The sequence below is a fragment of the Barbatula barbatula genome, assembly GCF_947034865.1.
Source record: "Barbatula barbatula genome assembly, chromosome: 5".
In the NCBI taxonomy this organism is placed as follows: Eukaryota; Metazoa; Chordata; class Actinopteri; order Cypriniformes; family Nemacheilidae; genus Barbatula; species Barbatula barbatula.
In genome coordinates, this window is record NC_136769.1 from 22,999,267 (window position 1) to 23,060,214 (window position 60,948).

The following is a 60,948-nucleotide window of genomic DNA, read 5'->3' on the forward strand; positions in this document are numbered from 1 at the left end:
ACACACAAATTTCTATTTGCAACTCCAACGAGGTAAACGTGACAACAGGGGAATCAATAAAAGTACACGCTCCATGTCAAAAGAACATTAGACTCGATTGATTTCCTTTGAAGACACTGAGGAAACACTATTAGTCCATTTCCATCGCAACGTAAACGGTGTTAAAATCACTCCAAACATATTGTTACTTATTTACATGCTGTGTCTCGCAAGCCTGTCTTCTGAATTGAAAATTGTTAGTCTCGGTTAAAAACACTCACAATCCATTTCAACCATGTCAAGCGTGCATTGCGTAGTTTGTCTAAGATAAAAAGTAAAGGCTACTATGGCAATTTGGCATGTAATGTTTTCTGGATCCTTTGAACCAGCATGACCTTGTGGTTAATGAGTTATGCTGAACTGCCACTCATAGGGTGTCATCTTGGGCAGAATCCAGCATTGTAAAGATATCTGTGTCCTCTCTCTGGTACAAGGGCTTCTACCAAGACTTCTGTTATACGTTCATAACTCTTACCCTAAATACAGTATAGTATCGGTCAGTTGTTACAGTACTTCCAATCCACTGGACTAAAGTAATTATGTTACCTTTTTAAGAATGAAGCGAGGTTGGTAAAGCGTGTGTTAACAGCACAAAGATCATGGGATAGATGCCCAGTGAGAAATATATATTGCCATCGTCTACAGAGTTTGCCATTGGTTGTTCCCAAATGAACATTATTGAGATGTTGTTTAACTTAAACTGAGATGTTGAATTACGGTACTTACTTTAGTTTATTGAACTGATAAATAATGAATCCCTTGAATCTGAGAAAGCTACAGTTTCAAATTAGCTATAGTTATACTAACCGGAAAATTCTAAATGTATGGTAAATGTTGTGGATCCACAGCAGAAAATAATCATTATGTATTATCTAGCTAACATCTGCTACATCATTTTGTGACACAATAAAAATCAAGATGAGTTTATCTGAGGAGTGACAGTATAGGTACAGGAGCCAACCAATCCTACATGCTATTTACTAAAAGGTCCATGTTCAGGCCGTGGTCACTGGGCCATCATGACCCGCACGAACCTGCCAGATGACAGCAGGTAATAGCGCTTGCATCAGTGATTTAGAAACCAGAACATTGTTTTTCTGTTAAGGGCCTTTTATAAGAACAGGGTCTGCAGAGAAAATCTGAACTATTAGGTTGGTCACATATCTCAAATTAAGGCCCGAGGAATATCTGCACTCCCACATACAAACAGCATTGACGTATTGATCTGTAGGTAAGGTGAGATGACCTCAGGGTCAGCAAAAGAACAGTCAATATCAGATAAAGTTCATCTTAAATGGTTTAGTTTCAAGAAAACCTTAAAGGCCAATAAAATATCATGGTCAGTTCACAAAATGTATGACACAAATCACAAAGGAGACAGAGGCCTCACAATTTGTACAACAAAAAACTATATCAAATTAATATTAACGAATTACTGAGAAGCTTCACTGAGAAAGATTTGTTATAAGAATATATGTATTATGAAATCAAATTTGAACCAAATGAATTTTATCTGGACAATGAACTAGTGACCCCATGACCTCTGAATTGCCGATACAGTGCTCTACTAACAGGTATAGGAATGTGCTGGTGTTCAGGTTTTACTCTGTACACACACCGAGTGCGACGTGACATGACTTGACATGTACAGTAATAAACAATCTTGTGAAACAGAACTTTAGGCCAATGAGATTTCAGTTTGTGTGGGGAAACTCACAACAATAAAAATGATATAAAATATATAACAAATATGTTTTAAACCATCCTTTAAAGCAGATCTGTGATCAATGAATATCTTTACATGCACTTTAATAATGCGATTATAATAGGCTTTGGCAATATTGCAATTACGCTTTACCTCATGTAAACGCAATATTTGGATTTAAATAATAAGATTAAGCTCATAAACACAGTAAGCATAATGGAAGTAACATATTTAGCTTACTGGAAATAATGGCATTATTGGTTTACGTAGTCTACGACTCGTCGGTTTCCGGCTCTTCAAATCGCTTTTGAGCAAATATGGTTATTGTCATTTCCTGTGACTTCCTGTGATTACTCGATTCAGCCCTCTCATTCCACGCAAACCATAAAGCAAACATCATCCTAACCTCTTCCTACTAAGAGAATGTCCGCTCCTGTCTAATTATGGGGCATGTGTGTCAAAATACAGAGCCTAAGCCAAACATAACACGCCAGTGAGTGGCAACACATGAGAGACAGAGACTGTTCTTGTTTTCTGCAGACCGCCCGCTCCTGTCATCCCACGTCTGGACACTGATGTCAAATGTGAGTCTGGAGGTGAGGCCGTCCCACGCTGACTCATATATAAACACAAGAGAACGACAACAGGAACCGGCCCACGAGAGCTGTGGCTGAGCCCAGCCTGTTTCGCAATGGGCCATACACTATTTATGTGTCGGGAAGGAAGTTGGTGCTAAACCATTGCGCCATTACTGCACACATGCCCCTGGACTTGCAACATCGTATGATGATCTGTCCTTTCTGTATTATCGTGGTTTTAATCGGGGCACATTGACAGATTAAAGTTCAGACTGAGGCAGCACTTTGCTTCGGGTCAATCCGTCCTTTAATCCTCAGTGTGTGTTTCTAACCATCCGCTGCTCATTCTCAAATATAATGAAGTAGGCCGAGGATTTTACGGAGCAATTATTTACATAACAATGTTTAAAGTGCATTTTTTCATTCTTGAATGAATTATTAATCAGATAGAAGTGAGATGAAAATAAAATGTTGACTCTGCATGAACATCTCATAGTGCTTTTGTAGGGTGGTCTACACAGGGCTTCCTACTGTAAACAGACCAGGTGCATCTCAGTAGACTATTATGACCAAATCTACTCATCTGAACAGGATTTGGTTTGAAATGAAGAGTTTATGAGTGAATATATTCACACACTGAATGCTGTATACAGTGCATTGACACTGTGTTAGATCTTCTTCTGCGTCTGATTTTCATTGACTGTGTCATTCTCTCTTGAGAGTATAATCAAATTGACTATAAGTAGGCTATATTGAACTATAAATGTTAACATAAATTCATTTTCTTTCATAGGAACATTTAATTGTAAGAAACAAAAACTATGAAAACATGTTACCGTGACTTTTACAGTATATAGGCCCATGAATTACATGTACATGTATAAAGCCTTTCTTGACCACTAGCTAAAAAATTTTTCTGCTGACATCTCGATTAAATCGCTATGTCTCACTTCACAGGTCCGTTCTAAGGTACAACAGAAGAACTTTCGCAAACAACCTGCTGTTTAAGATCAACCTCGCCAGTATCTCAGATCTAGCTCATCTCCAGATGACACACTCCAGCACTATCAGCTGTCCGGCATTCACACATATGTTCAGATTGTGTGCTGATATCAAGACACAATCGTCGGGCTGAGGTGAATTGTTGTTGCACATCAGAGACATACAGTAGATGTTTTGGTAACACTCTTAATTGATCATTTATCATGCAGGTCTCATAGCAGCCTATGTGGTTCCCAAACTGTGATTTTGGGAAGGTGCAATTCACATAAAAACTGTTTATTCTGTCAATGTCACTTGTTCTACTATGCGTTTTTTGTGCTTGGACACTGGATGCACAAGCATGCGCTGTGAGTGCGGATGATGCGCACATTTGTATAGTTGCCGTGTTTCTGGAGTCTTCCGCAATTACAAATGATGTTTTATTAAAAACTGCATAGGTGAACTCATGAACTTACGAGTGCGTTTTCCACGAGTTTTCGATGTTAATGGCACCTAAACAATGCACAACATTAGAAAGCATTTCTTACTGTAATTTCTTCCAAAACATGGTGGGGCCGTGTCCCACCCTGAAATTACGCCTATGAGTTCAGTGATGTTAGATTGTCAATGCATGAGTCACATCGGCTATATAGGTGCGAAAATACACCCTATGGCGCCTATCTGTAGTGCATGCATGCGCTTTATTGCTGCAGGTTCGATGTAAGGTTGTGTTGAAAATTCAAGGACACCCAGCGATGGCATGGGGAGCTAGCGTGAAATTTATACATTTAAAGCATATTTAAAGCACTGCTGCTTGCATATATATTCATAAAACGGCATGCATGAACATGTAAGCTCTCTTCAATACAATCTCCATAAAAGTGGTTGGTGGAGGTCTGAACCTAAGTTACGCCAGCACAGTTTCAGAAAAATGACAATATCGGATAGGTGTTTTACTTATTTATTTCATTGTTTCAGTTCCAGGTAACAGTGAATGTATTTGGTTGGTTATAAATAAGTCAAGCTTGGTGGACGGTGTCTGTGTGCAAGTAAATGTCAGAACATTGGCGTTATTAATAATGTAAAGAATTCATCTGCCTCAGGCTGAAACTCAACTTGAGATCATCATTTACAGAGAGACAAATAAATGCCAGAGACATGTGTCAGTCGTAAATGAAAGCAGAGCCCACGAGTTTATGCCAGTCATTTTTATTTTGTTTTATTTTCATCAGTAATAAGCATCTGTATTCTGAATGGAATGGGACGGGATGCTACTACAGGAGTAAAGGGACTCTTGTGTTTTCTGGTGTGCGCTGTACTTTACTGGATCTTTCTACCTGCTGAAAAATCGATATACATCATCACAGAAAAATGGCTATAATGGGAACTGTCCTTGTTTTACTTTTCTACACTGTTAATGATCTGGGTTTAATGGTGGGACGTTTTCTGTCAAATGGGAATTAACACCATTAGATCTCACTGGATTTTGAATTGGTTTCGATAAGAAAAAGCTGATGGTTCATATTGCCATTTGAAAATGGATTCTAATGGTTTCCATTACAGCAGGTGTGTCACTGCTGCGGGGTTCAAAATGTACATTTTGCAAAACCTGCCAAGGGGATTTGGTTCAAGGAATTGTATAGGTTATAAAAACGCTATATAAAGCTATGAACCTGTTTTTGCATGATAGCTGGTACATATAGTGACTATTTATATTGGGTTTTTTGTAAGCTTGCTGAAACTGTGAAAGTGTTCTTTGTGAAATGTCATGTTATCAAGGAGCTTCATTATATTCTATATCATGTTGACATTTTGCTGCGGTGTATTCACATTATGTTCTGTATTTAAAACTAAACTGTACATTTTGGCTTCATAGATCTGAAGAAAAAGTAAAAGTTGTTGTTCGGTGTTTTTTAAGTATTTATTTGAATCAAAGAGCACGTCATCATATATGTGTCATAGCGTATGTGTCCTAATGTCAATCACATATGGTGCAATTCCTAATATGTAACCAGCCAGCTGATGTGTAAAAGTTGGTAGTGTTAATTTTGGACCCGTCAGTTTTGTCTTAAACCTCCCTTGTCATGCAAACCTGGCATTAAAGTCTTTAATTATAAGTTCTGTCTTCCTCTGCCCTATACTTTTATAACTTTATCTAAATATTAGCTCTTTAAGTCTTTACCTCAGACTCTATCGAGTTCATATAGTGGTCTTCAAATAGCACTGGGAACACTGCAGACCGATATGTCAAAGAGGAGCATAATGCAATGTGGTAAAAAGGCAACAAAACATAAGAGAAACTAAATTATCCACATCACCGTGCTGCAGTAAACCTCATTTTACTTTCGGACTGGCATCAATACAGCGTGGATGTCAGTCAAGCAATCGCACCAAAGCCCAGAATCCTTTGTGACACTAGGGACTCCACACTGCTGCCCGAATTAACAAAGCCAATAGAGATACTGAGAGTAACTCTGAAGAATCCAGCGTAGTGTAGAATAATGAATACCCATTGATCCACTGAGACCGGACCTCTGCAAACTTTTATTCCCACATTCCAATCTTCTCCTGTCGGAGAGGGAACAATCCATTCTTGAAATAACTTCCTGACTTGGCAAAGCGTGCTCGTCCACCTCGGATCAATGCCAAGAGTGATGCATCTCTCCTGTGGGTCAAACATGCCACGTCTGAGCTCACAGGTCATGCAACCTAATCACAAACATTATTCTGGGAAAAGCGCAGCTGAGGAGAAATGTTTCGTTTTGTGCATACATTTTGTATAAACACAACAGCAGTGGTTTTAGAACAATGGCCATTAATGTCGAATTATTAACAGTTTTCAATCTTCTAGAAATAATTTTTCACTAGTCTCTTCAATATGGCTGCAGGGATTGCTCCCATTCAGACAAAAGAGCATCAGTGGGGTCAGGTGCTGATGTTGGGTGATAAGACCTGGCTCACTGTCAACCTTTCAATGAATCCCAGAGGGCATTACGTCTGGGCTTTCTCCAGGCCAGTTCCTTTATGCAATAAGCTCAATAAAACGTTTGGTAATGGACTATGCTTTTGCGCTGGAGCATTGTCAATGCACCTGCTGGGTATAGTCCTGTAGCTCAAACAGCCAAACCAGTTCATTAGAAAGGGGACTTTTGGCCATGTAATCTACATAACACAAGCGCATTATGCATTCATCTTTTTGTTGTTTGCCATGATGCTAGAAGTTGGATTCCAATCCCTGAACACTGTGCAAACAATCATCCTTTCCGCACCTGTCGAAAGGGAAAGTGCATCGAGAATGTGGACAGCAATGTTTAAATCTTTACACTTTAGCAACCTTTCACAATTATTGTTTCACCCATAAAACTGGGTATATGGATCTAAATGGAAAAGGACCAAATAGTTGGACCAAATATTTTAAATTCTATTGAACTCTTTCATTCAATTACTTTGTTTTCCAAATCCACTTAATCTCTGCAGGTTTCAGGAGGTCTTGAGTCTATCCCATCATCTTGGCCCACAGGCAGGGTACTATCCAAACCATAATACAAGATATATTAAAACATCTTTACTCCTGTTAAAATCTGAAATTCTGCCAAATGGCTCATCCACATTCTGGTGATACAAAAAATGTCCTCTTTCATGTTCAGGCTTGAAGGAAATGCATGTGTCTGCGAATTTCTCCGACCCGTTAAAAGAGGTAATGAAATATTGTTGCAACAGCTTGGATGAGTACAATGTTTTATTTAGGCTGAAAAATCCATCCACCTCTTCCATAAATAATCTTGAGGAAAAGGCGAGTCAATCAACTTGTGATTGTGAATTTGTTAACTGTTACATTGCTCAGGAATTTACTTCATCATCATTTTCAGCTGCAAAGAGGGACGCACCTTTGTGCTTTTAAATACGAAGGAACCAAATATGTCTGGTCGAACCACACGATAAACAGGTTAAGTATGAAGATTAATGACGAGGGGTGAGGTCAGAAGATGAGAAGGAAAGGTATGTTATGCTCTTGTTGCGCACCCTTTGGCGAGCTATTGATAAAATGGTCTATTTTCCAATGCATAATAAACACAATGGTGTGTTCTCACAAGCTCTCTGGTTTCCCAGAATCACGTTAGATGAGCATTAGAGCAAATGACAGAAGCAGGAAGAATAACATCTTCACTCCTCCAGATCTTTTGTTATGTCATGAAAGGGAGCTGAAAATTGTCTTTTATTACAGAGGACATCGCTAAATACTAAGTTCATTAAAGTCATTTAGATGTTATACAAAAGGGGATTCCAGCTTTGGTTAGGGGGTATATGAACTAACCAGGCACGGACTAGAGACATTTTAGAGCATATTATTAAACCATAGGGTTGGAGGGTATTTTGAATCATATTTTGTGATGCCTTTCACACACCACAAAATATTGTGCTGTTGTCTTTATACAGACACCACAAACGTTGGTTTTAAGGTATATTAAAAAGTCTACTAGAGGGACAATGGCAGTGGGAGGAGTTTGAGATTTTATCGGGCAACATGTAGAGCCGGATTTTCTGACACAAGACACTGAGTTCTGTGTTCAGTCACATTTAACAGCTTTGTTGTGATCTCAGTAAAGGAGCGCAGATGGCGGATTCCACACAGACAACTACACAACAAGCTCACACGGTGTAAAGTTACTGATGTTTTAAGCCCTCTTGCTGTACATGTTTCCAAACACTTCCTCGAGATCAGATGTTGGTATTTCAACAATTACATTTCATAACTGCATACATTTTTATTCACGAGCTTGAATTCTTATTATTTGCATGTGTAAATGTTTCAACTTTAATCTGCTCTGAAACTACAGTGTATTTACATTTACATTTACATTTATTCATTTGGCAGACGCTTTTATCCAAAGCGACTTACAAGTAGTTTTTTTTTTTTTATACAGTGACACATTACTGCAGAGCAATCAGGGGTAAGGTGCCTTGCTCAAGGGCACTTCAGTCATGACCTGCTGGCACTGAGATTAGAACCGGCAACCTTCTGATCACAAGCCCAACGCTCTAACCATTAGGCCACAACTGACCCCTATTTCTCATCTACAGTTCTTGTTTTGAGTCGTATATAAGGCTTATTGAGACAAATATGCCCCGGATGTAAACCAGGGTAGTACTTTACTTATTTTTTTATTAAAAAACTATTACTGATAATAGTTTAATATAAATTCAAATTATTATTATTATTATAAGTTGCATTTAAAACCAAGGTGAATTGAAAATTCCAGATCAGTGCTACACTTGTAAACAAGCAATAACAACATCAAATAATATGACACATCTAGTTCAAACTCTAAATTAAATAATAAGGTTCCCAAAACGTCATTGGTCGGGCGTTTGGTTCCACGATAAGCAGAATGTTTTTGCTGCACAAAAGCAGTGAAAGGTTCATCACACTACAAAAGACAAACAAACACAGTAATATATAGCAGATCCTCTAATAGGTTCTTAAAACATGGTTCTCCTGTGTTATCGCATCGAAGAACCCTTTCTAGCACCTTTATTTGTAAGAGTGTGTATACTGTATTCAAATAATCAAACTTATTATATTATTGTATTTTACTGCATATTCCTATTTGACCACTTCCCATTCTTATATGCACTATAACGAGTTTTATAATGCTTACTTTGTAGTTTAACACTCAAACGTTACCATCCTGTAAACCATCCCACCAGTAATGGCAAAGTCAGCACAGCGCGCATCAGCGCCCTCTGTCTTTTCAGGATGGCGAGTCTCAGGCTCCAACTGTATGTGGACGCAGCCAATCTGAATCCCGCGACGACGAGAGAGGCAGGATCCCAATATTTAACACACAAGGCACCGATACATCTACACCTGTCACCGACTGCTCCTCGTGAAGGACAACTACGAATGCACTTTATCTCTCTCTTCAAATGCTGAAAGGGTTCGGCCACGGCACAGGACTGCTCCTGAGATCTGACATCCGCGCAGCTCTTCGTGTCTTGTTGGGACATTTATCAGATTCGCGTGCGTTTTGCGCAAAAAGCGCTTGGAGAGATGGACTGCACGGACGCGTTTCGAACGCACTGAACCTGTGAGGATGCGCCAGGACACCTGATTTTCATCCATTCAAAGCATCTGCGTTACTCTCATCTATGCAGAGAAGAAATATTTCTTGATACATCTGCACACCGGGGATGGAAAAGAAGATTTCGCACCAATAGAAACATGGATCTCCCATCATAAGAAGCCTTGCGCTGGAGATAGTCTTCAAAGGAGCGCTTTGAATCTCCTTTATTGTAGCGGTATCATATTGCCACTTTTTGTGCGCTTTAGATATTGTTCGTGACAATAAAGATGATCCTCTTCCGCAGATTTCGCGTGCTGATTCTAATGGTGTTTCTCGTCGCATGCACCATGCACATCATGATAGACCTGTTACCCAAGCTGGAGAAACGCGCGGCGGGACCTGGCTCCGACGCGACGGGAGCGGGGGCCGGCTGTTCGTGCATTCACAGCCCGCCCGAGGATCCTCGATCCTGGGCCAAGCAGCGCGCCAGAGCCGCCGCGGCGGAACCGGGCTGGCCTAATAAGCACTCTTTAAGACTACTGCAGGATTTCAGCAACGAGCCCAACTCCAACCTCAGCTCGCATTCGATGGAGAAGGTGACCGAGAGAGGCGAGCCGGTGAAGCAGGTCGCTGAGAAGCGAGGCTTGATGAAGGATGCGGCGGCTGGACCGAGGAGAGCTGTCCAGGGTTCCTCCAGACTGAAGGCGCTCTATGCGCATCCTCTCTATAAGTCGGATGTGCCTCAGCTCTCGGATGATGACAGGTTATTTAACCTCAACACTGACATCAGATTCTATCCCAAAACTACTGGAAACCAGGAATGGCAAGTACAACTTCATTATAGTGGGAAAGAGAATTTACAGTGCTAGAACTTTGGATAAAACCGTCTGCCTAATGTAAATGTAAAATAAGTCTAGTTTGTTAAACTAATAAAGCGTTACATCCATGGAGACATGAATTAATAATAAATACGAAAGAAAATCTCAAAATTCTTAATTTGAACACATTCTTTTCTGCGAGTGATGACTATTTTTATCCCAAACCCGGTCACCCAGACTTTCGAGTACCGTGTACACCTTCCAAAAATAACATTCATTTTTACTCAAATATACTGAGAAAATACAAAGGACGTAAAAGCAGAGCTTAAGACACGTGGTTATTTATAGCCTAAAAGTACCAGTTGTTTGTGTTCCAATAAGTGATAATTGTTTTCTATTCCAAACCAGGTAACCAAGTCTGGCAGGTAAAACAGGACTATGTAGTCTATTCAATATCCCAGTTGTTTGCATGTACATTTAAGATCATAAAATATGTTTCGTTAAAGCGTATTTGACGATAAAGCATAGACGAATCTCACAAGAACAAGAAAGAGAAAAAGTAAATCATAACTGGGAAGTGTTTAAGTCTACAGACATGATAAAAAAGGAAAAACATGCAAGTGTTGGGTACTTTATTTCAACTCATACTGACTCATGGTGAATGTTAAAAGCTTTGCTGTTTGAACTCATCTGTGTTCCTGTGATGCGTTGTGATGTGTTGTTTTCCTTCGAGCCGTCACATACATTTAGCTGAAGAGGTTTTGTTGGTGTCGTGACTTTTGTAGCTCCTGCGTCCTGTCTTTATCTTCTTGACTCGGCTGGCGTTTGTGTCCTCTAGGGATATCTCAGGGACAGCTTATTCACTCTCTGCCTGTTAGCCATGCCTGAATTACCTAAACGTAGCTTTTAACCATGCCTGAGTGACCCTGACATTGCCAGATAAAACTAAACATGAATACTTTGAGTCAAAAAAGTCTCTTTTAACGCTTTATTTGTATTTTGTTTGTGAATTTATGTTACCTTGTTAACCGTTGGATGTGACAGAACTCTTTTGTGGCTGTGTTGTTGTGAGGTCAGAGGCTTTAGGGAATCGACAGGACTTACAGCTAAAGTGATGCATGAAGTCGTTCGGACGGCCATCATAGCATTTGCTGTGCGTGGCATGAGTTCAGCAGACAAGTTGTCTCCTGCACTTCACAGTCAACAAACATTACTACATTATCAAACTTAATAGAATCATAATTTCACACGGTTATGCAGAAAGCTAGGAAGAATTTTTTTTAACTTTATTCCTGCGTGTTTATTTATTGGGTATTTTAGACAGTTTGTTTACAATTCTGTTTGGGATTATAATAGCATTGAAAGTTGTGCATCTCATTTGATGTGGTTAATTATTGTACTAATACTGTACAAAAGTAAAAATATGTTAAAGCTGTAATCCGTATTTTTGCCTCTATATCGCCCCTACGTTTGAGACATAAGATCGCAGCTTACTTTACGTTCTTTACCAACCGGGTTTAAAGTTGAGCGACTTTATTTTTTCATGTATATGCAGATTTTGTTTATTTGTATTACAAAAAAATGGATTGCAGCTTTAATGGAAACCAATTTAACCCTCGGCCTTGTGGTTTTCTTGTTGTCAGGCAGTACTGACTAACATCCTCGGTTGTCCTTTACCGACAGGCACAACGATGGGAATGAGGAGGAGTACAGTCCGACGGGGGAGGCCACTGTTGAGTCATACCCCAACTGGCTTCGTTTCCACATCGGAATTAACCGCTACGAGCTCTACTCCAGACACACCCCCACCATTGAGTCCCTTCTAAAGGACCTGGTAACTCAGAAGATCACCAGCGTAGGTAAGTTGACCTCATACCGGGGGTGTATTCCAGAGAGCAGGGCTAACTTACCATGAGCATCTGAACCCAAACCTTGCTTACTTTTATGTCGGCTCCAGAACACTTTAAAGGGTAAGTTTAATAAACCTCCTGCAAGTTACCCAGATTTAGCGCTCTCACAGGAACAACGTGAAGACATTGTCAATGGATCACAGATTTCACGAGTCACTATGGAAACGGTTAAGAAGCTGTAAGGTTTTGACCATGAAACAACATAATAAATCAGGGCCTTTTTACTCAAAAGATTTTAATCTGCATCGGTGTATAAAGTGCGAAGTTAAAAAACATACATTTTATATCATTGAAAGTTGAGGTTATCAGCTAACTAACCCTTAAATATACTCGTGTATGTCACATAACAAGGTTTCTGGAATACCCCCCAGTAAATATGGAGAAAACCTGTTCCTGTTTGTTGTCATAGCCCAGCTGAAGGCACTAGACTGTGCGCTGTCATCTCAAAAGCATTTTTTGCCAAGTGCTTTAGAGGCATTATGGGAATGGCACGAGCCAACTAGGTCAGTGGTGTGCCGAGTGTAATTGTGGCTGAATAACAATGAAGTTTGAAGGCTGGAGGGGCTGTAGTGCGCTGTTGGTGCGTGTGTGTGTTCTTGACAGTGTGCGTGAAGCCTATTGAAACCTGATTTATTTAAGAACGTTTGTAAAGATGCACTTATGGAGGCACAAATCAACATCTAAGAACCACATTAAAAACTCGTTCAGATTCGAAATAGCTTAAATGTTCACTTAATTTAATTTTTCACATAATGTTATGAAAATGTGTCACACAATATATACGTAACAGTGAGACTTAGGAATCAAATCACACTTATCGGCAACATTTGGGTAACCGGCTAGGTTGTAAACATTGGATACCTAATAAAAATATATGTCAAATGTAACAACATATATAGCACTTAGTTTGACCTTCTGGTTGACATTTAAAAGCCACATTTACTTAAACTTTGCACATAAAAGACACTTTTCATGATAAGTGCCATTGGAAAGATTTTCTTCGTGAGTTAAGTGTGGTGAACAGAAAGGGATTTTTTATGTAGACGTATGCAGGCACTCAACTGAGCTATCTAGTAAACATCAGAAGCTATTTCTGCTGGCAAAATCATGGCAGAAGTTTCACACACACATCCTCTCATTCCCCCGAGAGTGTGTAATAGACAACAACTCTTCCCTTATTAGTCCATCTCAAGACATCAGTCTGTGGGTATAATACACACTCCAGTGTCTCACTTCATACACATATAAGACATAGTAACTTGTAATGTGGTCGATTCAGCGTGATAACATTGGTTTGCAGCAGATGAAAGAAATGTTAGTTAACAATTACAAATTCTCACATTGTTAAGTGTGGTTCACTACAGCCTCTGGAACAAATCTCATCTTGTCTGAGGCAGAGGAAGATTCATTAAAGTTATACATTTGTGAATTACGTTGTGTTGCGATAGCAACGCTTTTAAAAATACGACTAAATTAGCATCTGACTGGCAACCTTTAGCAGAAGTAGATGAATTGAATCAAGTAGACTGGAGCGGTCCTCTGGAGTTTGAAACAAATCATAAGATGTGCAGTTCAACTTGGGGTTTGTAGACCTAGACACACTTGATAATAAACCGAAGGCCTTTGGCAGAATGGATGCGTTCCAATTGACGCGTCTCTGCTCAACTGATGAGTTCAATAAGACTGTAACGCTGCAGAACTGCACGGGTGCCCTCCGGGAAATATGATGCAGAAATTTCGGATTTTTCAACGTAAAGCCAGACATGTCGTCCAATCTCATCAATCATCCTTCCAGCGTAAATAAAGCTTCCTGCCTAAGTCTGTTTTTGGATTTTCATGTATTGACCAGGACAGAAGACAGCAGTATGTAAAGTAGTTGTAGTAAACAAGATTGTCATCACCAAGCAAAGCTAATTATTTTGCACAATACGGAGGGATTTATTTGCGATGAAACGCTCTGAAAGTCTAGTCGAGTGATTCTGACATTTTAAATTTGTAATTGTAACAGGGATGTGCAAGGAAGACTTGACGACCGCAGATAATCCAAAGTGGTTTTAATATAATCCAAGGGAAACCATGCAGAAGCGCATCGCCACATACATAAAACATCTATTTACAATAATAATACCGGACAATCAATCAAACAAAAAAACGGAATTTATATAACACAGATAATGAGGGGTAAACAGATGACGGGATAACTAATAATGGCCAAATGATGGGGATCAGATGAGACGGGTGCAGTGTAGTCCGGTATAAAACAAGATTGTGACAGTAATAAAATGTTTTTTTTTTATCGTCTGCCGTTTTATCTCCACAAACGTACACCATATTTACTGTTTCACTAATGTTCTAACTTTCACACTTCGACTGAACTCAAATGGTTGGTTGCTTATGTAATTCTGCACTAATTTATGAACCGAGACCCGTTACTCGAGACAACTAAAATATTTTTTCACTTTGGAACAAATTTGACTCAACTTATATGCAATAAAGTCACTTCATCACCACAGAGTTCAAGGACTCGACTGAATTTAGAGAAATTCATCAAAAAGGAAACACCATATAATCATAATGTAGTCTTCAACCAATAAATTCAAAAGGAAAACATACTTTTCTTAGACTCGTGAGAGGTCACAGTAAAGGAGTTGATAATTCATACAATCAACTTGAGTCTCACTTAATGTCCAATGTGGAGTGTCCCAGAGGTAAGCAAAAGAGAATTGCCCAAACAAAAAGGAAAGTCCCAAAAAAAACAATCAAATAGCGTCCAGTCTTCTTTCGGTTAGAAAAGCGTTCCTTCAATCTCAGAATCCCAGACACAGAGAATGGAAAATATTGGTTGTATTGGGGTTGAAAAATTACAGGATTTGACAAATTAGGCAAATAAAGGTTATATTTAATGGCATGTGACGCTGAATTTTTAACAGTATATCATTCTATCATTTGTCTTTTGATGTAATCTGTGTTGATGTGTTAACGCAAGCTAATGCTAACAATTTTCCGTTTGTTGTGTCTACTGCTGGAAACAACACTTCAGGAGAGCTGACCTAAGACGTTTGATTTGATTTACGCGTTCGTGGCCACCACGGTTTAACCGCCTATTCCGGTCGCCGTAGCCCTTCCATCCGCAGCTGTTGATAAAGTCCCTATTATCACACCAAATACACACTACTAAATCATGTTGGAATAGTGTTGCTTGCTTTATGTTTGCACTTCTCAATACTGATTTTTTGTATGTTTGTGTTGGGTGTGTATGCCATCTTAATTTTAGAAAGTTGTAAAATTGTACATTAATTGTGTTCCCTTCACAGCTATGAAGTCCGGTGGCACTCAGCTGAAGCTGATCATGTCATTCCAGAACTACGGACAAGCCCTGTTCAAACCCATGAAGTAAGTGACACACCTCTCTTTCACAATGAACAAATTATGGGTCTGATGGATAACCAGTTTTTCCTCTGCATACCTTTGTTTCACGTGTACTTAATGGGTGTGGACTAAGCCTTTTATAATTCAAAAACAACAACTACATGTGTTATGGCTGTTGGATTTGTACCAAGATTTATGCTACAGTGCACTGATACAGACTGGAACTTTTCACGTTTGTACAATGTATGTTAAAAGCACTGTAAATTTACCCTTAAACCCCAAAAATGCCCCGAAGTGCATAATTCTGTTCAGGGCACTGACATCATTTTCACTAAAACAGGAAGTTAAGGTGGGGCATAAGGGTTGGCTACTCCCCTTTTCGAAATTTCTGATAGCATTTATTTTATGTCACAGCTTGGAACCTGATGAGAAGTAGAAGTGTAAAATGATGTCATACAAACCGTTGATCCCTATTGGTGGAGGTGAAAGAATGTTTTCATCTTTCAAATATGAATGTTTCAATGTCTGACAGTGAAGGCTAACTTATTAATAGCAAAATCCGAACATCAATTTATTTATTTTCATGGGGACTTTAAGGATGATTAGAGTAATGTGAGTAAGTTTTCGCAGTTGCGTACAGTGTTTGGACTTGGTCGACACTCGACAGCAGTGGGATCTGCAGGAGGGTCTGTGTGATCTTTCCTGGTGGGTAATGATCAGTCTGGTTTAATTGAACACTGCCAGGCTTGTTTAATTAAAATCTGCAAGACACTATTACAGGCTCTTGGGGATATTAGCCAACAGAAGTTGTAACTACCGTACATAAAACAGGGCTAAACAACAGTGTGTCACTGCCGTATACCGTCTGTAGAGACATCACTGCCTGGGCTACCTGACTCATTTGTCATCAAGTAATTGCTAGGGGAAGCTTGATTGTTTGCACCAAGGGGAAGGCGCTTTCCATCGTTGTTTTCTTTGATTTTGTCTCGACGCTGGCATCTGTCATTTCATCGTCATTCTTGGTGGGTAGAGGAACATAACACAACATCAGTACCATCAGTAGATGCGTTATTGATTTGCAACACAGTGGCTTATATTTTGATGAGAATAAAAAAATTGATGGTCTAAACGGGTGAATCAGTCGTTCTCTTGAAGATGGTTCACCAAGTATAAACAAAAAAATAATGCAACTTGTGGTGATCAGATCTGTTTAGCAGGGCTTACACACGTCTGTCTGCCATTTTACTTTCAGCAGATTCATCTACACTGCTCGTGTCTGTTAAGACCACTTAGCACCCCGCTGATAAGAACAGCAGAGACCAGCAGGATTTCTCCTGCTGGTCCAAGCTGGACTATGCTGGTTCTGGGTTGCCACTGGGAAAGATATTCCTAGCTGACGAGATGTTAAACCAATTTATATATACAGTATATAAATCAGTTTAACATCTCGTCATATATATATATATATATATATATACAGTACACCACATTTTTATTGCTCTTTTCACTCAAAGTAAAAATCATTGAGTTTTCCAAGATACCACAATGCTCTGGTCTTAAAATTCAATTCAGATCAATTCAAGTTTATTTATATAGCATGTTTTTATTATTTACATTATAAATGCAAAGTAGCTCTACAGAGAACATTGTAGAGCAAACAAAAGGAAAAAATTCCAAATAAATGCTGCGTTTGATGACATGATTTTATTTCATTATAATGAATTAGAAGTTCATAAAATTAATTTATTACTATTTAGTCAGATGACATGGTCCGGGTTACTGGTTAAAATGGCAATTTTCTCACGATTTACAAAAAGTTGGAAACATTTAAGATATTTTAAGTACTCAACTGAACAAAATATATAACACTGGCTGTCATGAATCTGCCTTCATGTCATGTCTATTCTTGGTCTTGAGGCAGATTCATGACAAAGTCTTGTGTTTTATGTGAGAGAGAGATGTTGGCTATCGGCTTTCTATGCTCTCTCTGGTCCGTGTCTTTGTTCCCGCCATCTCGTTTCCTCGTTAACCTTCCCTGAGTGTTTCATTACCCGCACCTGACCCTTGTCAATTATCCTGTGTTTGTTTCCCCTATAAAACATCCTTGTGTTCATTGTCCTGTGCTCGTTCATTGTTTGCTGTACCCTGTGATTTGTACCTCATTCGTGTATTACGAGTCTAGTTTTCCAAGTATCTTGTTCTTGTTCTTTGTAGTTTGGTGAGTCAGTCTAGTTTAGTCCTTAGTGTTTATTTTTTCCAGTCTAGTTTATCTGTGTCCTAGTTGTCATTATTTCCTGTCTTGTTTTACCCCCTCGTGGGTTTTTCTTTTCTGTTTAATATTATTAAAATCCCTTTGTTAACCCCTTCATCCCCGCGTCTGCCTGCAATTGGGTTCTTCTCCACCACGTTCACGACACTGGCTAGTGTCTATTGGATATTTTACCACTAGTCCTGGTTTACGTTATTCCCTGCCCGGGAAACCGATTCCTAGGACTTTTTGATGTTGTGTAAACAAACATTTGTATTGTTGTTTTGTGTTGGTGTAACAATTATATTGTTTGGCTCTACACAACAGCATGTAGCATTTGATAGGCTTGCTGCCTTCTAAGAGCGCTTTTCAAACCGCTCTAAGCACAGTCTGAAACGATTACAGTAATGTTTCTCCCCGAGCTGGTCCGACACGGCACGATTGCAAACTTGACTCTGAATTTTCGTGCTAATAGAATCCATGCAGAGGCGGTATAGCTCAGTCTCCTGTGTTACCAAGGCAACGCCTGACGCATTTGTGTTAACATTCTGCGGTGGAAAATGAAACGCATCGGCCGGCATTGAGCGGCACGGAGTGGAATGATCAAGCAACGTGAACAATTTGCTGCGAGGGGGCGAAAAGCGCTCTAACACTTATTTCAAATGTGAGATGATATTTACAGACATTTAATTAGATGTGTCTCATACAGTAACACATCCGAGATATTGCTCGACTTCACATCAGCGCCACATTTGTAAAGTCACCCTGAGAAAGTTATCACACTCGGTTTATCATTTACCTGAGGAAATTGTGTAAAGAAACAGCGATCCATCCACACTGAGAAAGAACATTGTGTATCAGAGGTCGCCTGATAAGATGCAATCCCAGCTTTCCTCTATTTCCCAGCTGAGATCATATAGGCTGTTGTAGGAGTGTTTGGCAATGTATGCAATAACAGCAATTACACATAATCTAGACAGAGACAACATCAGAAATACTAGACTGTCTGACTGACAGAATGTTTTCTTTAGCTACATTTCACAATTTTGAGTAATTACAACTTTTTAGGTGTTAAGTAATCAACATATTGTGCTATTGGTGCAAGTTGGCGTTCTTTTCTTGGTTTGTGCTTTGAATGGTTAACGTTAACGGGACAGTTTACGGCAGAAAGTTACCCAACTATCTCCTACTTTGACACAACTATAGATTTTTTCCCAGAATCCGTATTTGCGGTGCAGGTCCCTCACCGGCCCAACTGTGCAGGCACGCTGTGCATCAAAGCTTCTTTTGATGTCCTGCTGCTCAGAGCTGGATGCTAATCTGTCTGCAGGCACACGGAGGGATAACTGCACCGCTCCCTGCAATCGTAGAAAGACACATGGGCGTGCGGTATGTGAGGAGTTTATTGAGCTCGGGTTATCTGGCTGGGAAATATGTGCAAATGCAGCAATAAATCATTGCGCAACCTTGCGCTCTTCTATCTCCGCGTTTATTCAGAGGGCAGATGGCTGCTCAACCCATCAGAATGTTCAAGAAAGGGCTGTAGTATGCAGGAAAGCCCTGCTCAGCGAAGGGTTTAATGATTTCACATCACGGCGCTGAACACTACTGTTCAGGCGTGGAATGAGGAAGGAGAAGGAGTTTAATGAGAGGAAGAGGAGGTAGAGAGGGGCTTGTTTGGAGTGGGTTTACAAATCAAACAAAGGGTCACTTTAGCGTTGCGACGGGACAACACGGTGAGATACTGTGACTCGTATGTTCAAATTGTGTTTATGTGCATGTGTCCAGGATGTGTTCCTGAATCAATGTCAATTGTTTTTCCCGTAACAACAATCCCATCAGCCAGTAGGGTTTTCCTGCCAACCTAATACTTAAATCAATAGACAATGATCGGTCGATAGCAAAGCTGTTCCAGGCCATAAAAATCTAACCCTTAAATCAGTAGCTTGTGATTTGTGATTGGAATGGTGCTCCATAAACAGGGATGTTGGTTGCGTGTGTATGTGTGTGTATCTGTATTTATGTTTGCTAATGCACATCCAGTTACAGTATGTAAAAGCAAAGCCTGCGTTCTATGTCCAAATGTGCACAAAGGATGGTATAACATTGTAAGGACCAGCCAGCAGTCCCTATAAAGGAAACTGTTTATTAAACATACTACATGATGCTCATTTGAAAAAGGTCAGTATAAAAAATAGAAGTCTGTGGCAGTTTCCCACATAGGGAAATTAAAAGAAAAATGTGTGTGTGCATGTGTGACATACTGTCTGTAGTGTGGGCAGTGAGCAGCTCTCTTTAAAATATGTGCCTGGATCTCAACGTCTCAACGGTGCAGCAAAGAAACACAAAAAATCACACAACAACAAATGGCTTGTGTTTGAGTTTTTCCACTTCTTTGATGTTAAAGGCACAATATGTAATTCTTTTGTTTTGAAATATCCAAAAAAACACTTGCACAGTGTGATATATTTCATGCAGTTGCGCACTTACATTATCCCAACTGTTCCCAAGAATGTGCAAATATAGAGAAATTCCTATTTTAAATAATGGGCTTGTCTCTTGTCTCCCTTGTAATTGTTGCATATCAGTGACTTAATATAAATTTACTGAGGGTTTCCGGTTGTTAAAACTACCGTTACACAGCATCTGGGACACAGCTGTTTTGTTGTTCAGTTATGGATCACGACTACTAGTTGGCTAGTAAAGAAAATCCTAAAACAAAGGTAAACCTATGCCAAATGAGGCAAGCAGGCTATTAGACAAACGTACGAATAAAACAAGGATTAATATCGGCGTGGCGATTTCAAAATCGTGACCGACTCGACTGAGAATCAGCTCTCACGTGTGTTTTAATAGACAGGTAAGCAAATATTTTTTATTGTACAAGAAATAGTCATGTACAGATAATTTTGAATAGTACCCTATGAAATACAGTATACAGTATGTCCGTAATTTAGTTATTACTATTGTTATTGGTGTTGTTCAATGACACAGTATGCAGCCGTGTAGTGTTAAAATGTTCTACACATGCATGCATATTGCACTTTATTTGTACTTCAGGAACGCTGTTTAACAAGTCTGGTGAAGAAGTCTATGGCAGTATAATTAAATACAGTATGTGTGCACAAAAATATGCAGCCGATAACGTTACTCAAATGTACTTTTTAAATGACGAGAGAGCTTGCCATTCTACGCGGCTTAGACTTTTCCTCATGCCAGAGAGAGTTTATTATGTGCAGGCTTTGAGTTTTCTGCGCACGAGATAGCTGGTAATGCACGCAGCTCTGGCTTTTCCTCACGCCAGAGAGAGTTTGTAATGTGTGGTCTGATAGAATGCTAATTCCAGTCACACATGAGCATTTTCTAGAAACGTAAGCTTCTGTTTTTGCCCACAAATCCAGCTTTTCGTAGTAAAAATTTGCAAATTCCCTCGCCCCTCGATACTATCGTGTATCGGTGATCCACAGCCTGGACGATAGAACAATCTGACTTTAGATCAGACTTCCATACGCCTCTGGATGGTCTCCTATCATCCCACTCTCCTGCATAACGTCATTTAGCTTCGCCTTTGTTGCTGTTGTTTTGAAAGTGTACCATCTAGCGGTCCAAATTTACATATGGTGCCTTTAATGTTTTGTAAATTGCTGCAGCCCCTTAATACAAACCCTCTCGGCAGCAATAAAGAAAGTCCTTTTAGCTGCAGCTGTCGTGCATTCATTACTGTAGTGCAGAATATTACATGCATCTCACCCAGGAAGAGAGCATAAAGCCCATACATATCTGGGATGTATGTGTGATGTACCGGCAGAATCCAGTGCAATCTGCTTTGGCCTACATGCATTTCAAGCATCTTCATGGTTTGTATAGAAAACGGATGTATGTAAAATGTTTTAATGCACATCAGGTAGATTTATAGTATGGGAAATTAAGTTTCTAATGCACAATGCATGTCGAAACCTGTGCTGTAGGGCTTTTCAGAGCTTGTTTGTTAGTGTCATTCAGTTTCAACATTTAGGTTCAGCGAAAGCTTTCGATTTGTCGTGTTAAAAAAAACGTCTTAAGAGATTTGAAAATGAGTAGCGTTTAATGGACATGCATTTTTAAAACAAATAAATTAAAAGTTGAGTAAATTTGAGAGATGATTCTGATGTAGTAAAATAGGCCTAGAATATTTTTGTTATGGTAGTTCACATGTCAAACTGCATGAAATATGACAACTGGGGTAATGTTTAGAGCTCTCTGTCTAAGCCCTTAGCCGAAGTTAAGCTGCATTGAATGCATTGATGTGTTCTGTATGAGAGGGATTGGAGTGGCAGACACTGAACTGGGATGTGATTTAAAGACGTGATGTTCAGGGATTACAAGATGTCAAATCTGACTGCAAGAGATTATCGATGTTGTAACCAGATGTAGACAATAGTGCTGGTAAAACCATGATGAAAATCTTAACATAGTGAATGAAAGGTGTGCCAGGGTCACAGATTTGTACACACCCATTATTTGTTTTGCTTGACGGCAGTACGAAGATAAAAAAAATTCAGCTTTAACAGTAAAATGAAGACTTTAGGAGTCAGCAGGTTCGATAGCTTGTTTAATTTAGCAGTGGAATGAATGCTAGCGCTCACCAAACCAACATAGCGATTTTTGGATGAACATCACAAAATGTAGTTAATATTTATAACATGGATAGTTTTATGTAAGGTGCCAAGTAAACTGGCAAGTCAACTTTCTGAGCAAAAAAGACAAAAAAAAACAGAAGTTAAAGGTTTGACAAAAAAAATCAAGCTTATAGCGTTAGTTTTGTCGGGTCATGTAAGTCAAGCCTCCATCAGCTGATCCTCCTCTACCTATAGAAATATGATGCGATCCAAGCTTTGCGTTGCTCAGGAGCAAACTACCCCCCTCCATCCCCCGCTCCACAACACATTTGCAATCGGGACTCGACTTCTGTTATTCCTTTTCATAAGTCTCAACTACATTTTAATGATGTGTTACACTTAAATGTCTTTAAGAACATCTGCTTGTTCTGTTCTGTTTACCCTAAGGGGGGTCATCGCTGCGCTCCCTTCTCTTATTCATGGGCAGTGAGTTTTGCCCAGAACAGAACCAACCAATCTAATTGTATGCTAATTGTCAATCATTTTTGACGGTAGTTAACTTGACAGAAATATATTTTTGAATTCATATTCGCATCTGTAGCTGCTTCAATATAGTTTTTGGACACATTTTTGAGCTGTTATGACAAAAATACTCATGATAGATTGTATCTCGTGTCACTGTTTCCATGACAACTGAAGCTTGTGAAACAGTGTCATTATTGTGAAGACATGCACACCTGTTTTATCTATAAAAGGTCATTTTTTGTGGTGTTTGATTCTTCCTTCCATTAATTCCATTATTGTTTATGAATCGCCAGGTAAATTCTGTTTTGCGAGTCCTCCAAGCAGAAATCATTTCTATCGGAGCCCCTGAGGAGTGTGAACCTAAACCTCCATTAATGCATGCATTTCTGAAGCCATGCGGGCGGCTGGAAGCCAGCGATCAGTGAATCAACATGTCAGAGCCCATTGTCTGCCTTATTCCTGACAGCTGCTGTCTCGCGCAGCTGCACTGATCCAGGGTCTGCACACTGAGACGGCCCTGTTTCTGCACTCAAGACTTCAAGTGTGTTTGTGTGGCTGTAGTTTTTTGGGCGAATTTGTGTCCTCACAAATATGTTGGAATTTTTCTAACTGACATATAAGGTAAAATCGGCCCAAAATATAAATGCTTTCATCATTTACACATCCTCTTGTCATTTCAAACCTATATGACTTTCTCTCTTCTGCAGAACACAAAAGAAGATATTTTGAAGAATGTTGGTAGCCGAACAACACTGACTTCCATTGTATGAACACAAAACCAATGAGACATTTCTCAAAATATCTTCTTTTGTGTTCCACAGATGAAAGAGTCATGTTTGAATAAAAATGCCCTTCACAGTATTCATATTGTTTAAATCGTTTTTTGCCTAATGTTATAAGGCGTGAATAGTTCAGAGGTGTTAGCATTGGTTTAAGGGTTAGAACATTTTATTGAATATCATTTTAAAGTGTCTTTAGAGATAATGAATGAGAATAAATACCTTTGGAATCAAGGCCACCGAGAGGGTGGGCGGTCACTGTCGCGCTTTATAGCTTAGTGACTCATGACAAAGAGAAATCTGAGAATTCTGAGAGACTAACCTCTGTTCTCTCAGTTCCTGAGAGAACAACCACAATGCAATTCCTCTGATGATAGTGTGTTGTTATTCACCAGAGAGCCAACCAACAAGAGCTCTGATATCCTCCCGAAAAAAACACAGAGTCACATTTCACAGACAATTGTGTTGTTAGAGAGCCAAAGAAAGCTTTGCCTCACTGCCAAGAATCTTACCCGCTTACCAGGATCCAGCTATATGCTAAATTTGATGAACAACCTATTCACGGCTATTGATGATGTATGTTAAGGTAGATGTGACTATATATATCATGTCACGAAAAGTAGGTAGGGGAAAAGTGGGGAAGGATGAGCCAGTGGGTAAGTTGATCCACACACTGAATCTCAGCGACTGAACACTTTTGTTGCCATTTGACCACACATTTTGGATCACCCGTTGTTTCTGCCAAGTGTGAAATTGTGAAGCTCATGGACGGCATAAATGGCTGGTACATCAAATGGCTGGAACATTGCAAAGTGAGCCAAATCATGTGGGTTAAATTGAGCCAGTGTCGACACTTAAGTTAACTTCCTGTACAATTTCATTTCAACCTTTTAGTTTATCATGTTAACTTTATTATACCAAGTTTATGGACATCGTACACCAAAGTACTTAATATTCTCTGATTAAGAAAAGCATTTATACACCTGATTTTACTCCTACAGTGTTGAATATCTTTCCAACTTAAATCACTATGGCCTAACATGTCACGGTTTGGTTAGGGTAAGAACCCAATTGCAGGCAGCGACGATGAGGTTTAACAAAGACTTTAATAAAAAACAAATTACAAATAATACACCCACGATGGGGGGAAAACTGAACTGAGGCACGAATCAAAAATAGAAAACAAAGACTTCCCACAAGGGGGCAAAAGACAAATACTTAACGCTATAATAAATAAGACTAACTAAACATGCATCAAAACAAGGCGCACGGTAAACTTCAAGAACACGACATGGAAACATGTACACGACATGGAAACATGTACAACGAACGTGCACAAGACAGTAGACAAGAGGGCATTAAATAGGGAGACTAACAAAGGATAATTAACAAGGGTCAGGTGCGGGTACTAAAACACTCAGGGAAGGTTAACGAGACATAAGGGCGGGAAACACTGACGAGACACGAGAAAGCACATGGCAAGTCAGAATCAAAACAAAGCAATGTCTTTCTCACACAAAACCTAAGGCTATGCCATGACTCCGCTGCAAGACCAAGAATAAACATGACATGATAGCGGAATCATGACATAACATGTTTGGCATTAAAAAGCACTGCATAAAGCCAAGCATATACAAGAACAGACATAGTGAGAGCAGAACTTCATTCATTTTTAATCAGAAAGTTTTGGAAGGTCACATCTTTAGTGTTTCACAAGTTATTTCAGAAATGCAAACGGAAAGATACGGCAAATTAAAGATATCGAAATGTAATGTTTATTTGGTTATTTTTTGGTTAAAAAATTACGATTAGTATTTGTAAGGGAAAATAATGATTGAATTACATTTTGAAAGGTAAATCTTAAAATACATGGTTTTTACTCAAATTAAGTTGCATGCTCAGTATATCCCCATATTGTTCAACTTACCCCAGACTCGGATCAACTTACCCCTATCACGGGGCAAACTGAGCCACAGGAGCACAAACCATATGTCAAAATGGCTCATCTCACCCCACTTTCCAATGGGTGTGAATGTTGTCCAAAATCATCAAACCTTTACTTATTTGAAGTTTTTATTTACATTTTTCAAACCTTTTCAAAGCAACTTTCAGCCATCAAGCCTTCTAGAAGTGAGCTGTTGCAACCATATTTCAATATCTCAACATATTGCTTTTGGCGATCACACTTTGTCACATATACATATAGTGGTTTTGGCTCTGAGAGGAAAAAACTTATTCACACACTAGAGAATAAACTGAGATTTATGAAGGTTCATCTTCTCGCTTGGAGCCAAGTGTCTGGCAGAGGGAAACAAGGGGAGGGGTGGGGGATTCTTTTCAGGATTTCTCCTCCTAGCTGTTGTGTGATTGTATTAATTCATACTGACATTTATTGGGAAAGTATCATGGGTGGATTGCGACTTCTGCATCTTGTTGAAACCAGCCCTATGGTGGAGTGAAAGGATTGGACTTGTTTGATGTTGATCACATGGTTACGTTTTCATTTTCCTCCACCTCTCTCCCCATCACTCATGGTGCACAAGCTTCATGAACGCTCGGGTGCCTGCTTCACAATCTCAGCCTCTCAGTCTCATTGTGTTGTGCTTTAAGTTTGGACTGCATAGCTTACGTGACCCACAGCCGTCCCCTGATCTCTCATTCCCGTCTTTGTGATTCCATCTGTGTGATGGCAGGCAGTCAAAACACGCTCCGATAACAGCTTTCTCTCTCTCTGCAGTAAGCATATGCTCCCTGACTGTTTATGACTGGCCTTTCAGTTCCTGTTACCCTCTCACCCCTTCTCCACCTGTCTGTCTCACTACCTGCCTCTGTTTCCCTCCCTACCCTCCCATTCAACCTGTCTGTCTCTCTTTATTGTTTAACATCTCAGTCTGATCTCCCTCTATGTCTGTCTCTCTCACCCTCCCACTCCATCTGTCTTTCTCGCTACTATTCCACCTGTCTGTCTGAACTTCATCTATATCTGTCTCTCTCACCCTCCCACTCCACCTGTCGGACTCGCTACCATTCCACCAGTCTGTCTGATTTTCATCTTTATCTGTCTCTCTCACCCTCTCTCTCCATCTGTCTTTCTCGCTACTATTCCACCTGTCTGTCTGATCTTCATCTATATCTGTCTCTCTCACCCTCCCTATCCACCTGTCTGACTCGCTACCATTCCACCAGTCTGTCTGATTTTCATCTTTATCTGTCTCTCTCACCCTCTCTCTCCATCTGTCTTTCTCGCTACTATTCCACCTGTCTGTCTGAACTTCATCTATATCTGTCTCTCTCACCCTCCCACTCGACCTGTCTGACTCGCTACCATTCCACCAGTCTGTCTGATTTTCATCTTTATCTGTCTCTCTCACCCTCTCTCTCCATCTGTCTTTCTTGCTACTATTCCACCTGTCTGTCTGAACTTCATCTATATCTGTCTCTCTCACCCTCTCACTCCACCTGTCTGACTCGCTACCATTCCACCAGTCTGTCTGATTTTCATCTTTATCTGTCTCTCTCACCCTCTCTCTCCATCTGTCTTTCTCGCTACTATTCCACCTGTCTGTCTGATCTTCATCTATATCTGTCTCTCTCACCCTCCCTATCCACCTGTCTGTCTCGCTACCATTTCACCTGTCTGTCTGATCTTCATCTTTTTATGTCTATCTCTTTATTGTTTCACCTGTCTGTCTGATCTTCCTCTATATCTGTTTCTCTCTCTTTGTTGTTTCACCTGTCTGTCTGATCTCCTTCTTTATCTGTCTCTCTTGCTCTCTCTCTTTTTATTGTTCTACCTGTCTGTCTGATCTCCTTCTATATCTGTCTCTCTCACTCTCTCTCTTTTTATTGTTCCACCTGTCTGTCTGATCTCCCTCTATATCTGTCTCTCTCTCTCTCTTTGTTGTTTCACCTGTCTGTTTGATCTCCTTCTATATCTGTCTCTCTCTCTCGCTCTCTCTATTTTTATTGTTCCACCTGTCTGTCTGATCTCCCTCTATATCTGTCTCTCTCTCTCTTTGTTGTTTCACCTGTCTGTTTGATCTCCTTCTATATCTGTCTCTCTCTCTCGCTCTCTCTATTTTTATTGTTCCACCTGTCTGTCTGATCTCCCTCTATATCTGTCTGTCTCTCTCTTTGTTGTTTCATCTGTCTGATCTAGTGCTTTTATAGTGCTGTCTGATCTAGAGTCCATTTATAAATAAAATGACATTGAACCTCCCACGCTACCTGTCTGTCTTTCTACTTTTTCACCTGTCTGCCTTCCCACCTTTTCTCCTCCTTACTGTATATCTCGATCTTTCTCCTAATACCTGTCTCTCTCTCCCTCACTCTACCATTCCACCTGTCTGCCTGATCTCCATCTTTTTTCTTTCTACTCCCTCTTTTTCTCCTTCCCCTTCGACCACTCTCCCTCATCCTCTCATCCCCTGCTTCTAATTTTTCCACCTCTATCTCTCCCTGTGCCAGTACCTGCCTGCTCTTACTGTATCCCTCTACCTGTCTCCCCCTCTTCCTTACTCTCCCATTGTCTTTCTCTACTTTTCTACCTGTTTGCCTTATCTTCCTCTTTTTATCTATAGCTCTTCCTCCCTTCCTCTTTTTTTCTGTTTCTCTCCTATCAATCCTTCCACTCGACCTTACTGTCTGCCTGTCCTACCCTCTCCCTACTGTATCTCTTTACCCGTCTCTCTTCCTCTACCTGTCTCCCTCTCTTCCTCACCCTCCCTCTGTTTACAGGAATCTGCGTGTGAAAGCCTCTTTTTTTCCGGTCTTTCTCTGTCTCTCACACCTTCGCTTGCTTGGCTGCTTCTCTGCCCTCAGATGTGCTGAATTGTAAGTGACAAAGGGAAATGTGTGTCAGGATTAATCAGTAGAGTCGAACGATAAAAACCTCAGCAATTTCACCCCTGCAGACAATGAAGTGAGTGTAGGGAGTGAAACATTAACACAGCAGACTCGGCGGCTGTATTAAAAGCCTTGTCTTCAGGCGTTAAAGATGGGTGCTTTTAAACTGTTTCCAGATCATTATAAAGAGGGTTTTGAAGAGTTTTTAGAGCACATTTGTCATATCATTATAACAGCCGCTCTGATCCGGCTGTAATGAGCCCATCATAAATGAAGGCTGAACAAGCAGATGGTCCATTGTGTATTATACCTGCATTAAGATTGATCTGTGTGTCTTTTCTCATCACAGCAGATGCCATTCAGACATGCACTTCTAATTATCCTGTACCTCCAATACATTCCGCTGTCATTTTCTCCTGTATCTGCACCTTTAAAGATGGACAATTTCTGCGTGTGGCTTCGGCTCACCTTTTACATGTACAACAAAACAAGCTGTTTATCACATCAATCTCCTCCACCAGCACCACCACTCTTAAATGTGTGTGTTTTATTCTACAGACTTTATGTCTCTGCCTCCCTTCTGTTGTTAAGATTATAAAGTCTGATGGATACGGATTATCTTTTGCCGCAGCTACTTGATTTTGTTCGCTTTGCTTTTGCTGGTGGGCTGTTGAAGGAATCTTTTGGGTTCAACAGCAGAGTATTGATATTATCTGTGGCATGCTGACGATTACCGTGGAAAAAACGAACGTGTGAAAGAATGTGTTGCACTCGCAGTGTGGGCCGTGTATGTTGACCCGTATTCTTACATTGTAAGGGCCACCGTAACTGTCAAAACATTTGTGTTTGTCATTTGTTTGTTATAAAAGCAGTTTAACTGAAACATCTGTCACACGTCCGTCTTGTATCTGAGAGAGTCTCGTGGCAAATTGGAATATTACGGAAAAGCAAATATGATTAGATGATAGAAATGTTATACTTCTGAAACGTGACGGACAGATTTGTTCTTCAACTCTTCAGCGTAAAAAAACAATCCTTTAAGTATCTGGCAGCCCTTGAAATGTCTAACTCAAGATTTGACAGTTTGACAAGTCTTATTGATTGAACTTGGATTACATTATTTAAGGAATTATGGAAGCTGGACGAGAAAATAATGAAGTGTATTTTAATGACCCACACATACTGAAAAATGCGTGATCTTCCGACTACGTGTCTGATGTCACCAGATGAAAAGTTAATTAATCCTTTCCTCTACAAAGCCGTGACGATACATATAATGGATTCATATAAAGGACAATGTTGCATTAGTAAAGACTCAAAACAACTTGAAGACACACTTAGGTTAAGGCACTTCACATAGTACTGTGAACAGTACTTCAACGTTTGAACAGTAATTGCTGTTTAATTGTTTAGGGAAATCTAATGTCTATGTTTACGTGGCCCTGTTTTTGTAATGAATTGCGCACAGGTAAAAAACAATCTAACACAGGTTTTGGCTCACCCTAATGCTACGTCCTTTTAGACATGTGCATTTCTAATTATGCTTACTGTTATGGATGAATACGTTTAAATTAGCGGAGGAAAATTTCCCCGCACGGAGGAAAAAATAGATTCATTGCCGCACTTTATGATCATTAAATCAGTGTCATGGAGGCAGGGTTCCGCTTTCTAATTAACATTTACAAGACGAAAAAGCATTCAAATATTCTCTAAATGCCTTTGTAGTTCCAAGCTAAATCAAGAACGGATTTAATGGATGGAGAAAACTCGCTGGTAAGTGGGCTAAGAAGTACAACTTAATGAAAAAAAGGAGAAGCCAATCTTTTCTCAAAGTTATTCAGACACTCAGAAGCAGAACACATGCACAGCCATATTGTCTGAAACCTAAAATCGGAAGCGCCAATCAGATTGTACGTCTATAATGTCAAATCCTGTCTGAGGGGGAGGTTCATGGCCAGAAAAGCTGCAAACTGGACTAGACTTTATGCAAAATTCCAACACTGGGTTATTTTCCCAGTGCATCTTCATTGTGTGCCCATATCAAGTATACTGGAGTCCATACATCATTATTATTACACAAAGCCCCTCTGTTTTTACTCATCAAGGCATGTATCAGTGGGCCAGGCCAGCAGCAACTCGATCAGGGATTTTTGACTCTGCTTTTCCAGCACTGTAAACACAGAAAGCTTTGAGCGGCAATTTCTCTCCCCATTTAGCCATTGTCTTCATCATGAGGTGCTGTGCAAGTCACAGCTGAACTGCCACGGAGGCTTTTTCTGCCTAACTCACCTCACAGCTTGAGGTGGAACACAGCGACGTGCTATAATGGTGCTAAAGGCCCTCCGCAATCTTGACTAAATGACTTTATTCGAGGTGTGTTTCTCTCTCACACACATTTCTTCAAGATATTCGAGCACGCTGTGTCTTTCCTGGAACGGGAGGTCGTTTTTCCTCCATCAAGCAAACCCCATTAGTACACCTCTTCTGCTGCCCCCACTGGTCTCTTGAATTGTACAATTGGCTCTGAATTGATGTACATTAGTGTCAACGTGAGAACCCCCGTACTGTACGTGATGGCGTGGATAGGATGACTGATGTTGGATGTTGGATTTACCACCAAACTTTACATGAAGGAGATATACCATTGAAGAAGAATGCAAGCTGCTTACTGAAAGATATTTAGAGACAGCAGCTATGAAATAATCATCATACTGTAACAAGTGTGACCGGGGTCGTGCAAAAATGTGAATTATACATCATTAACTGTGGATCAATTCCACAGTTTACATAAAAGATTGTGTTCATGCCAACTACACGCCATACCAGAGCTCAATAATTTTAAGGAACCCAGAGGAAGTTCACATCAAGATTTCTACAGTATCCCTTTTTAGAAGCATAGTCTTTCCTAAAGGAAATATGACCTTGCCTGAAAGAACCTTTGGCTCTAGATTCGGTTCTCATTATACAAAAATAAAAACAAGTCTGGTGTTATTTAAAAATCCCTTTATCCTGGTCAGCCACCACCATCCGCCCGCATTCCGCATGACCACTAAGTGCAGCTAATGCATTTGTCTTATGTATGAAGTAGATACAGTTATAGAAAGTGGAAGACGGCAGGATCACTAACACTAACGTACTACCAGAGTAACGAAATAAGAACAGGTCACTTCAAGAGGTTTTAAATTGTTGGAATAACTTTGGATGTACATACATAACTGTGGCTTTTGGTTTATGATCTCAACTGCTTAACATCAAGGGTCATCATCAGGGCTAGTATAAGCATACTGGTTGGGCCTGAAGGTGAGGGGAACACCTCATACATTTTTTGTCCTGGGCCTGTAAATGGGATGTACTTTCAAACAGTAGTTGTGCAATGGCTTTCACCAACTGACTGACAGATTTTTTATGTAGGATACCATAAAGCAGTACTGTGGCTGTATATTTAGAATTTGGACTGCGATACCGAGCTCAACCGTTAGGTGTCAATGTTACATACGGCTCCTTTAAGATGCATTTTGATCTTGCGGCTGTCTGAGAAAAAAAGAATGCTGCCCCCTGTATAGTTGTTGCCGTCTCCGGTAGCGTTCATATGTAATGTATCTTATTTAGTATTTTCGATTAAAATATCCAAAAAGCTTTTGTATTTAGCGGCCCGTAAACCTTCCTCTCGCAGAATTCAGGCGGAAGTGGTCAAAAGCGGACAAAAGAGACGGATTCAATCACAAGGTGTCCACTTGTGATCCGATCGACCAAAACGCATCTTAATACCATGTAAAAACAGGGTCTCAGACTTTAAAATTTATGGTCTTCGAAGTCCATAAATATCGAACCAAAATAGGTTGATCCTGTTTGTGTCACCAGTTGTGCCCACCCACCTGTCCTGTCGCCTGGTGACAGTAGCTGCCGGGACACAGCAGAGGCGTTTCTGACTTTTTAAAATAAAACCTGAATTAGTCGTTTCATTTACCATCATTGTTGTAGATGAAACTACCCAAAATTTGTCTCTGGGATGCATTTGATCTTGGAGTGCAGCCTTCTGAGGACACAACTATATATTTTTTTTACTCTAGCAACACATTGTTCTCCTGTTGTCTTCTCTAGTTGTAATATTTTAGTGACTATTTGTAGGGTTATAATCCACCCATTGGAGAACCACTAGCTTGGAGAACATTTAGCCAGCTGCTTGGAAGAGAGGACAATGTGCAAACTGTTATTGTGGACCATTCTTGGTTCATCCTGTTTGTTTAAGTAGACACAGATGGAGGGTTCGGAGAAAATGATTTCTGTCTCTGGCTCGATCGAACCTCAGCAGCAGCCAGAATCCCACAGTTAAAAACTCAGGCTTGTTTTCCACTTCATTTAAAGTACTTTCACACCTCCGTGGCAAGAAACTGTGTTCAAATCAGAGAGGTCTCCAAAAGTGCGCACGGCATATAGGAAGATAACAGCACTGCTGAGAGTCATTAGTCAAATGTTAACATGAGATTGTTTTGACGGGAGTCTACAGAACCAGGGCCAAATTGAGGTTATTTGCCATTATTATCCTAACTCAACCAGCATATTGTTTCACGGATATATACAGTATGTATGTGAGCGTACGCTTATTCCTAAAGAGCTCAGTTTTTCTCTAGTTTTTCAGAAAGAAATATTCAAACATCCTTAAACAAGATAAATATACCTCATTAACAAACTCCAGACAATCTCTCCTAAATATACAGTACGAATAGTTGTGTGGATTATATATTATGTAACAGGCATTTGTATTATTTTCTTAATCTTTAAAAGAACAGTGCATTCATAAAATTGAATGCACTGTTGAAAATAAACTTTATGACATTATATTCAATTCAATTCAATTTTATTTATATAGCGCTTTTCACAATTTGCATTGTTCCAAAGCAGCTTACAGGGGAAAAACAAACAAAAGGGTAAAAAGGGTAAAACATGCTACATGGTGTAGTGCATTACAGTAGTCAAGTCTTGAGGTCATAAATGCATGAATAAGCTTCTCCGCGTCAGCAACACACAGAATATTTCGTAACTTGGCAACATTTCTTAGGTGGAAAAAGGCTGTTTTTGTGACATTTGAGATGTGATTTCCAAATGACAGGTTGCTGTCTAATATAACGCCTAGATCTTTTACTGTATTTGTTGGAGTAACAGTACATCCTTCAATTTGCAGTTTATAATCAGAAATATTTGTTTTGCGTGTCTTTGGTCCGATAAGTAATATTTCTGTTTTATTAGAATTTAAAAGAAGGAAATTATAGGTCATCCAATGTTTTATATCTTCAATGCACTCTGCCAGTTTGGTTAGCTGGGATGAATCATCTGGTCTTTATGAGATATATAGCTGTACATCATCTGCATAGCAATGGAAGCTAATTCCATGTTTTTAATAATGTTTCCGAGGGGCAGCATGTATATGGAGAACAGCACGGGTCCCAGAACCGATCCCTGAGGTAATCCATAATTTACTTGCGTTAGATTTGATGATTCCCCATTAAAATGGACAAATTGATGTCTGTCTGACAAGTAAGATCTGAACCATTGTAGTGCCTGTCCCTCAATACAGATAATTGTATAAACGATCTAGAAGTATATTTTGGTCTACGGTATCGAACGCAGCACTAAGGTCAAGCAGGACCAGGAGTGAGATGTTACCTTTATCTGATGTTATAAGCAGATCGTTTGTCATTTTAACGAGTGCAGTTTTAGTACTATGATGCGGACTAAAGCCTGACTGAAAAAAGTTATTTTGTAAGAAAGAGCACAACTGAGTGCACCCTACTTTTTCTAGAATTTTAGACAGGTATGGGAGATATGAAATCGGTCTATAGTTTCCAAGTTCATTTGGATCTAAGTTTGGTTTCTTGATTAGAGGCTTAATGACGGCCATTTTAAAGGGTCCTGGGACATGGCCTAGATTAATTGACGAGTTGATTATGTTATAAATGGGCTCAATTGCAACAGATAGTAGCTCTTTTAATAATTTAGTTGGCATGGGGTCTAATAAGCAAGTTGTAGGTTTAGATGTTGCAATAAGTTAAATCTTCCTGTTTTATAGGTGACTTATATAATTGTTCTCATTCATACAGTATTTGTCATTTCTGAATGAAAAATCTTCTATTAATCTCTAGGACAACATGCACAATTGTGTCAAGTCAACTTTATTTATTTAGCGCTTTTTACAATTTTCATTGTTACAAAGCAGCTGCACAAGAAAACATTGACTATAAGCAAAACATTTAAAGTTATACAAGTAAACAAAAGAAGGTGAAAACAGAAGACACACTCACACACACAGAGCTTATTACTGAGAAACACACATTTAAGATAAAGGAGAGAGAAACACAGGTCAAATATTAAACAGACTATAAATTGATATATGCAATATAAAGTAACACTTAAAAAGTCTAATTCTAACCAATAATTGTAATAATTTTACTAGCACATATTAAAAACCATGTTAAACTCAAATTAAGTTTTCACTAATAAACAAACTAATTCATCATAGAAATCCTTAGATATCACACAAACGTCAATCAAACTTCGGCCATTCGGACATTATTCAGGGTTGTATAATGACTGGCAGCAGCCTCTAATTTGCCATTTAACACCCGAATTCACAGAGATAAAACAACGAAAGTATCAATAACAGTATCGTTTGTCACGGAGCTTATCGATACTCTGGTATCGACCCAATTACTGTATGTACCGGTCCAAAAAAAGTACCGGTTCTCGGTACCCATCCCTAATCAGGACAGTTTTGTTTCAGTTTTGTCAGATTCTGGAGAATGACATGCTCTTGGCAACGAAGACATCTCTAAATTGGATGTGCGATTGAAGTGCTGCTCCTCTTTGTCTGTAGTGTTTTCTCATTTAAGAAAAAATGCTTTAAAGATTAGAATGTAAAGTTAGCCCTCGGGTAGAAGAGCGCGCACCGTTCTTTACACCCAATCTCAGCTGCTGTCAAGCGCCCAGATGAGTTTCTTGCAGATCCTGCAATTTCACAAGGTGCACCAGCACAGTCCTCCATCAATCCCTGCGACGGCGCTCTGCATGCTAAAAGACAGCAGCTCGATATACAAGACCGCGAGGCTTGATAAACACCAAATGATTTCGTGTGCTGGGAAAGACACAGGAAAAGTGCTCAAGATCGGAATTAAGAAGCTGGAAGTGGTTGGGCAAGTCATCTTTAATGCTCCCACCACTGCTCTCTCTCGGCTTCTGTCTGGCAGGGAGAAACACTCGGTGGGGAAATTCACTAAGGACGAATTGCACATGCTGATGGCGCAATTTATTTACAAACGCAGTCTGTGTTGTTTCAGCAGTCGATTCGCTAAAGGAATTATGCAAATTGAACGTAGTGGCACAAACGCGCCCACAAAAGCAGAATGCAGTTTCCATGCCACAGTTGTGGGTTGGCACAAAACACACAAACATTTATTTGACATTAAATTAGTTAGTGAAAGTGTTTGCACTAAAGTATCGTGTTGTGAAGGGTTGCGTGTGTTCAGGTATATATTTTAACAAACAAAAAATGGACAAACACAGGTTTAATTGAAAGCAGAAAATGTCCATATTTGACCCCACAACCCTGCATTTTTACAGTGTACCAAAGCTGGTTGTTTGCCCTGGAAATAGCTCTAAACCACAATCCACCGCCTCTCACCATCCCCCCTTTAACACCCCATCCATCCTTCTGTTCTTCCTCTGAAGGCATGAAGGATTGAAGCTTTGGACTGGAGCTCTCGGGATGAGAATTTTTCTCCATCTCCGCTGCCCATTATTCTGGTAAATCTGGGCTCAGCACGAACAAGGACGAATGACCAGCCCTCGGCGCTCTTAAACCTTGATTGAGGTTTCATTATCTGGCGCTGCTGTAATGGCTCGTTTGTATGTCCCTCCGATGGCCTGTCGCCCCTCCACGACTGACAATGCACATCCATTAACTCTCGAGCCCCTTTTGTCATGTCTGTGCTGGGTTGTTGAGTTGAGCGCGGCTTTGTTGTTGGAGTGTAGAGCGATAAAGGGAATCTCTACACAGATATGTCGTACATATTTGAAATGTGGCTTTCTTGATGTTTCACTACCCATAGAAAAAATGCTCAGATGTTGCACTTTCATAGCTCAGGACATTTGATGCATTTCTCAGATGTTTCTACACAAATGTCTTTGAATGAATGAAAATATAAACAAAGTTTTTAAAGTACATTGAAAGCTTTAAAATGAATGTGGATGTTCATATTAAAATCGTATTATTAGCATCCTATGATGAATCACTCTCTCTTCTAAGTGAGATTAAGATTTTGTGTGTGAAAGTGAATTTTTCTCGTGAGAAATATCTGAGATGCGGGAGAATTTGCATTTGCTCTCCATTGACTGTAAGTATCTCATTGATGTCTAAATCTCATCTGTGATTCTTCACATGGGAAGTTTATCAAGTTTAATAAACATCCCTTATATCTATACATTTTGTCCAATTGAAGAGTTTGGTTCCAAAATGAGATTATTCTGAGTTATTATGGCTCAAAAACAAAAACTGCAGTTTGATTCAAATAAATTTGACTGCACAAATAAAAAAAACTTTAGTTGAGTGGATCAAACTCTTAAAGGAAAAATGTTTTATCACGTCCTGGTGCTCTTTTACCAGTACGTTTTCATAGCTGTTTATGAACGCAACAACATTATGTTCTCAGTTGTGTGGTGGGTGCGGCTTGTTGTCTGTATTAGCAGCTCAGACTTGCGAAAATGCGGTAGCACTTTAAGCTTGAATTGCTCCAGTGAAAGATTAAGTTTTTTGTAAATTGCATTAAATAAAAGTGTTAATACATATTTTCTGAGCACATCAGAAATAAAACAGTAGGCAACCTGCATAAAGGGTAAATCCCTGTCGGCATGCATTGCAGGTGCTTGTGGTCACCACGCTTGTGTCAGACAGCACAGCTGAAATCTGCTGTTAATATTTACATTCATAAAATGTCACTAACCAAAGAAATGTAATTGAAATAGTAATTTGAGCGCTGTCTGATTGGTTACAGTGAAATGAAGTGTGTTTGTAATGCTGTTACTATATTTCCATTCGTATGTAAAAACAGTGGGTAGATCATTCAGGTGTGCGTATACCTCCTGACCCTCAAAACACCGCCAGCTAAAGGAAGAAGGAATGTGTCACTGTTCCTTTCCAAGAAATCCATTTCAAGACAGGGATTATTAATTATGGAAAGGTCCCCGCTCAAGATATGACGTGCAATATTTCCTCACAGAAGTAAGAGGATCTGCGGTAGCGAAAAGAGATCCTCTGTGGTACAAAGAAACCTTCATAGAATTTGATATTTTCCTGCAAATCTTGTGAACGGGCCGAGGCGAAGCAAAGTGCTGCAGTTGGGCATTGCAGAAAAAGTTGAGGCAATCATTCCTCTTAAGTCTCACAGGATTTAACTGTCTGAATTATTTCTCTTATAGAGTTTCGAAGCCAAATTTCCGATGTCAGATTGCCAAAACCTGTGGTTTTGACATACTGGTATATGATTTGTAAACATAACAGATTGAATTGGCCCACCCTAAAGATGGTTGGCCAATCATAGGTCATTTACATATAGAAGTCTTAAAGGTACAGTACCAACATTCTTTTCAGTTTTATTGTTTCCTCCAATTGTTTATGTACGTTTTTTTATAATCGTCCCATCCATCCCATATGACTTATAAAAACATCTTTCACTTTATGTACGTCAATAGCTTCCAAAATATTGAACTCGTGAAAACGCATAAATACATTTAAATGACTTCAACGGGTTGAGTACTTTGCAAAAGAAACAACATTTTTCGTTTATTTAGTAGAAAATCCCCAAAAGTGCCTAATTTAAATATAGCGACACAACAATAAAACGTGTCATTAGTTCTAGCATGTGTCGTGACTAACTCGACGTGTTCCCGTATTTTAATTTAGACCTTGAATGTGATTGTTTCAAATTCGCTAAATAAGCTCAAAATGTTATATGTTTTCCTCGCACACACCTATTGATCGTTTCACTCCAAAAATGGCTTTTTTAACTTTTATCATGATGGATTCGCTTCTTGGAGCTTCAGTTTGTGATCTACATAGTACATGTATAAAGTGTGAAAAAACTATGTTTGGCTGTAAAAAGTAATCCGTGAGAAAACAAATAGAGAACGTCTGTATTGGGGAGCTATCGCTTTAAGGGTCAGAGCGAGGCAGAAATTGGTCGTGTCAAACTAGGTTATGACTGTTTTGGGTGCCAGAAACATCTGCTCATGTTTTTTTCGTAGGCTTTAGGAGAAAGGTAACACACTAGAAGCAGAATAGGCCGATATCCAGTCTGTTGTTAGTTGAATTCTTTTAGTCCGTCACTGAATTGCAATTAGTGCTCTGAGCCTCGGGGGTCTCAAGTGCTGAGCAGGAGTTTTCTCTGTGCGCTCAGTCGGTTTGGGGGATTTCTCACTGATTCGCAGCTAGCACATCCTCTTTCTCCCTTGTTAATTAAAGAGACCTTGAGAGGCATGTGGTCCATATGTTCTCTCACACCGACACGCCAGCAGAAAACAGGCATATGTCCAAACTTCAAACTCCTCTCAGACAGAATCAGCGGGTCAGAGAGGATGCTGGGAATGTCTAGAGCGGCTCTAACTTACCGCAGCGCAGCCACTTGTTGGTTTGGTTTGTTTACAGTGATTTGTGTACTCCGGATATGACGGTAACATTACAGAAAGGACAAGGAGAGCCGTTTTAAACTAGACTCTTACTCATGTTGGTGACAGAAGGAAACGTCTCAAGACATGCGACGTGCAGCAAACCGACAGAAGCTCGAATCTGTGCTTCATAATGAATCTGTTGCCTGGGGAAAATGTCAATTATATTCTGAGAGAAAAAGTTAAGCATGGCAAGAGAGAGAGAGAGAAATGAAATCGATGTACCGTAATCTTCCTAAGGCACCCTAGGGCAACTCTAATTAAAAGTCACAATGACCCTTAATTCTCTTAACCCTGAAATATAATTACTCCAGCAATTTGCACTGCTTCCAATTATCACATGTATCTTAATGTACAGTGGGCCTACAGTATGTGAAAGGCGTGAAGCAAAGTGTTTGACGTTGGAAATGGCAACGGAAACAACCGGCCGCTTTGTTTCAGCATCCCCGAGTTTAAGTCGATGCCAACCTCATCACCTGTTATTACTCGAAGATCAATTGCTCAGTTTAGTTCAACAACTACCCTTCGTAAGCCCCCCAGAACTTAATTGCATTTCAAAGTTAAATTAGACCCCAAAATCATTGCTGCATTCATTACAAAGACTATGAAAAGCGTCACATTGACTTGCAATCTTATCCAATCCAGTTATTCAAACACATGGCACGCTCCATTCCAAAGGCATTAGTTTCTCATCCGCCTTTCCATTCTGAGCTGCAATTCTTCATGTGTAATGTTCACTATATAATGTGCTTGATATGTAAATGTGTTCTGTTTCACACAATAGCAAATTGCTCTACAAATCATCGTTAATAACAAAATAACTGTTCTTAGACAACAAATGTAATTGAACACGTCATTTATGATAACAAGTCATACCAAATAGTTAATAATTCAAATTTTCTTAAAATGATTTAAGAAATATTCAGTTAAACGTATAGTTAATCATTCTTTTTTTCATAAATCAATTTTTTCATTTGTTTACCATTTGTTTGGTCAAAGCAATGAAACTTTGACACAGGTCAGAACATTTGTTATTTGGGTACACAAAAGAAAAAAAACTAGTTCATGTGAAGAAAACCGGAAGAAAAAATACACGTAATACACTCTGTGAAAGATTTGTTTGTCTGAATTAGGTTAGGAACCTCATAAGCAGATAAAACAGTATAATAATCTTGGTGCTGGCTTATGTAAGTCCTCTGTAAGTCTTTAGAAGGCACTGAACGTTTCTTCCTCACATTTTCAGGTCATTTATTCTGTTGAAGGTTTTCTTTGCTGGGAATGTTTGATCTTCTATCTGGATGATGGTAGACTTCATTGTCTTCCGTAATACTGCCCTGTCTGAAGCCTAAAGCCAATCTCATCTCTAATTCTATGTTGTTCCACTTTTTTACCGTCCACGCTCTTGTCTTTATTCTTATACAGCAGGGGTTCCCAAACATTTCAGCCCACGACCCCCACATTTGGAAATGTGTGTCTGACTTAAACCCTGGTTCATTCAGTGGTGTACAATGTTGTAAATAGAAACAAATCACTCTTTTTTAAACCCTTACAGATGCTTGAATATAGATATATGCTGAATACTGTCAAAAGACTATAATATTTTAGTTCCATTGGCCAGCTGTACTTTGCAGATGGGCAGATTTCATTATCTGTGAGTCTGAAGGAGAGAATGCTCATGACCTGCTGAAAGAATGAACCCTTGACCCACTGCAGCTCTGACAGTAACACAGGTGACAGAGTTTAAGCAGGTGGCACTGATATTTTAATACGGGTGGTAATAGAGCAGGGCAGAATGAGAGAATGAAGGTGCGAGAGGTCATACGGCTGAAGCTCTGCTTGTCTTTCTGTACATGTTGGAGACCTCTCCGGCTAAATTAGACCATCTGGACGTGGCGAAGCGTGTCGCATTTTGCTCTACGTGTGCCGGCCTGCTTTGATCGCAAATGTGTATTGACAGACGTGTAAGGCTCAGACGGGAGATATTTGCTGGTGAAATTGGCCAATCCAGTAACTGACAGCTGTCACTGTGCCTTTAATGTACTGTTAAAGGGGTGCTATTATGTCTATTTTGAAATCTTCATTACAGTATGTTTTTTTGTGTGCTCAACAATAGGTTGATTTTCATACAACGCTTTATATCTCACATATTTTACCTGTATTCTACACTGCTGTCTCAAGTCTCAGAAAACAGGCCGTTGAGTTTCTGGATCTATGAAGTTCCTCCTTCTGAAACGCTTTGATTAGTCAAGTTGACCAAGTCTGTCATGATAGGTCATCCACTTAAAGCATTCCTCATTACCATATCCGTGTCCCAGAGAGCAGGCTTCATGTACGTTTCAGGGTTTGTGATGTCAATAACCCAGGAAGACGCTCGTTGTAGTCCCAACAAGATATTTGTAGTCCTTAAAACGCGATTTCTGAACAAATTTCCCAGTTTGCTGTGAACTTGACTCCAGATGTTGTTTATGCTCAAACAGCTACATTATGGCTTACTAAAGTTAATAATCCCATTAGACCACTCCCTTAATAGTCTCACGTTTTTGGTGGATATTGTCGTGGTTCTCGAGTGGTGAGACAAGGACAGAGGACCCAGGTGCAGACAGGGGGTAAGGGGTTAACAGATAATTTAATAAATAATAAAACAAAGACCCACGTGGGGGTAACATAACAAAACATGGATACATGACAGGACTAGGACTAACTACACTGAAACAAAACTTAAATTAACACTTTGACATAAACTACACATGACTAAACTGACATAATACAGGAACTCACCACACAAACCACAATGAACCAGCACAAGACAGAAGACACAAGGGCATTAAATAAGGGACCAAATCAAGATAGGGACAGGTGTAGGGCAATAAACAATAATCAGGTTACGAGAGGATGGGAACAGAGACGAGACCAGAGAGAGTGTATGGGAGACCATAACAATAATTGCCTCTCTCCACATTAAACATGAGGTTCTGTCATGATCCTGCCACTAAACAAAGAGAAACATGACATGATGCGTCAGAATCATGACAGATATGACCAATCCCTTTTTTTGTCCAGCGCCTTGCTCCTACTTTTTACGGTTCAATCAAACTGTTGATAGAGGATTTCAAGTCCAATCCAGTATATTTGTTCTTGTTCAATGTCTTGTTTCACTCTGAAATGCAGCACAATACAGAAGTAAAATGAGTTGCAAATTGTGTTGAATTGAATCTGCACTGATGTCATTTCATGCGTTTGTGCTTTTCACCACACAATCTCAAGGCTGTTTGTATTTGTTTTACGAGGTGAGGAATAAAAACTTAACTTCAAAAAGTATCTAATGCTCAAAAACATTCTTCACAATTGTAAGCAACTGTCTGGAAAATACATAGATTTGATGAAACATGTTTTTCTTACTGAATGATGAATAATTTAACTTTGATCTGTTTGCCGAAGTCAATATCATTTATGATTCAATAGTCTTTTTAGTTTTTCTTGACATCTAATAACAGAAAGAATTATGTATTCAGTTGTTTAGTGTGTTCTGTTCACACCTCATTGGACTTTTTGGTTCTCATAAAGCAGAGGTAACACAGAGTCTCATTAATCTTGAACACCTATATAGGTGTATTTAATATTTGTAACCTTCAAAGAGTTTTAGTTTGATCACATTTATAAAAGACAGATACAGCTGTACGGTTATTTCCGAAAACAGCGAGCCCTGAACGCATGCAGAGGGGCGGAACTACAGCACTAGCACACAATACATCATCACATTATCCCTTCATAACTGTTGATTCACAATAAGTTTTTGTTGTTTACATTATGCACGTATGTGCCGATTGTCAGCAATACACAGACATGACCTCAGCATGCAGTTCATGCATATTTTAGCGCTGGGACCATCTATCAGTTTCAAACCATCTATCCAGCGTTACATCCACCGTTTGTATAACATTCATCACTGAAATGCCGTGAACACACAGCCAAGCTTCCGTAACCCGAACAATGCACATTGATGGGCGCTCTCTTTCTCTCGCCGGTTGACGTGTGCATGTGCTTTCTAGGAGAATTGTCCAATAAGTGAAAGTGCCCTATTTGTTAGTTATGGTGAACCATACCTGAAATGTAACCTCTGCATTTAACCCATCCAGAGAGTAGTGAACACACGCACAGCAAGTTGTGAACACACGTACACCCGGAGCAGTGGGCAGCTAACACTGCAGCGCCCGGGGAGCAAGTAGGGGTAAGGTGCCTCGCTCAAGGGCAGCTCAGTCGTTACCTGCCGGCCCTGAGGATCGAACTGGCAACTTTCTGGTCACGAGTCCGACTCTCTAACCATTAGGCCACGACTGCCCTGTCCCCTGATATAAGGGACTAAGAACCTGACTAATTTTTTTGACAAGATGACCATGTTCAGCATGAGAAGCCAGCACGTTCAACAGTGTAAAGAAGAGTCAGAATGCATGAAATAGAGTGGTAAAGTAAAAATGAACACACGCATAACTATTACTGCAGTGGTCTGGCTGGAAATATGATGGTTTCATGTGGGGAACATATGAAAATGTACAGCGGATGAAAAATGTACGGACTTACCAGTACGGCAGAACACGACACGTCCAGAAAGCTTTTAATCTGATTACTGTTCTGATGATGTACACCGCACGCTATAAAAAAGAGACGGATTCAGGTGGCTGGCTTGATGTTTTGTCATCGCTTTCACCATGTGCTGAGTGCTCGACAAAGCCATCTGCCAGAAAGACGAAAGAAGTGATGGGACTTAAATGAGTTTTAATATCTCTGAGGGAACATCAATTAGACCGGCCTGCTCTTCCTTAACGTGCAGTCCGTGTAGCGATACAGTACGTTGGATGTCAGATGTGTCACAGAATTATGTCATTGAAGTATCTCAGCAGGCCAGCGTTTAACTCCAAGGTGACCTCGCTTTGTTTACCTGCGCCTACGGGGACTCATACAGCCATTTTGAGCGACGTGTATTGCCGCGGCTCTCGCGCTGCTCTGCAAACAACAAACACGCAGGCTGTCTCCTGCTTTTATTGGCAATGAGATTTATATCAAGATAATTGATCTTCCTGTTCTCTCACGGAAAAAAAGCACATTAATATGGCACAACCACTGAGCGATCCACCCGTCAGCCCCTGGAGCACAATGAGCTGTCACATGTCAAACCGGCAGGACTTCTTCCCAGACTGGAGGCTGCGCGCAGGGTCAGGGTGACCGTGGCAACCGTCCTGCCAATCACAGCTCAGTAAGAGGTAACAGCCGAGAAGAGCTCCAGGCGCTTTTTAGCCACGGCACATATTATTTCAGAAACATTTGAACAAATGTCCTGTGCTTGTCCGTTATGGGACGTTTAGGCGTTGTGACAATATGGAGGGTAGGACATTCATTTTGCACGAATTGAGTCACTTTCTGTTGTTTTTACTAGATGTGTTTACTAGATATTCATAAAGGTTTCATGTCATCTACACAGCAGTATGTTCTTGTGTCAGTGCTGTGGTCGTGTGGATCTGACATGTGCTGTGCTTACATGTGGTACAAACATAAATTCAATTTGTCCGTTTCAGATCTCCATTCTCCATTTCATGCCTAATATTTTAGACTCTGTATGGCACCATCTATGTATGAATCACAATTTTTTATTACTGTAGTACAGTAATGTTAACAGTAAACAGCCTAGACAGACAAATTGCTGACACTGTATCATTTGTTGGACTTCCTGATAATTTTACATTATAAAACAAAATAGTTTGAACAGTGTCTACCCTATTGAATAAAAATCTATATTTTTCATTCTGAGCCATTCCCTGTACATCACTGTATCGCACGCCCTCTTGTGGATTATGGCATTATATCTATTTATTTATCATAACATTTGTTTTTCTTTTGATTCTATATCAACAAAAACTGATACAAAATAAATATACAGTAAATATCTATTAATAAACTGCTGTCTGATTCGGGAGAGTCACATCTCCAGAGGAAGTTTCCTGGATCAGCAGCACTACATTTTAGGCTCTGTCTGGCAAATAAAAATCCATTATTTCCCTTTTTAACTAGGAAATGTAGTAAACCACAATAATTGCGGAGTGTGATTTCAGAGAGGAAAGCTTTGCTTTGTCCCTCACATGAAAATATATCAAACGTCTTTTCCATTAGTGTTTTGACAGTGGAGAGGAAGGCACTTAGAGCTAATGGCTGGATGAAAATGCCAATGTTTGCGCCTAAATAGATAATATAACAAAATAGAATGTTAGGTCTGGAGAGATTGAAGGTTTTGGAGATGAGAGGGAACTTCCTAAAAAACCCTTAGATGAAATGGAAGTGAGATTAAATGGAAAGGATCTGCTATGGTTCGTCAGAGCATCTCAACGATGTCTCAAACTGTCAAGAATTTTCCATCCTCAAACATTTTTCCATCAGATTAAGATCCACAGTCTGTTCTTTTCTAAGAATTTCGGAAGTAACCTTAAAAAGACCAATGCTAACTGAGATTAGCCATGAGCAGAAACCCTGGATTGCTAATCTGATATACACCTCTGTTTCATGGGCTCGTGATGTAATTATTCCAGGAAAGATCTTACACTTCTTTTGGGGAACACCCATGTCCATGAGTTACCATGAGTGATATCACTGTTTATTGCATGTCTGGATTCTAGGGTTTTTTGTCTGAGCCTGTCCGTCTAAGTCTTGTAAGCTGTCTGTCTCGTGAAGCGAAAACATGCACCTGCAGGTTGTTTCCTGCCAAAATCTGTTGTGTACGCACACACACACGCATCTTATGTAGCTGATCCAGCCTTGCAGAAGTTGGCACGCTGTCCGTTTCCGTGTCCTGTACCTGAATCATCTTGGGTTCGATTCCCAGGAAAAGCACACTTAAAATGAATACCTTATAAGCACAGTTGTGTTCCTGTAGATTTAATGGTAGAGGTTTGTCATAGCAACACAAAGGTCACGGGTTCGATCGCACATGCTAATGATAAATGCTGTTTAGAGAATTCATAAGGTGTCTGCTAAAGAAGTAAGATATAAAATGTAATGTACAAAAGTGTCTACCAAATATAGAAACACTGTTTAGGTTTCTGAAAGAGGTTTGGAGGTTCTTATAGAAATAGTAGTTTTTTTCGCATGCTGTTTGTAAATATTTTCTAGCATGCCATTATAAATGTAGCTGTGATAGTACGAGCATCTCAGGGTCTAACAAGCAGTCCCATCTAACATCCATCTTCCTTTCTCTCGTAGACAAACCAGGGAGCAAGAAACACCTCCAGACTTCTTCTACTTCTCCGACTTTGAGCGACACAACGCAGAGATCGCTGCATTTCATCTTGACAGGTAAGACTAAAACACCTGCAGAGAGAGAGAGAGAGAGAGAGAGAGAGAGAGTTATGTGTGTGTATTTATTTCCACTTAGATCTGACTATATTTGACTGTTCCAGAGACGCCCACTATGCTAACCTGAATAACAATGAACCCATATAACCTTAAGCATTGCCAATAATGTGTGCTTTTGCTTCCTTACATAGTTTACTTGGTCTTTATCTTTGTTTGACAGAAGTGTTTGGACTTTGGAGGTGTTTTACGGATGGCAGATCTTAGACTTTGGAATGAGAGTCTGACATTAAAGTTGAATAAGATGCAGTTTTGGCCCAGACTTTACTGATGTCATTGTCATTAGCTTTACTGGTAAATTTAATTTAACAGATCCTGTTTGAACACAGCATGAATAATACCAATAAATATGTTCTTTCACATTTTCGGTATGCTAAGTTGACGCATTACCAGTAAATTACCGGTATGATGCAGTGTGTAAACATAGAAAAAGATGCTCGGTATGAACATATACCAGATCAGAAAAAACCAAGGGAAGAATTGTTTTGGGCAAATCCTAACATTCAGACACAGATGACGCGTTTACTCCGTGCTGTTTATGTACGTAAGTGAAAGAATAATAAAATGAATAATATTTACAATCTGTTAGCCTGCATCCGTTTATTGACAGCGAACTGTATCCCAATTCAACCACTCCGTGGGTTTTTAAGAAATTCGCTCAGAGATCTTTACTTGGGTTTCCCCAGTTATTTGACCCAAACACCTGTTGTGGCCTGACACTGGTCTCCAGTGGACGAGAGCTCTGTGATGTCAAACCGACCGAGGATATCCTCGCCGCTCCCCGCACGTCCCTCAAGATTTTTAGACAACGGCCTGGAAAGCGCTTTCGAGGTGATACACCTTACAGTTACCCCGAGGTAACAAGGTGCATGAGAGAGCAGTGAGAATTCAGGAGAAACTCTCCGTTGACTTTAAGACGCCCCACAGAGAGCAGCTTTGTGCCGCTAATTGAGCTTGCGAGACCCACTTCATTTCCCCAAGAACCTTTTTTGTCTTCTCTAAGGCGCCTGTCATGTCCATTACGTATTTTAGTGAGAACAGGACAATGTGCAGTTTGATATGCCAATTTCTGTTGGCACAGCGATAAAGCTGGAGAAAGGACGCTCGCCGGTGAAATATTATACTGATGTCTTATTTGCGAGCGCATGCGGAAACAATTGATTTTTACAAGAAACACTGCGCTACTAAATTCAATCTCAATACAGACCACTTTTATTTCTCGCTGTGTTGTTGCTTTATTTCCACAAACAGCTGACAGAATGTTCCTAGAATGCTGAGCGTCCACACTGGGCTCTTTGTCACTAGCGGCCAGAGTGACTTTGCGCCCTGAGTAGTTTTATCTCAAGTCTTGGGTTTCTGTCTCTCAAGGGCCTGGAGCCAATCTGTCTCTAGAGGTTTAATCTTGCAAACAGTCACACCACACGATGTGGGCTTTTCTTCGAAACAGACCACTGCTATCACAAAGCGCATGAGGTGAACACACACATCCTGGTCTGAATTTGATAAAAGACGTGCTGTTTGATTTCAGTTTGTTGCCTGAATTTAAACATTGAATAAAGGTGTCAAATGAGATGTAGAATTCAATTCAGGTTTACAATAAAAGCTATTTTAAATTCCTAGAAAATCATATACATTACATTTCTTCATGTCAATTTAAAAAAATGGTTAAATAGACCCAAAATGTTTTTTATTTATTCAAATATATGAAGAGTTTGTTTCCGAAATGAGATAGCTCTGTTTTTTCATATGTTTTTAACGTCTTTAAGTTAGCTGTAGTTTTTGTTGTTGTTATTATGGCTTGAATCAAAACAAACCAAGTGCAGTTTGATTGATATTAATTGGAATGCAAAACAAAAAACATGATTTTTGAATCATTTTAATCTCATTGTTGAAATAAACTCTTCAAAGGAACCGTCCATTTAACAGGAAATGTCTATGTATAACCTGCAATTTGATGTTTCAAACAGAGATGGCAGTATAGACGCAAAAGATATGGATGTAATACGCTTTATTTTTGTTTGACAATAGACTGTTTTTCATTGAATTGCAATTTAGTAAATTCCTCCCCAGAATTGATTTTGTGGAAGCACAAGACATTTGAAGGCAGTGAGGATGGAGGGGAGGGCATATGTGACCAGAAGATTAAACACCAATCAAAGTGTCTTTAAACATCAATAAGGATCACTTATGCAGGTGTTGTACAGTCAAAGTGTGCGCTCAGCTGTGGAGCGCAGGTGATTTTTGAGAAAACACTCATTATCCAGACACTATTCTGTTTGTTTTCTTAATTGCTTTCTTCCTCTGTATTGAATGTGACAGAAGATTGAATGTCTGGTGTTGCTGCATCTTGTGAAAAGTGTGACGTGTGGATAAAAGGAGATTTTGAGAAACCATCCGATGAAACATGACAGATGAATAATTGCCGCTGTCATTTGTTTGTTGTGCACAGAATCTTGGATTTCCGGAGAGTTCCACCCGTGGCCGGCCGCTTGGTGAACATGACACGGGAGATCCGAGACGTGACCCGTGACAAAAAGCTCTGGCGGACATTCTTCATATCCCCAGGTATGACTCCCTTTTCGAGACCTTTTCTTCTATCCCATCAGGCCATGCTTTCAATCTCTAAGGTGGTGATTCTCACGCATATAATGTCAAGCACAAAACGTGCGACTTCACAATTCACAAACTTCTACAGCGCAATACAAGTATGGCAAAACTTTAGACTGTAGTAAGACACTAGTCAGTATTGGCACACGGTACCTTGTGTATACCTCGACCCCACAGCCTCCATTAATGTGTACTTGGCTGTGTCCAAAATAGCTCCCATTCCCTAAAATACTGCACTATTTGAGAGGCATCCATGTGTAGTGGAAATCATTGAGTGCACTCGTTCAATCCCATGACGCATCACAAAAGTGTCCGAATTCACTTACTTGGTTTCATTCGCTTGCTCAAGTGGACTATATTAGTGAAGAAATGTAGGAAGTAAGGATTTAGGATTTCGGTTTCTATGTTGCATCAAAGTGTTAGCATCTAGCTAATTATGTAAAATTATATCTTTAAACAAGACACAGTTTGTTTATTACGAGCCAAAATGTGTAAAAATATTTGTGACTAGCAGGGACGGACCAGAGCCGTAAGTGACCTGTGTGATAACCAGCCTCAGCTGCGCGTGCACCGGTCTCGCATCTCTCATAGAGGAGCTCTGAAAGCATAAGTGTGGAGCGACAACAGGGAAGGGCGAAAGAGGACAAGGCCTGGATAATATGTCATGTTTTAATATGCTTGTGTGGCCGGCAGTCGCCCGTGAGGGAGCTTTGTTTTGTTGTTTGTTTATTTTATTAAAAGTCTGTTTTATGTTCGCCGGTTCCCGCCTCCTTCCTTCCTTATCTTGAACTTAAAATGCCGGCAGCTCCCTCACACTCGACTGCCGGCCACACAAACATAATAAAACATAACATATCATCCAGGCCTGTTCTCTCTCGCCCTTCCCTGTTTACACTCCTCTCTTTTGCTTTCGGAGCTTCTCCATGAGAGATGCGAGACCGGTGCATGCGCAGCTGACGCTCTTTATCACTCCTGTCGCGCCGCTCCCTCACGCTCCCGCCCTGCTCACCACAAAACAAGTTTTTTCAATAATTAATATTGTGTAATTAAACAAAACTAACCTAATGATGGAATTCATATATTCGTTACTTACTGTAGCATAGCATACTTATTATGACTTTTAAGGTTATTTCATTTAAAAACTGGTGTGGTCGATTCGGATCCACATTTAGAACAAAATCAATAGAGAAGTGTCACAAACAACTCGGGGGCTGTTGCTATTATTAGCCCATAAGGAGGCCAGCACATGCGGCCGGATGCATCCACAGACAGCACATGACGCCCAAACAAGCGTCTAGGCTAATTACAGCCTTTAATTAGCGAGCACCAAGCATGCAATAAAACACGTGCAGAAAGTTTGGCAACGAAATGATCCACATTTAGATGATGTAAGCATTGGGATAAGGCACATAGATTGGCCATATTCACTCTCTGCAGGGCTATCATTAGCATCCTGCCTCCACATTTCATGACAAATGTGTTTTTCTGGGAACGAGTGAAAGGGCTTCTCTTCCCCCTGGGGGTGGTGTCAGGAAACATTGGTAAAAGGCGTTATACATAATGATTCATCATTGGCTAAACAGCAGTGAATCTGCTTTTTAGTTTGCTGGCAACCTTCAGAATGGCACATCTGGATCTTAGGTTGTGAATCGGTATATCGTGGGCACGGTTCTGTAAAAAATCTTTGCTGCCTTAAAGTGAAAATAAACAAAATAAACATGCTGTCATCATTTACTCACCCTCTTGTCATTTCAAACCTGTATGAATTTCTTTCTTCTGCAGAACACAAAAGAAGATATTTTGAGGAAAGTTGGCAACCGAACAGCACTGGCCCCCGTTCACCTTTACTATACGGACACACAACCAACGCACGTGAATGGGGTTAACCACATTCTTCAAAATATCTTCTTTTGTGCTCTGCGGAAGAAAGAAAATCATACAAGTTTGAAATGACAAGAGTTACCCTAAATTATGAAAATAATCAATACATTTCTTTAAAGAAGGAAATAATTTCTTAAATCACTTTAAGTTTTTAAGTACAACGATTTACAAGTCAAGTTAAATCAACTCAATTTCAAGTTATGTCTACTGGGCAAAACTGAGCTAAAATGACTTGTAAAGCCAAGTTGATTGTAGTTGAAAACAGAAGCTAGCAAATTATTTCTACAGTTAGGGGCTAGAACTGTACATACAAAAGAGATGGAAAGGTGGTTAAAGATCTGGGAGGTTAACCTGTAGGTTTCCGGTTCAAATTCCGGAATGGCAACGTATTAGCTACATCCATTGTGTCCTTGAACAAGACACCATACTCCAGGTTACTCCAGAAGGAATATCCCAGGAGTTTGTGTACCGTAGCATACTTTGGATAAAAGCATTAGCCAAATGTCTACTTACTGAGAACAAAAACCAGAACAAGTGGAGCTAAACTACAAGAAATAACAATGTTTCCACTCCAGAGACGATTGACCCCAATAAGCGTCACCTCTGACCTTCTTATCAGATCTCTCTCTCACCGGTGGTCCACTTTCAGACCCAAAGGGCTGTTTCCCACTTTCCCAAAACCTCTTTCTTTTCTGTTGCAGCCAACAACATCTGTTTCTACGGCGAGTGCTCTTACTACTGCTCCACAGAACATGCCCTGTGTGGGAAGCCCGACCAGATCGAGGGCTCCCTGGCTGCGTTTCTTCCTGACTTGGCACTAGCGAAGCGCAAGACCTGGAGGAACCCTTGGCGCCGTTCCTACCACAAACGCAAGAAAGCCGAGTAAGCTCTTTTTCTTCGCTTTATCTCAGGTCTCTACGCACCACCCCATATCTTCATTAAACTACAGTCTGGCCTTGTCAGCAAAAAAAGACTGCTGCAGTTCTCCCTTACACTCAGAGAAACCCTATCTGTGCAGTAAAACAATGACCCACGCTGTTTTAGACGGCATGTGCGCTCCAGCGTTCCCAAGAAAGGTTATATTGTATTTGTCAAAAGGGGGCAAAATGAAGTGCATATTCAAGGTAAAACACGTTTCTCTCTCATGGTTAGGTGGGAAGTGGACCCGGATTATTGCGATGAAGTCAAGCAGATTCCACCCTATGACAAAGGAACACGTCTTCTGGACATCATTGACATGACTATTTTTGACTTTTTGATGGGTAAGACTTAAAATCGTTACTAAAAAGTGCTCATTGAGATTCTTAAGATAGACCAAGTGCCCCACCACACACAATGGCTATAATCTGCTGTTCCATTATATGCCATTAACGCATATTTTTCATGCTTAACGCATTTATTATCCGTCATTGTTTTCTCATGGGATGCTTTGGCTTTTCATTTCCACACATTGTGTAGGTTTTCAGATACTAGTTTATTTCTTTCATTTGATCTGGTGTCTTTCCATCACTCACTTTTTTTTCTCTTTCAACTGTACAGGAAACATGGATCGCCATCATTATGAAACTTTCGAGAAGTTTGGAAACGAAACCTTCATCATTCATTTTGACAATGGCAGGGGGTAAAGTCATTTTTATAATCTTTTATAATATAGTTCTCTTTGTCCTAAACAACTTGTTTCTTAAAGCTTCATATGACTCCACAGGTACTTCTCTTTTTCTCTGAAACCATGGAAACAGAGAGTTTCTATCTTAAAAGCGGTGAATATGTAGATTTGGTGAAGGCCAGAGTTATGCAGTACAGTAGCAGTGAGCTGTAATGTGTGTGCGTTAAAGGGTTTACAGTGGTGGGTCGCACAGGACTTTTATTCACTTGATCATCGCTTTGTACACCTGGGGCCTGGATTCACAAAACATTCTTAAAGGCATACACTAGTCCACCCAAAAATGAAAAGGAAAATAACATTACATTTTAAATGATTTAAGGTGACATTGAATACTTGATCAGAGCTAAATGACTTGATTTAAAGTAGAATTAAACCCTTTGAAAAAAGATTGACCAGCCAAATATACCAGCTGGTACGTATATCCCACAATAATGAAATGTTACACGCGTAGTCTGTGAAACATCGACATATCTTCCCATTAGCGGCATTTGTCAACCGGATACATCATCATAGAAATTGCGGCTTAAGTATCTTCATCTTCTCGAGCTCAGTGAACTTCATGAGGACAAGGGACTTCGCCACCACACTATCTTGTAGCATCGACCCGTTTAATCGACAAGCTGGTGTTATAACCAACAGACTTTTCCGTTCATTTAACTTCTTCACACGGACTTGTGTGTTGGTAGTGCACATTCGATGACCAAACACTGGGTGCGGTGCAGGGAGTGCTCATGGGAGTTGTAGTTTCATAGTGTCACGTTGCTTAGTTAATGATGACAGAATTTTTTAGGGCATGAATATATTTTTCTTAAATTTGAATTTAAGTTGCATTAGCATTAGCAACAGCATATGCACTCCGTCAGAGCATTTGACACAGTAACTTGAAATGACATTAATATAACTCATATGTTATAAACTATTACTATTCATTTGATGTTTAGGAAAGACTTTAAGGCACAGTTCCCCAAAAATACAAAATTCTGGCACCATTCTGTCAATCACCCTAATGTCATTTAAAACCTGTAAATGAAAGAACTTTTGAGAAATGTCTCAGTGCTTTGGAAGACAATGGGTTCAGTGTTGTTTAGGTATTTCAGCCAATGACTACTGTAGATGAATCTAATACTGTTTGTTTGCATCCCCTCAGATTTGGCAAACATTCTCATGATGAAATGTCCATCCTGGTCCCTTTGACTCAGTGCTGCAGGTGACATGTTTCTTCTTGAATCAAAGCAATACACTGCCATTTGTCACGAAATGGCTTAGGACAGAACCCAGATGCAGGAAGACGAAGGGTTAACGTAAACAAACTTTTATTAAATGAAACATCCACAATGGGAAAAACATGAACCAAAAAACAAGGCAAACAAACACCTCCCACGAGGAGGAGAAAACAAGGGTATTAGGAAAAATGAACTAATAACTATACAAACTGGAACAACATGTAATCCAATGACGGCCATCAGCATTGGGCATAGAGACAATAGACAATAGATAAAGACAATGCACCAACACTGAACAGAGAAAAAACTGAGACCATATAAAGGGAGACACTAACGAGGAGTGATTACATGGGGAGAGTGGTGACAGCTGATGGGAATGAAACCCTAACGAGGTGAATTACAAAACAGACGATGGGAATGAAACCCTAATAAAATCACAGGAGATAGGAGGGTGGGGCTGAGAGACATAACAGGAAGACACGTGGCATTAAGTAACAACATAAAGCCACATGTCTCCACACATAACACAACAGAAACCCGAAAGACGTGGCAATGTCATGACTCTGCCCAGGGAGCTAGAAAGCTCGAGACAGGAAGGACAGAGTCCTAACATTACCCCCGCCCCCAGAAACGCCCCATGGCGTCTCAAGGGAGAAACTTCAGCGGGCCAAAACACCAAAGCACAAAGACAAACACCACAAGCACAACACAGAACAAACTAAGGGGAACATAAGGGAGGCTATGAAGGGGTTCGGGTGGGTCAACAAAAACAACAAACATGGGAGGGGGGGTGGGGGAATGGGAGGCCAAACCTTGGGGACACCAGGAAAGGGTGGGACAGGTTGAGGAGACTTGAAACAACCGGACGAGACCGGCGGGGACTTGAAACAACCGGACGAGACCGGCGGGGACTCGAAACAATCAGAAGAGACCGGCGGGGACTTGAAACAACCGGACGAGACCGGCGGGGACTTGAAACAACCGGACGAGACCGGCGGGGACTTGAAACAACCGGACGAGACCGGCGGGGACTTGAAACAACCGGACGAGACCGGTGGGGACTTGAAACAACCGGACGAGACCGGCGGGGACTTGAAAAGGCTAGGGAGAGGTGTGTGTCCAAGGGGGAAAAAAGTTTGAGGTGATGCTGGCCGGAGAACTGGCTGAGGCACCGGCTGGAAGTCCGCCTGCGGAAGGACAGGTCTGGATGCCTGCGGATGGGCAGGTCTGGACGCCTGCTGATGGGCAGGTCCTGAAGCCTGCTGATGGGCAGGTCCTGAAGCCTGCTGATGGGCAGGTCCTGAAGCCTGCGGATGGGCAGGTCCTGAAGCCTGCGGAAGGGCAGGTCCTGATGCCTGCGGAAGGGCAGGTCCTGATGCCTGCGGAAGGGCAGGTCCTGATGCCTGCGGAAGGGCAGGTCCTGATGCCTGCGGAAGGGCAGGTCCTGATGCCTGCGGAAGGGCAGGTCCTGATGCCTGCGGAAGGGCAGGTCCTGATGCCTGCGGAAGGGCAGGTCCTGATGCCTGCGGAAGGGCAGGTCCTGATGCCTGCGGAAGGGCAGGTCCTGATGCCTGCGGAAGGGCAGGTCCTGACGCCTGCTGAGAGGCAGGTCCTGACGCCTGCTGAGAGGCAGGTCCTGACGCCTGCTGAGAGGCAGGTCCTGACGCCTGCTGAGAGGCAGGTCCTGACGCCTGCTGAGAGGCAGGTCCTGACGCCTGCTGAGAGGCAGGTCCTGACGCCTGCTGAGAGGCAGGTCCTGACGCCTGCGGAGAGGCAGGTCTGGACGCCTGCTGGATCGCTGGCTGTGAACCCGGCTGGAGAACCGGCAGGAGCGCCGGCTGGGCTGGGTTACGTGCCCCCCTCCGTTGCCTCTTCCTCTTCTGCCGAGCCAATCTCCTGGTAGTCGGCTGGAGGAAGGAGGTGAAGGACGGGGCTGGCTCCGCGTTGGAGGCCTCCGAAGAGGACCCCCAGGACTCTCTCCTTCCACGCTTGCCCTGAAGACTGGTAGGTGGTGAAGAGGTTGCAGGGTCCGAGGCTGATGGTGCGGTGGTGGTCACCACCCCAAGCTCCCGGGTATGATCCTCGGGGATGGGGCCCAACGGAGAAGACAACCTCGGACAGACGGAGACACTGGGCTCCGGTCGGCTCATGGCGAACTGGAGCACACCCTCGAAGCCAAGCGGTCTCAGCCTCCTCATCTCCGCAGGCGATAGGGGGACCCTCAGTCCGCTGTTGAATGCCGCCGTCACCTCTTCCTCCCCGAAGAGCTCCTCCACTGCGGCTTCCAGGAACCTGTCCAGGTACTCGTCCCGGTCCAAGTTCCCCTGGCGAATGCTGGAGAGGGGACCAGGCTGGCGAGGCCTTGCAGGGAAAATCGCCGCCTGCTGGGTTCTTATGGGTTGGTGCATTCTGTCACGAAATGGCTTAGGACAGAACCCAGATGCAGGAAGACGAAGGGTTAACGTAAACAAACTTTTATTAAATGAAACATCCACAATGGGAAAAACATGAACCAAAAAACAAGGCAAACAAACACCTCCCACGAGGAGGAGAAAACAAGGGTATTAGGAAAAATGAACTAATAACTATACAAACTGGAACAACATGTAATCCAATGACGGCCATCAGCATTGGGCATAGAGACAATAGACAATAGATAAAGACAATGCACCAACACTGAACAGAGAAAAAACTGAGACCATATAAAGGGAGACACTAACGAGGAGTGATTACATGGGGAGAGTGGTGACAGCTGATGGGAATGAAACCCTAACGAGGTGAATTACAAAACAGACGATGGGAATGAAACCCTAATAAAATCACAGGAGATAGGAGGGTGGGGCTGAGAGACATAACAGGAAGACACGTGGCATTAAGTAACAACATAAAGCCACATGTCTCCACACATAACACAACAGAAACCCGAAAGACGTGGCAATGTCATGACTCTGCCCAGGGAGCTAGAAAGCTCGAGACAGGAAGGACAGAGTCCTAACACCATTGCAGAGAAACCCTGCAGAGCTGTTCTTCAGCACAGCATTTAATCTTGGTATCTGCTACCAACATCCACATTTCCTATCGTCAAATGTTTTAGCCGGAACAACCCATGCAGCGCTAAATATGTCCGCACTGTAATTCCACTAGGTACTAAAAGTTGCAATAGTGATGATAAAATATGCAGGTCTTAAGACAGTGCTTATAAATGAAATCTAAAGTATATGCATTATCAATAAAGTTGTTGCAACAGAAAGGTCAAAGGTCAAACCGTACACAGAGTGAGACATTTTGAGACTCATACATTTTTATTTGTCAAACCGTAGATATCAATTTGGATGCCTAAAGTGTTTTACCGATTACTGTTCTCTGTTTTCAGAGTCAAGAAGTCAACGTACCTCCGTCTGCAGCTGTTGGCTAAAGAAGAGTACCAGCTGAGTTCTGTGATGGAGGAATCTCTGCTGCAGGACCAACTGGCGGCCATCCTCATCAGACCCCACCTGGAGGCCATGGACCGCCGCCTGCGTCTGGTGCTCAATGCACTGGCCGACTGCGTTGAAAAAGAAGGTTTCTCATCCGTGGTTGAGGAAGACCTGGACGGACACCCCTACTCGCACCTCCCCCAGGGTCACGGGAGGTAGTGAGGCCTGAACGTCCGCCCTTGATGGGCCGAACCTTCGCCATGAGCCTTCAGCCCTACTGAGGCTTGTGATTGTGTCACTCTGAATTCAGTGAATTCCAAGACTAGCCACCAATGCCTCGGTGGACCTCTGCCACCCTTCCTGTGTGTTGATGTGCTATACGGAGGGACAGAGACGCGGCTATGCGTGTGTCATTGGAGGAATGCTGGGAAAACAAAGCTGTTTACTTTTATTCTTATCTGGCGAGGGCCAGAACTATAGAATGTACATTTTGTCGCATCCGGGTTGTTTGACAAGCTCAAATTATTTATCACATTTGCGTATTTATCCCCCAAGAGTCAATGGGTGTTTAGAGGAAATCATCTGGGTAGAGAGACCAAAGATGGATCAAACAAATAGATGACACTAATCTATGTATCTAAAGTTGAGATTCTTGGAAAAGCACGCAATATTATTTTCTGTTAGCTCTTTAACAAAAGGGCACATGCAAGCTTTTATGGCAGTACTGCGGTACTAGTACTATCCCGTGCCAGGACGCCTCGACACCCTGTACGTTCACAATTTAATGTAATTTGCCACCGACATCAAAAAGCCATCGTCTGAAATGCATATTGTGCAATCAAGGCGTTGTGTCAGATTCTGCACTTTTGTCGTGTCATTTGGGGTAATTCAGAGGTGAAGTGCATGCTTCATTTGAGGGTATTCAGTGGTGAAGCAGGCGTTTTATAAGGACCCGATGGAGAATCACAGAATGATGCTGATTGGCCGTTCGGGCATCTTGTGCCAGCGGTGTTTCCCGACTCAGACGCCATGCTGAATACACCTGCTCTCTCCTTAAGGACGGTCGGATGCTGGCGAGGGTTGGTAACGTTAGTCGTACTTTACGCTGCACTTATCGTCGGTCTCATCTGTTATTTCTGTGCTTGATTATGGAGTACAGACCGGAGGGAAAGAAACAAACCAATGAGATTTGATGAAGCAACGGCAGCGCGTCTTAACCACCATGAAACATAAAGCCCTTTCTTGTAAATCTGTCGTTTTTGTTCAAGCCACCTGCAACATGGGTGAGGACATATCATTGGTCGTTTAGTTGATCCAAAACTATGTTGCATATAATTCTATTCTGCGTTTCATTGAAAGTCAGATGTGGGATGTTTCTGTATGAAGTCTCTGACATCTGACCAGGAGAGCTTCAGCTGTGCAGGTTTTTCATTGTTAACAACTAAGAAGGCAAATTGGGGGAGATGAATAATGCTGGTGCACAATTATAAACAGAGAGATATTTTAAGATAAAATCCATAACTTACAGTTATTGAGCAAGTATGTAAGAAATCAGTGTTGAACACAGTCTTATATCCCTGGTGTACGACAGCAAGTTCTAAATAAGCATTTATAATTGGAGCTTCTGGTTAACATTTGACCATAAAAAAATTATAAATATGAAATGCATTTAGATTTTTGCATTCATTGTGGGCAGACATGATATCATTACCTTTCTACAACTTTACTGTTTTGCTTAATTTTTACCACTTGTCACATGTACTTTTGCACCATTTAAAACATGCTTTCAGCTCAAATTTATTTTAAATCATGTAAACTATGGCCAAAAAGGCAAAAGTGCCTTTTAACTTTCAATAGCAGAGGTGACTGCCCATCCAGCATCATTCACACACACACTCATATAATTCTATCTTACAAGACATACGTTGGTCTCTGTCCCAAATGAAACTTCTTTAAAGTCCATTCATCTCATGTAAGAGTGTACGTTGCTTTTTATTACCAATAAGTACATTTGTGAGGCAATATTGTGGGTTTATTTTTGAATGTATATTTTTGCTTTAAATGAAGTCCCTGTTCCTTCCAGACATGTGTAGATGATGCTCTGTGTAAAGTATACAGCTGAATCTTTGAGACGTGTGTTCGGTGTTTAACCCCAGTGCCTGTGCAATGCTTGGGAAACTTGAATGTTTTGGGATTATTCACAAACTGACCTTTTAGCAGCCCATGGGCCTGGACTCAAGGGATTATGGGATCCTCAAGGCTATTAGCCAAACAGACTCAACCCCCCGCGCTCCCCCCGTCAGTGTGTATGTGTAGATATCTATAAATATGGTACGTTGATACAGGAAGTTGGTTTTGTTTGGAGCGAAAATATGTTTTTCTTTTCTCTCTTAGGCATTGTACTGTGACCACCTGTTTGCGAAATCATAAAAGTGTGCAATAAATGAAGCTACCTTGGTGAACTTTTCTATGTGTTGAAATGCAAATCGAAATTGTGAGTGATCATGAATATGTTTTGGTTTCAGGTCAAAGTAGAATTGTCAGCTTCTTTCTCGGTTTCTAAAAGGAATGTCACGCACTCGCATAGAAATAGACAAGGCCTTTAAGAAATGTGAACTTATATTTATTTATTTCTAGAGTTGTGATAGGCCTACTTGAGAAAAAATTACATTTAGTTATGCAAATGTATATGAGATCAAGGATCAGTACACCGCCTCGTGTATTATTGCTAACTGTTCTGCCAATTTTGTTTGTTGTCCTCAAATGAAACTCCTCCACATGCAGATTTTCTGTGTTTGAGGCTGCTCTCTGCCAGGTCATATACAGACATAGATTTCAAGCTTTAAAACATAAAAGCCCTCAAATCCTTAAAGCCTCCATCCGACACACACAAACCCTGCTATGCTGCGTCCTCTATTACAGCCTGAAACATCTACATTTTCTGAAGCTATAAATTACATGACCACTGCGTGGCGACACAACTTCAAACTAATGTCATAGAATAGAATAGAATAGAATAGAATAGAATAGAATAGAATAGAATAGTATAGAATAGAACAGAACAGAACAGAACAGAATAGTGAAGATAAGTGTGAAAATAAATGTGGTAACTGTTGTAGATGTTGTTGCTGTGAGAGTGCAGTAGGAGGTGTTTCATGACCCGTCTAAACCTGCTCGAGACGGTAAAATGACGGACGGCCTGCTGTCTCCAGGCAACAGCTTGTTGCTTACTGGGAGCAAACATCTCACATGCAAACAAGAGTATTCATGTCTTATTGGTAAACAGCGGGTTAAATTTGGATTTTTGCTTTTATGCAACACCCAGACCTCAAAAGGTGATGGAAAGCTGGAATTTGGCTCAGGCACACATAAGGAGACGCGCATTGGATTTGGCGGCGCTTTGATTTAGCTGTTCAGGATTGAAATTGAAATATCTCGATCTACAATGTCATTCAGAAAGGTCATGAGCCCTGCTTCACCTAATTACATTTTCCAATATGAAAACTAGACGACTTTCCAGGGCGGGGAATTTTCCTGTCTGCCACAGATTAATTTTCACGTGGAAGTTATTTATAAACCACGCAAGA

General features: G+C 40.7%; 1 protein-coding gene across 1 annotated transcript; it reads left to right on the plus strand.

Annotated features, from left to right (window-relative positions):
• The first annotated feature begins 9,066 nt into the window (after nt 1-9,066).
• On the plus strand, nt 9,067-59,827 carry fam20ca (FAM20C golgi associated secretory pathway kinase a). Its single transcript, XM_079456215.1, has 10 exons — nt 9,067-10,191; nt 11,870-12,045; nt 15,411-15,489; nt 46,419-46,511; nt 49,018-49,133; nt 51,758-51,938; nt 52,209-52,318; nt 52,596-52,677; nt 53,870-53,929; nt 57,319-59,827. The coding sequence occupies exons 1-10, from the start codon at nt 9,656-9,658 to the stop codon at nt 57,578-57,580; spliced, it is 1,695 nt and encodes a 564-aa protein (XP_079312341.1). The 5' UTR covers nt 9,067-9,655; the 3' UTR covers nt 57,581-59,827.
• Nucleotides 59,828-60,948: the final 1,121 nt, after the last annotated feature.

Excerpts from the sequence above, each read along its gene's own strand:
- fam20ca (XM_079456215.1), top strand. The coding sequence starts at position 9,656 with ATGATCCTCTTCCGCAGATTTCGCGTGCTGATTCTAATGGTGTTTCTC. Across the intron at positions 52,319-52,595 it reads TATTTTTGACTTTTTGATGG|GAAACATGGATCGCCATCAT; the intron begins GTAAGACTTAAA and ends TCAACTGTACAG. Across the intron at positions 52,678-53,869 it reads CATTTTGACAATGGCAGGGG|ATTTGGCAAACATTCTCATG; the intron begins GTAAAGTCATTT and ends GCATCCCCTCAG.